General features: G+C 37.6%; 1 protein-coding gene across 1 annotated transcript; it reads left to right on the top strand.

The window, feature by feature from the left end:
• Positions 1-27120: 27120 nt before the first annotated feature.
• MCHR2 (melanin concentrating hormone receptor 2) lies at positions 27121-49364 on the top strand. The gene is given in 5 exon segments (XM_065679136.1): positions 27121-27302; positions 35318-35527; positions 44844-45038; positions 47289-47408; positions 48537-49364. Coding segments are annotated over 5 exon segments (1032 nt in total). The 3' UTR covers positions 48862-49364.
• Positions 49365-72089: the final 22725 nt, after the last annotated feature.

Here is a 72089-nt window from a genome sequence, read left to right on the forward strand (position 1 = left end):
GGTCAAAAACATATTGAGCCAAATAAATTCTTTCAATATGTGCTTACAGTCAAGTAAGTATACTTGACATACATACATACATACATACCCACCTGAAAAGTGCTGCATCTACCATGCTGCATCTCTGTTGCTGGCTAACGAACTTCACCAATGCAGGGAACAGACCTGGGGTTTGCAAACATTGTGCAGACTTGCAGAGACTGCTACGACAGCCACAGAACCAGAATTCTCAATAGCTATCCAGAAGTCCTCAGATTCTGTCTTGTTCAAGTTTCCAGAGGGAAATAAAAATTTATTCCATTGAAAAAAATTACTGCAGCCCTCTCTAAACATTTGTGCTGTGTTAAGATTATACAGCATGCACATTCATGTTAATGGCAAGAAAATGTTAATAAATAATTTGTTAATAAATGTTAACATATTGCTAGCAAGTAGACACTTTTCATAAACAATTACTTGTAAATATATAATAATTCAAATTTTGTCTTATTTTTTAAATTGTAACACTGGACAATATTGGCTAGATGAATAAACTTAAGAAGAAAACTTATTATTAATGGCGATATTTTTCTCCAGCTTTAGAGAAAATTAATGACCTCTGAGAGTTCTGTTTCTCTCCCCAGTCCCAACACATACATTGAGTATTTTAATGTTCCACCTTTTTTTGCAAGCTAAACTGATACCATTACATTAAGTGCATGAGCAGGTCAGTACAGCATCTCAGGATTATTTATAGCCTCTGGCAATTACTGACTCGTAGAGTTTTATACCAGTGCCACATTTCTGCAACATGTTTTTCAAGCCACCTTCAATTATAAGGAATTTATAATATCTTGTAAAAGACCATTACTTTTGAGTGTGATATCTATTCGTCTAGCCTACTTATTGGTTGTGTCAATTCTAAACAGATGTGTTACTGGAGAAAATAAATCCTGACCTCTTCACTCTTACAGCATTATGACCCAAATGCAAGGACAGTAAATTCTCACATGACTGCAAATCTGTTCTCCATGTAGATGTGTCCTTGAACTCAGTGACAGAAAGAGTCCAATTTCTGGAGTGACATCTTGGCCCTGTTAAAGTCAGTCACAGAATTCCCACTGACTTCAGTAGGGATTTTATTGATACATTTCCTTGTCAATGTGCTAGTTTTTATTACTTTATATGCTATAAGGTGTCATCCTTCATACAGCCCCAGACCATATTCTTTTAAGGATAAAAGACACCTTTTCTAGCACAAAAAACGTGGCCTATCAGCTCCTTTTTACTCATTTTTACTGCTAGCCCACATAGACCCATACTCATCTTAGAAAGTACAAATAAAAAGCTGGAAAAGACAGAGAATGGCAGCACGACACTGGAGCACAGCTAAGATATGGCACACCTGGTTGGCCAGTGTAGATACCTAATGCCTATCAGATCATAATCAATTTTGTACATTGTAGTGGCCTTGGCAAAGGGCACTATGCTTTCTTCTTCAGCACAATACAAGCCTAAATTCTTGTATGCTGTCTCAGATCCTATCTGCAGGAAGTGATTTGGTTTTTGGTTTATTTCAAGTTGTAAGTATGCTTGAAGAGCCCATTATGATCAATATTTAATTAAATGAAATAAACAGGTGCACATACTGCACATTTCTGATGAATTAAAGTTGTAGCTACTTGGAGAGAGAGAAAGAACTTACTCAGATGCACCTTTATACACATGTGGAAATATTTACCCACTCGTCACATAGGTGTATTCTATAGGTTTGGCATAATACACAGCAGTAAGATTGCAGCATTTCATAAAATCACAAGTATGTAGTTTAAGATATTTACAGAACATACATTTAATATGCCAGGAGCAGGAAAGCTAGGTCTCAATGTTTTGTTTGCAAGGTTTTTTGCAATTGTGACCTTTTAAAGCAAAGTATAAATTCAAGATGATCTGATGTCATAAAGTTGGCCAAGTTCGGGACTAATTTATATAAACGCACGTACTAGATATCAAGCATCTGGCTCTTGCTGTAAAATGCATAAAAAGCACCTAAACCCAGTATTTATGTTGGACACTAGAGATTCAGTTATCAGGCTTTACAGTGATTGCTGTCACTTTATTTTTAGCTGCTCTTTATTATATATCCTCCACTGAGTACATATTTTCCCCAGGTAGCTGGAATTCCAAGATCTTTGGTCATCAATCAAGTCCTGCAGAATGATAGAAAATAAAATAGGACTCTTTTTGAGTCAGCTGATGGATATATCTGATATCCTCCAGTTTTCACATAAATGAAATTTCTTTTAAACAGATAAACCAACTTAAGCAGGAGAAGTGGAAGTCAAGAACTGCAGCTGTATTCCTTCAGTAGGATCTCTCTGTGTGAGACCAGGGCAAGAGTGGAGCCTCACTCATAAAATCTTTTGAGCAAAAGGTACAATAGAATTGTCAGGAAAGCTACAACTCTGAACTAATCTCTGTAATGGTGGAGCTGGGAATTCATTTAATATTGCTCACAGTTTTAAGAGTGCACTCTGTGAATATTCTTTAGAGATTTAAGTAATTGCCAAGATGTCCATCATGATAAATTCTCTCTCTCTTTTTTTTTTTACTCTTTGTAACTGTGAAATGGAGGAATTCATTCATTTATATCCATTTACTTAATAGCCATAAATGAGAGCAAAATATAATTTGCTAAAAATCCTTGATATAAATCTTTTTGGTACTTATACCAAGTAGTATTATTCTAACTTTGTCTTCTTCTATTATTTTGTACATGCTGCACTTGAAAGGTCATCTTCAACAAGATGTGGCCCAGGATAATTTTGCTTCTTCATAGAACTGTTCCATTGTAGAGTACTACCTTTCGGATTTTTGATGAAAAATTTAAATGGCTTTAAGAAGTCATTCCTAAGAGAAACTTTAAAAATAATAAAAAAAGAAACTTTATTACAATATTTGCTTGTGTTTTAAATGTGGGCCTAATATCTAAAGGCAATACAAGTTAATTTGTCAGACTTTCACTGCCCAGGCAGTATATATAGTTATATTTTTACCTGTGTATTGTTTTTTTGTTTTGTTTTTATCTATCTTTTATCTACAGTTTTATTTTTTATCTATGATTTTTTAGAGGTTTATGTTTTGTTGTACATCCTGCTTCCAGATATCTATGTACAGATTGTGCTCACCAGAACCAATTAACTGGCTACCCTTTAAGTGTGGGTTTTCTGAAATACATAGATTTCATAGTTTCCACAGCCGAATCCTTACAGACAGCTATTTCTCAACAACTCTATATACAAAAGTGTGCTCCAACACCATCTAAAACCTTCTGTCTATTCTGACAGCATGCATTCTTTAAACACTCTTAATAGAGCAGATTAGGTAACAGCTAGTGCCTAGTGTGGATATTCCCATGCTCTCTGTTTCCTGGGAAAGAAGTTGTGAGATTAAAGAGCAACAAGAGAAACTCCAGTGAAGCACAAGGAGAGTAAGTCCAATTTAAGAGTACCCACATACTGTAGCAGACTCCCCTGCAGCAAGTCTGTGGGATACTAAGTGAAGGATGTAGCTTCAGAGCTTGGAACTGCAGGTTGTCTCTTCCAGTTGTGCAATTAGTGGTCACCTGGAGATCCTGTCATAGCAGAAAAATTAGTTTTGCAGATGACTGAGGAGCGTGTTCTCCTTAAGGAAAGAAGATTTGATCTTCAGTCCCTTCTCTAGTAAGTAAATGATTGTGTATCTTACTTAAAATAGACATTACATAAAAAGCCATGTTGTCATTCAATTAGAACAGGGATAATTGTCCTTACAACAAAGATAATTTGCCCATTTGGGTGACTGTCTTGGAAATCATTTCAAAGCATGTCCCACTGTAACCTAAGAAGACTTATTCTATATTTAATTTCATTGTAGTCCAGAATCGTGAATTATTATATTAGGACTATCCAGTGACCCCAACTGGCACTTCTATTTCAGTCAAAAAAGACCTATTCCAAGTAGAAATCTTTTCAGCCAATCACTCTGCTGAATTGTGAATGAAAAATAATTCCCCTTATAATATGGAAAGATTCATGATCAATATTTGTCTACTGGTAGAATGCCCAAGAAAGAACAGTATAAGTAGTATTGTGAAATTTGTTCCCTTACAACATTATAATTTCTTTTGGGGAAAAATCATGCAGGAAGAAAGTAGGTACTACCTTAGTGCTGCCTGACCTTAGCTACATCTGGCCATACGCTTGTGAATTTTGGACAAAGGAGGCACAATCTGGTATAAAAGAGTACATTGCCTCAAATGAACATTTATCTCAGATACATGTCTCAATCCATCTCATCTGCATTAACCTACAACCACTGCAATGATTTTTTAATGGAATTCTTCAGACAGTGAATGGATCACAGGGGATCTGAGGGGATCATTCAGCTGAAGACAGGCCAGAAGTTTTCGAGGCCATGCACCTAGATTTTCTCAGTCTAGTTCAGTTTGTCCACATTCTCTCTCAACCCATATGTTCTACTACATGCAATTACCTCCATTTTGATTCATTACAATGGGATACCTAAGGCAGGAGAGAGAACTGAGGACATCTTTGGATAACTGGTTGTCTGAAAACAGCCAAAAAAGTGTCAGAGGTTATGTACATGAATTATGTTCTCTCTTACTGACCAATACTAAGCATTTTGAAAGATAGATACATTACCTTGTGTCTAAGCAGATTTTGTAGGTGCATGGCTTCATGGTGACTCAATGGGCTCCTGGAGGACTAATATGGCAAGTCCCCAGAAGCATTTGTCAGCTTCTGACTGTAGCTTCTCCTAGTCTGGCCAATGTAGCTGTTGACATGTGTTTTCTTAAAGGATGTTCTCTTCTCACACAAGAATGACTAGATTTTTTCTCAGAAATTCAGAATATGTTTCTCCCTTCTGTGTACAGCTGCTTGCAGATTCACAGCTCCAAGAGGGCAGTTGCCATCCTTTCTGACCCACCTATGTCTCAGCCTACCAGTATGGGTTTACATATGAGCTCACCTCCGTTTTGCAGTAACAGCATGAAGCAAGGCTCTAAGAAGAGTTCTCTCTCTAGATGGACTTTCTACTAAGAAAGTTTATTTCTGTCCCTTTACAGCATACACTTTTTTTTCCCTGTGCTCCACTAGCTATCACATATGGGCAATAATAATCATCTAAATATATGGGGGAAGGGGAGAAGCTGCCAAGATGTTGCTTAGAAAGAATATGCAGATTATAGTGGTTCACAAGCTGACATATGTTTGCAATGTAATGCTGCTGATGCTGAAAAAAAAAAAAAAGAAATGAAAACCAAAGATCACACTGGGATGTACAAACAGGAGAGTAGCTTGCAAAACATATTAGTAGTAAGGTCCATAAAGACAGTGTACCTCAAAACCACTTTTTTTATTGAGAAGCAACCTTAAGGGGAGGTGTTAGTCCACATGCTTGCTCTCAGAACAGAAGCTGTAATTATTGCACTGCTGCTTTTTCTGTTTGTCTTGGGATACAACAAGCTAAGAGTGATTGTAGTTTTAGCAGATTTGTCACTCACTCATTCTCTGAATTTGCTTAATTCTTTATTCCTCAAATGCAGCTCTTTGGCAGTTTCTGTGAATCACTAATTCTTACTCTGTTTATTAGCACTGTTGCTCTTACCTTTGGATTCTCAACCACTTCTTTCTCAGACACTTCTTTCCAAATCTTCAGCAGCTGTAGATCTATCAAATTTGTGTACCTCAAATGAAGTGTCTGAACCCACAATATTTCCTTCTCTCTCCTCCTAGTTTAGAGCAGTAGTTAGTAGATTAGCAGACAGACATGAAGTTGCTTTTGTCCTTTCTCATGAGACAGACTATACCCTTGGTCAACACATTACTACACGTTCAAGAAAGCCAAAAGCTTATTGGTAGCACCATTCCACAGCATTCATTTTGCCTGAATGTCACCTGTGAAAACTGAAAAAAGCATCTCTTGAGCTCTCTGTTTTCAACTCTATTCCTAGAGTTTGGTAGGAAAATTCAGTGACTCCTGAAAATATTAATGAAAATATATATATGAAAATATATATCTGAAAAAAATGCAACATGCGTATTCATAATGTGTGTGTCATTAAATAAGTGCTCACAATGTTTATTCAATAATACGACTATTCACAATATGTAGCCTTTGTTATGTTTTATACGCACAATTTGTCCTGGCATGTCCTACCTTTGAAAATGTGACTATGCAAAAGTAATGAAGTTGTTTAATCACATTATTACTGTGTAGTAGTAAGCATCTTGTTAAAAGAATACTTTCAGAGGCAATTTCAGATCTGGTCACAAAAAAAACACCAAAATAAATATGTAATATAAGTTGGCTTAGTCAGGCTACTTCTTTATATTGTGATATTCTTATTGAAGTGGAGCCTTACTGGTGTTGCCAGAAGAACATCATAAAATTTGACTGTATATATCACAGAGGATATCAGAAATAATTAATGAACCTCAGGGCCACAAGTTCTGGCTTGGTTGTGCTTCTTTTTTTTTTCATAACTTAATTACAAAGATCAATAATGGGTGAAAATGAGAAATTCAAGTATCATTTTTATTCAGTATTAACAAATCAGTGTTAGCTTACATTAAAAGTGGTCCCTGTAAGCAAAATTCACTGCAAAGATACCAAGGATGAGAAACAGGTTGAATAGTCACCTGTTGGGTTAACAGAATTACAAGAATTTATCCACTTTAGCATTTAACTATGCAGTTTCCCAGCCTTTGCTTATGATGAATTTTGCTTACATTAGCAAGGTGCATACCTCTAACCCATTAGATCTGACAGTCACAGATGGTTTCACAGAAGTTCTTCTGGTATGGTGGCTACAAAAGTTGGTTTGGATTTGAATCAAGCTGCTTATTGCTGAGTATGATGTAACACACTGATGGTGGTGAATCAATTAGGTGTTTCCACAATAGCCTGCACAGCAAAAATAGCATTTACTGCCAAGTAGTAAAATGATTAAGTAGAAAATCTGGAATCTATTTATTTCAGGTGACTAGAGAGAACATTACCTTTTATAATCATCTGGAGTTCCCCATAAGCAATTTATAACAATGCAGTCTGGAGGCTCATCAGCTGATGGGTATAATAATGAATTATGTGCTGTCTGCAGTAAATCTGGGTGTATTGTCATACTGCACTCCAGCGACCAGATTGTCACAGACTGTTTGCATACCTTTCCTCTTCCTCAGGCTCAAGCATGCTTTATCTCGAGGATGTAGCTGAGGCAACAACAGTATGTGTTTCTCCCTGAGCTAGGCGGCTGCTCTCTTTTTGTGTGGAAAATAATTGAAAATCCAGGGAAGCTAGAGAGATTTCCATATGTCTTGGAATACACTTTTGGTGAGGGTTTTTTCCTACCTTGTACACTCAGTAGTGTTTTTCTGTATAATTTAATGGTTTTGCTACAGAATAACCTTCATTTTTTTGTTCATCAATTTTCATTACTTCTGAAGAGCATTAATTTAGTCCAGATTCTATCAACACACTAATCCCTGTACTGCTAAAATATAATAGAAGGTGACAAACTCTTCATTAATCTCGGGACTGGAGCTCTGTAATCAGTTTTGGACTATTTGCTTAAATTTACTGGTAGGACTGAGAGTATTTTCTTATTATAGAAACTATAATCAACTAAGAGAATCACAGCACTGTGATTTAATATGGTCTTCCAGAATTCTCTTCATTATGCCATTGGAATACTTGGTATACAGATTCTGCTGGTTAGGTACAAAATTCAGGCCCCAGAAACCATTCAGATACTGTCCTACACCTTTATAATAATTACCCTTGGGACACGGCAAGTTCTAAGTCATTGTTAAAAATTGTCACTCCTCTGGTGCTGTCTTTTTTACTCCCGGAGAAAAACAAAGATTTAGTGGTGTTAATTAGAAAGTAAATTAACAAAGGATCAATCAAAATTGATTTCTTAAACATAGCTAGCATGTAAAAAGAATGTTGCTTAAGACCCTTCCAAGATTAGTAAACGGGAACGCATAAAAAGAATCCCTTTACATACACACGCCCACCCAAACAGGAGCTCCATGTTTTGTTTCTTTTAAAGAGCATAGAACACTTTCTCAATGAAGATGATATAGGGAGATTGGATTTTTTTGTTTTGTTTTAATTTGGTCAAATTTATGGAAGAGAGAAAAAGACATTCCATACCATTTGCTGCATGGGGTTTGGAACTGGATGAACTTCAGGTCCTTTCCAACCCTAACTATTCTATGATTCCATGTATGCTCTCCCCAGACACATCACATTCCTCTGTCTTTAACCCACTAGGTGCTTGCAGCTATGTTCTATGCACTCTGTTCTTTTAGCACACTGGCCACTTGAGAGAAAGACTTGGCACAAAGTCTTATTGCAGCAGCCAGACTTCCTAGTGAGTACTAATCTGCATCTAACATTACTTAAATTCAAATAAAATTCAACTAAACAAGCTTAGGTTCCAAGTTCTCTTCCTCCTAGTCATTAGTGGCCCAATTCCAAATATGTTGATGGAAAAACCCTCAAGAGCTTTAGTAGTCTTTGAACTGAGCTGTCAAATAACCACATTATAAATCCTATTCTTTTTTACAGTCTTTTTCTCTTTGAACAGTAGAAAATCAGGCTATTCAAAATGCTTACCACACACAGCATATATTCTGTGACACGAATGATCTGCATTTCAGATACATAACCCCGGGGTACAAGGAAGGGATAGAGCTCATTAGCCTTTATATATTCATTGGAGAGATGAAGGAGGCTCTGATTATACTTTCCATCTATCAGAGGAGATGCAATCTAAGGTGGGCTCCCTTAGCCAATGCATTTAGGACAGTCAAGAAACTGTGAAAGATGATCCATATCACTTAATGTAGATATCCACCTCTTTGCATTGGCAGTAAACGAATTCTACAGGAAAGGCTATAGTGGTTGTAGCTACATGAGATTCAGGCTACCTAACAGTACTAATCCATTCTAAAATAGTATCTGAGTTTACTCATATCATGGTTAACTCTTCTAGTAACAGAAGATGGTGATGCACCTTATAACATTCTCAATAGCTTTGCACATATAAGACTTACTTCAGAAGTGTAGACCTCAGCCGAAGAATCTCTACCTGCGAATAGTGAGGTAAAAGCAATGTCTCCTACATCCTAGTATCCATGGCATTCTGCTTGTGCTCTGTTTTAGACCCTTAACTGCTTTGGTCACCATTTCTTGAAGCTGGTCACTGCATTTGGATTAAAAGAGTTACAGATCCCAGCTTGGACTCTCTTTCACTTGACTTTCACAGCCTTTATTGGGAAGTTCATTCATCTAAAGGCTCATAAGATAAAATATGAAAAAACTACTAGGAGTAGGGCTAAACCATAAGTTCCTCCTAACTTGTCTAAGAACCCTAAGAAAAGGCAAGAATCAGGTGTCCTCTTTCCCACATTCCTGCTCCATGGTTCTTGTATTCCTGGTGACACAGTGACTCAACCTGAACAGCAGCACTAGCCCATCAGGCTCTCCACATATCTGCACTTTGAAGACTAGTGCAATTTCCTGGCAATGTGGGCATATACCTGCTAAGCTTGAGATATTCCCAGAAAGCAGGCTTCCTCTTCCTGGGCAAATGTTTTAGTTCATGCCATTGTACAAACGGTAAAACACCCCATCATTATGAACTGAAATGCTTATGCAGTAAAGCATAATGGGAAAACATGCAAAAAGAATCCCTTTGTCTGCATCTGGCCTATTAAAAGAAGATTTGGTCCTGTGCTGACTGGAGAGGCTGCACACCATCAAAAGAGTCTGCAAAATCATGGCAGAGAAACTATTCCCCCTAAACCTGCTCTTCTCTTTCTCTGTCTTACAGAAGACTGAACAAAAGGATCCAAATTTCCCTTCACATCACCTGCATAAAAATTTCTTTCATTAATATGCTGCATTTTTCTCATTTTTGTCAATGACATCTGTTCTTACATTAAAATTTTTCTTGGCCTTTGTGAAGCCCCAATATTTAAAGTTACAGCTTAAATCAAAATAAAGTGGGACAAAACACATTGTCATACATTTTCTAAATTAATTGTATAGTAGATGTGGTGGTGTTAAAGAAATCAGATCTTTTTATTTGCAATTTTTTTAAGATAATTAAGAAAACATCACACTGATTTTGGTAATTATCTTGTTACTTTGCCTGTCTAGCTTTATTTGCCCTAAAATGGTAAGTGTATTTTCTGAAGTTAGTTCAATGCCCTGGCTGCAATTAACTGATTGTAGTTTCTTCTACCACAATTATAATAAGCTTTGCAACTGAAATTAGAATGCACCAATTAAAACCTTCATCAAGTTATAAAGTAACGAATCTATAATAGATTCTCTTTCTTAATTTTTGTAACTATGCTTGGTGCTTCATAAATCACTGAAATTATTGGGCTTCCTAATTATGAGAAGGTCGCCAGGTTTGGTTTAATTAACTAGTATCAAAGAATGTATTAATATGTTGCTGTCCAGGCTGCAGTAGTCTGCATATAAACACATTTCAATATTCACTAAGAAAACTTAGTGGGTCTGAAAAATGCTTTCTAGGACTAATGTCTATTGCATAGCAAACAACTCATTTCACCATTTTTCTTAAGCTTGCTGGCATTCCCTGGCAGAAAACATATTGTTTTATACAGAACTTGGCTATGATATTTCATTCAAACAAAACACACCAGTGGCCACTACGTACAGTTTGAACAAAGCAAGACAGCAAAAAAATTGGAGCTTTGCTAATCTAAAATGAAGGGAGAAATAAGGCGCGCTCTGCTGTCTCTAGATCATAAAAGACATCAGGGTCATACTTTAGCTCATTCAGTGACAACTAGAGAGATTTTCTTGTTTATTCATAACACTAAACAAACTCGTACGTCTTAAGAGAGGATGACTACTGGAGTTTTCAAATATCATCTGGCTCTAAACCATTGCTGAAGTCAGAATACTAGATTAAATTACCAAATACTTCCACTCTTTAGTACTGTTTTATTCTCAAGGTTCTTTTCTTTGCATTGCTGAAACATACATGTAAGGGTCAGGTTCAATGAATGCAATTCAGAATACTACTAGAATGTAGACTACTGAAGCTAAAACCAGAGTCCTGAAAATCATCTCTCATGAATGTTTATGAAATTTGGTGCCACTTGAACTTCTAAAACCTTCTGCTTTGTGACTCTGAATATACACAGAAACTGCACAGTTTAGACATGTCTAAGACCTCATAGCTGAGCTCATTCATGGGTCAAGCTCTAAAAAGCTAACTAATCCTCTGTGTTTCTGGAGACACCTTCTCTTGGAATTCATAGAATCATAGAATAGTTAGGGTTGGAAAAGGCCTTAAGATCATCGAGTTCCAACCCCCCTGCCATGAATTATCCACTGAAGATAGATGTTTAATGCACTGACAGGCTCAAAATCCCCAGAAAATGTGTCAAAACAATCCTTTTACTACTTTTAAATCAGAACCAGAAATAAAACCACACCCTGTGGAAATCATCCACACAATGCAGAAGATGTTTCACGTTTCAGTGAGGACTAGGGTTTATTGCTACAATGTCTATGAGAGCATTCAGACCTTTTGCTGGTGACTGTCTTGGCATATAAGGGACAGGAGAGGAAAAAAGGGAGGAAAGTTTGACCATGAACTGTATTGTGGGGTAAGAATGCAAACTCCCCTGAGCTTGAAGGAGAGCACAAGAGCAAGTTTAACTGTGTAAATTGCCTATGTTTGCAGGGATAATTGCATGACAAACTGTCCTCTTCAATAGCAAACAAAAAAAAAAAAATCTGGAACACATACGAGATCCTCCTAAGGGCAGGATTTCTTTGGGTTGATGGAAGAATTATGTTAGTATCACTGTGTTTCCTCTGGATCAAACTACGCGGGTCATTGAACAATTCCTCTAGTATGAAGCAATTCTCATTGCATTGCTGGTGTCTTACCCATTCACAGCAGTTACCAAAGGAACTTCTGTGTATCTCCGGAGGAAATTAGCTTGTACCAAATGACTGTTTATAACCTAGCAGTCCTTGGTTCTTACATTCATTCCTGACAATCAGAAGCCAGTCAATCATTTGACAACATGCATAAAAGGACCTTATGTTGTCCAAATGAGAAACTGTTTGACATAATTGTTTCTGGAAGTCTTTGTGTATAGACTGTCCTATTGTGATGCAAGTGGACTTTCACTTTAGTATAACTCTCTCTGGAAATTAAATTTTTTTTGTGCTTGAGCAGAACACCACCACCTCACTCAATTGCCGGCACTAAAGCATTTAGTTTCAGAATAAAACACTAGTTTATTTTTAACTGTTTTGCAAGCAGAATGTGTAGAATTTATGAAATCATGGGTTTTTTTAAAGGCGAAATACAGTCTCCCTTGGATTGTAAGATTGTTGCAAAAAGTGCATTTTACATTATATAGTTTTATTCCTATTCTCAGTAGCGACCCCTTTCCACTCCCTTCTGTGCCAGGAAGGAGACAAGCACACATTGGGTATGCAAGACACAGCAAGAGTGTCAGAACTTTGGAAAACATAGCCAACAAGGTTCAGTGGAATAACTAGATTTGTTCAACCAATGAAAGAAAGTATTCTTGATAGAGGTCTTCAGATATGTGAAAGGTTTCCGAATAGATTTGTTTTCCCCAAGAGACAGGCATTAGCATGTACAAAGAAAACAGTTGCAGAAGGCAGAGGAAGCTACTGAAGCGATTTGTTTGCTTTTCATTAAGTTTTTTAATCTATGTGTAAATGTTCTACTTACCTTTAAGACTTAACAGGCATATATCCTTCAATATTTGTCATATTATCTAAAATAGCTGCGTAGTTGAATGACCATATTTATTCTCCACATTTCTCCTGGTTTTATTCTTTTTCCATTTTAATACAGTACTATTTAAAAGAATAGATCTTGTTGTGCTGAAGAACTAAAATTAATCATTAGTACTCACAATGTTTTACCTAAGTAACCATTGCAATCTAAGCTACCAACATAACTGAAAAGAACGTGAGATATTGTACTTGTTACTTTATATTTTAGCATCAGAGTATTTAAAAATGTTATACTTTATCTGAAGTGTTATAAAGAAGTGGGGATGATAAAATTTAGACTTTCTAGGAAGAGTCTGAAAACCTGTGAGAACTATTTATTCTGAATATTTCAGTCAGAGCTTAATTTCTTCAAAATAGTTCTGATTTCCAAATATTTGTATTTTAAGTAGTCAAAAGAAAAAACCCTGTTCCTGAACTGAAATAAATTGCCTTCTCCTAGAAGTGATATGAATTGTCATTACCAGATTTATACATAATCTGAATTTCTTATCAAGGAAGTTAATATCCATCAGCAAAGTTAAATGACTGCAGAGCTATCCAAGCATGTACTACTTGTTAGAAAATATTTCACTGTTCTTAAAATAAATTTTTACCATGGGCTTGAAGAAATCCTCTGAACTCAAAAGAAATACCTTCCAGTTTCCTGCAGACAAAAATCCAAAATCCTATTAGCTCTTAAGACTTAGAGATCTCAAATCAAGATGAAGTTTGAAACACAATTATGATTATGATTGCATTTTATCTTTGATGCAGTTGGCAGCTACTACAGGTACTGAATTTTTCTAATGAAGAAGTACTTTTCCTGTTCTCATTATTCAGGAGATGCTTTCAACATTTTACCTTAGGATTGAAGATCCTATTGTTAAGTGCTCAAAAATAACTACTGGTGCTTAACATTTTTTATTATGTCTTCTAACTAATGAGGTCATATAAGTTTTCTCATACTGTCATTTACTATAGGTAAATATAATTCTCTTACATTAGAGACTAACTTAAAGTAGGAATGGTAGCTTCATGTTTAGAAGAACAACAGCGGTATAGAAGGAAAAAACTGTTAGGAGAAACAATCACCCTACATTTTTAGTGCAGGAAAAAGTATGTCACAAAATGCCTACCTAATTCAAATTGTTTATGCACGATTTTACATATACATCTTTCACTATTCCTGCTGCAGTATATGGCAGTAAAGTGCACTTTGTTGTGAACTCTTGCCTTCCAAGTTGCACGTACATTATCACCTCTTTTTGAGGTGATATCCTTGTTCTATTGTCATTCCTGGACAACTCTGATTCCTACTTTATTCTTTTTCTTAAGAGCTAGCTCTCACAAACCCAAGCTGCAGAGTGGTATTAGGTTTCAGTCACTCAGGTACTTCTCTTGCAGAAGTGGAAACGTGTAGACCCCTTATAAAGACAGGAAATTTTGCATGCCTCAAATCTCTCAACATTAAAGAAACAATTAATACAAATAAATGTGGAGAAGAAAAAAAAAGATTCATAAAACTAAGTGCAGGACTATTAGAAGGATACATGGGTACAATAGGAACGGGGTTTAATATATATATAAAGATATCAGGCACACATACGAGAAGGATGACTGAGACGTACACTGGGTTTTATTGTTCCATCCACAAAAATGCAGCTGAAAGGATTGAATTGGCATAGGTTTCTAGCCTCTCTACTAGTTCAAATTGAAAGCCTTTCTGTTTTGAATGTATAGCCTATACTAGTTCTGCTAAGCAGAACACAGTTCCTTTATAACGTGACAGACAACTAAGGGGTTTGAAGGAAAAAAATATTTTGTTTTCTTTATTAAAAAGCAACTGCTTCCATAAAACTTCTTATTTGACCTGTCTCACATGCACAGACCAGTTGCCATACTGGTTTCCATTGGCAAGGGCTGACTGACCTGAGTGTCTGAAACCTGCGCCATGGATCTCCTGATGTTACAAAAGATTAAGAGGGTGATGGCAATTTGGCCATAAAAAATATTCTTATTGCCACCGGCACTGTTCATTGAACCTTCTCACCACTAGGACCACACTGTCATGGCTGCAGATGGGGTTTCATTAGGCTAGTGAAGAGGTAAAATGTGCTTGTACATTGTCATTTTGGGTATCCTCACCTGAAGATGTTAGCTTGCTGCCACAGCCTATAGCCAGCTGACCAGACAGACATCGTGCCCAAAAGCTGAGATTATTTTCATAGAGTGTATGAGCAGGGGGACAGATGGTGGGTTCTGACTCTAAGGTGTTCTCTTAAAGGCTACAGACCTGTTTTCCATGAGACATTTTTATTTTCCAGGTATGCTCTTGTTTGCCTTACACAAAGTTGTAGCATGCTGCCCAGTTAAATAAAAACCAAAATTAAAAGGAAGAACAAAGAACTAAATAAAACATTTCTGAGAAGAAAATTCCATGAAACTGCCAAATACAGCCATAGTGGAAAAAAAAAAAAAAACTTATGACTCTAAAATAAAAGAAAGAAAAGTGGCAAAAGGGAAGAGAGACTTCTCAGGCACAGCACCAGAGTGCTTGGCTCTGAAGTTACGTTATATATGACTGTTGATGTGCAGGAAAGTATGTAAATAAATGTTCAGGATATATCTTTGACTCTGTGTCAGCAAAGAAAATAGCCTCATCAAGTTTCAAATCATGACTTTCCATGCATATTCTTGCAAGTTCTTTAACTATGAGATCATAAATGATCTGGGGCATAAATAAGGAAAGTCAGCTTGAAGGAGAAAAAAAAAAAACTGAGACAAGATAATGAATGCCTGAATGACCTTTCATATTTCTCTTAAAATATTAAGGATGTTATAAAAATATCTTCTTTAATGTCTCTGAAACTTTTTCTCTGAGACAACATCATGAGAAGCAGATTCTCCTTTTTTCTTTTTTTTTTTTTTTTTTGAGTAATGTGCAATTGCTTTGAGCCAATGGTAATATGAAAAATACAGACTCAAGCAATAAGCAATTGTTTGCTGTGTGAACATTACCTCAGGAAAAGTACAAATAAGCCAAGACCTTTTGAAGTACCAATTCATTAATAAAAAATGGTAAGGGCACAGAGGAATTTATTAACATTTGGTACTGTCTTTTCAATAAATATTTCTCATATCACATGATGCCAGCAAACACTCCAGAAGTAATAAAAGCTTCCTCCAGTCAGACATTTTTGCAGAGAGGGTGAGCAAGCAGAGTCAACCTGAGATTTATTATGCAACACGGGATTATACTGCTTTTTTCCTATTATGGAAAAGGCATTTGACCTGTAAGGGTATTGAAAGGAATCACGCAAGCATGCAGAGTCAAAAAAGTGCAATCTGTGCTCTGTGGGTGGCAACTATCATCTTTATACCAGTATCCTTTTATTCCAGACTCAGTATTCAAACTCTTTGCTACCCCTCACTCTCTGTCAAGAGAAAGTAATGGCTGGACCTTGCACACTGCCTTGGCTTAGTAGAAGTAGTTGTGAAATTTATTTACTTTGTCTGGGAAAGTGATGGTTATAATGCATGTGTGTGTTCCATCATTCAAAAATGCTCATGTATCAGCAATTTGGCTCGGGTATTGATTCTTCTTAGGTACCCAGGCAGAGAGGACTCTCTTTCCTGCCCAGAGAGAAAGGCTTCTCTGGAAAACCAAGCAAGGTCAAATTAGCTGTTGGGTAGACCTTTAGAGGACTTCACTTCACAAAGGAATAAAAAAAGGATGTGGAAAACTACGTTTAGCAGCACCACCTGGTGGTATTTACTTCTTGTAGTTATTTGATGTAGCCCTGTGAAGCATCCTGTCGGAGCTGCTTAAGGAAGAAGGGAATTATACCAGAGCAGTGGGCAGAAATGACGAGGAGCTGTAGTACTGCTCTTAGCGGTCACTTTTTGTAGGGAAGTAGGAAAACAGACTGGAGGCATTTGAAGCTTTGTACTGAATACCCTATGAAACAACAAAGCTGCGTCATGTGTAGAAATGTGCCTGCAAAGAAATAGTGTCAAACCTGTCATTCCTTACAAAAAAGCAGATGTGTCAGCCCTCTTCCTGGTCAAGAAGAGCATGATGTTTTCAGAGAAGTAAAACCGGGAGTCTTTCAGCACTTTTGGAATAAAAATGGGCAAGCTAAACTGCTATGAATTATACGTGATGTTTGCTATTGACTTCTAAAATGTCCGTGAATGAGAACTGGAGGCTAGGACCCTAGATTATCCACAGAAACTTGCTTTTCTTTCAAAGAAAGCTTATTTCAAGAGAAACTACTTTGAGGGGAGAAAATTACTTAAAACAATAAACCCAAATTTATATGAGGCTGTTAGTTCAATATACTGAAAGGCAGCCTTAGAGAAAAGAACTTCAATATACTGAAAGGTAACCTTAGAGAAAAGAGACAGTTTTAGCTAACTTCAGCCACTGGGAAACTCTTGCGGTTTATATTTTTTCTCTCTTTTTTTTTAATTAACTTTGTAGTTAACCACTTCTCAGGCCAATATATTCAGAAAAATCCATTATTCACAGAAATTTGCAACCTCCCCCACAGAGTATCACATAAGATTTACATGTGCCACATGAAGAAAGCTCTGTGCCAAAACCCAGAAACTGCAGAAGCCGTGCCTGCTAAAGAAAAGGGTTTATCACCTGAGGGAATGAGGTTCCCAGCACCCAGGGGAGGGAGGGAAGCAGCACCATCCATCAGGAACGATATCTCTAATGTTATCCATTGCTCTCCCTCCACCCTATTTCTGGAATTATTTGTCTTTATTGCCTTTCTTAGAAAGCAAAGATGATGATCATGAAATTACTGCCATGATCGTAGAGATGCTGGATAACTCTCTTGGATTTCATAGAATTGGAATAAATTAATCTGCACTGCCCAAGGGAGTTTGCGGTGAACGTGGTCTAACTATGTGGGGGGCACTCTGAGGTAGGAGATCTGTCTCTGTGGTATACCTTTTTTCATTAAATAATTCAAATTCACTGTACCAGGACAATAGAAGAGAAACAATGAGTACAGAGTACAGAGTGTCGGTCTCTGCTCCATTTAAATCTTAAGTCAAAACACTTCTCTTATATCTCTGTTCCAGGTAAGTGTACCCCAAATCATCTGAGAGCCAATCTTTTTCATAGAATAGAATCATAGAATAGTTAGGGTTGGAAAGGACCTCAAGATCATCTAGTTCCAACCCCCCTGCCATGGGCAGGGACATCTCTCACTAAACCATCTCACCCAAGGCTTCATCCAATGTGGCCTTGAACACTGCCAGGGATGGAGCACTCACAACCTCCCTGGGCAACCCATTCCAGTGCCTCACCACCCTTACAGTAAAGAACTTCTTCCTTATATCCAATCTAAACTTCCCCTATTTAAGTTTTAACCCATTACCCTTTGTCCTGTCACTACAGTCCCTGATGAAGTGCCCCTCCCTCTCATTACTTATCCCAGACCAGATACAATGGTTTGTGTGCAGCTCAGATCAATTAAGGATTTGATAACTTGCAGCATGTCACCAAATTATGAGTCAAAACTATTATGAATCAAAACCAACTGTCCGTTGTCTCTATTAAAGATTAAAAATAGAAAGAAATTAAGTAATGTATGGGCACATAATGGTTAAAAAAATAAAAGCTTTCACAGCCAAAAGCAATTTGCCAGATTTTGAGCTTTATCACAGTATCAGTAAACAGTGTTTACTACCTTTACAGACTGGCAGATCTTAACTTTACCTTGAAGCCACTTTCTAGAGGTTTAAGTTTTCATTTTGAAAGGCAAAACTGTCTTAGACTTGCTCTAGATATACCATGCCTGGAGAAAAGAGTAAAACAGTAACAGTTTTCAGTAAGAGGTGGAAACTGCCTGGTAGCCTGGCCTCAATTCACCTCACAGTAAGTATTTTCATCTTTGCCACCTTACTTGCTTTAAGGCATTCAGCATCACAAATTATCAAAAGTTCCAGGATTTCTTATTCTGCCACTGTTTGCAAAGTCAAAACATATGAATCCATATCCACAGCTTCATCCAATTGGCTAAGTACTATATTTCCTAACTACTGCATCATCTTTCTCATGGATTAGAAAGTTAGTGAAGAAACTGACCAGTTGTCTGCCACCTTGTAAAATATTGTAAAATACACAATTTGCAATCAATTTGTATTTGAGCAAGAATGTATGCTTCAGGAAAATACCTGAAATGCTTTAAGAATTGTTTCAATATTGCAAAACCAACCTTTTAACCTGGTGAGCTGTTCCAATGGCTGCTACCACCAAGCTCTTAGCTATAAATTGTTGTTTTATCTCCACTGTGGTTTTTCTCTAATTCAGTTTTCAGATTTTCAATTTAATTGTATAACCATCTGCTGGACAAAGAGCTTTTCCTTCAAATTATTTTTTTCCTTTTTTGTATATGTTGATATTCCTAAACTGATTAAATGAAAAGCTTCTAATCTTTGCTGAAGAGATTCAGTCATGTGTATCCCCACCTTGTCTCCCTCTACGTGCCTGTGATTTCTGCTATGCTGTACAAACATAAACAGGGCAGAGTACTCCTTGTACCAAGTAAAGATAGTGTCTCTCCTGTTATCCCTCTTATTGCTATTAATGTTTATATGTCTAAGGACTATATTAGCCATTTATCTGCTCTCACCCAAGAGCCTATATGCATTTGATTTTTCCCAATGACCCATGTTCCTCCTTCTCCCTCCCTATAATCCTTTCCTAAAATACTACACCATAAGACAGACACCTCCAGTCCCTAAGTGTGAAGTATATTGGCTGCCTGACTGTATTTTCCAGGTTACTTTGACTTTTCTTCACAGAGTCGTCTGACCAACAGCAGGACTTTTTTCCTTCAGAGCATATGGAGGAGAAAGTACCCTGATCCTTTGCAGTTACCACTTTGTCTGCCCATCTGCCATTGCCTCCCTCCTGCCAAAGGTTACTTTTCTCACAGACATGCAAGTGCTGCATGTTTAATTACCTGTCAGGTGGTCCTGTTGGACTGACCGTGATTCATTCAAGTTCTTTTAATAGCAAACTTTTCTAATCCTGACCTTTTGACAAGAAGCAGGTAAGTGAGGAATGAAACCTGCTGTTATGGTGGTATATCTGAGCAGGCAGAAATCTATGGTAGGAGTATCAGGGGCCCCAAAAAGCGACTGGGCTGGCTCAGCCACAGGCAGAGCAAAGCAGGTAGCAGCAGTCTGAGAAACCTTCAGGTTCAGAACACAGGGCTGGAAAGGGGCATATCGCTGAGAAGTGTACCACTGAGGCTTTCCCTTTACTTTGGATGTAAGACTTCTTTCCCAATCTGACTTTTTTTCCTAGCAGCCTTTCTCATGTGTTCACTGTACTGAACAGTTCATGTTTCTTACGTTTTTATGTGAGCTGCAGTTCTCTGAGAGGATAGAGAGGGAGTATCTGGTTTATAAAGATAATTAAGAAATTTTGGGGAAGAGTTTTTCCTACAGGAGCAGAAACAGTAATGTCAATCCCAGATCTGGTCAGCTGAGATGTGTCTTTGAAATGAGAGGAATCAGGAATGTTCCAGCAAGAATAGATTTCCATCAAAGTTGAAACATTTTTTTGCCAAAATTTAGTGTGAAAAGCAGTTCTGAAACTAATCTTCTGTCAGCACTACAGAACTGATTTTCTTGGCTTCAAAAGTCAGGTATTTATTGCATATATGCTACCAAAGAAAATGGAGTAAGCCTACAGTTAAAACAAAGCAGGCATTCGCATACTTATATGAGAGGTGGAATTAATACATACATACATATATATATATATGTCACTACATTTGCCTATCAGAACCAGAACCAGATGTTATAATTTTAAAAGCCCGAATCCGAGCTGTCTGGTCATCTCTGCTTTAATACAGTTCAGTAAGTGCCAGGGCTCACCGACAGTTGTGACGTTGCACAGACAGGCCATTTCCCTATGTTCTCTCCCTTGTTTCATAAGAAGGACTCCTTGAAATGTCAGGGATATTTAAAACTTTGAAGACACAAGTGCTGTGGAACTTGGAGTGGGCAGTGAAATAGGTATCGTATTTTCCGATGGTCTTTCAAGTTCTTCCCAGTGGGGTTGTGCTTGTTTGCTTGTTTTCTCCAGCATAGCTGTCGTGCCGGGTTTTTGTGTATTTAACCTTTGCGCGAGCGTTTCGAGATGGGCACAGCAGCCTGCTGGCTGTTGGTGTAACACGCTGTCCCCCCTTTCCGCCGGGGATTGCTTGACAAAGGGCCAGGTCCTGCGTCAGCAGTGGAGGGGAGCAGAGCACGGCTGCAGGTGAGCGCTTACACAGGGAGTGCAGCGAGAGGCGGGAGGGAGGGCGTCGGGGATCGCGGTACCGCAGCCACGCTGGAGCAGAGCGGGGGTCCCAGCTGCTGCTCCCGCACCCCGCGAGTGAGAGACGAGGTGGCTCCGCAGGCGGGCCGGGCAGGGAGAGGGAAGGCTCTCCCCTAAGGAACGCCGTGAGAGGGATGGCGGAGCGAGGATGCTGCAGTTTTCTGGACTTTCGTGCTCTGTGTGCTAACAGCCATGCGGGATTTCTGTGGTTTGCTTGCAGAATTTGGTTTGGGGTTTTGGGGGGGGGGGGGTTGTTTCGCTTTTTTTTTCTTTTCCCTTTTTTTTTAATGGACAATAAAAAGTATTTCTACTCTCTTAGGTGGTTGTCTTCAGTGGAAAAGTATGCATGTGCCTTCAGTAAACATGGAAGAGGGTTACTTGTCTGGGAGAACAGTGTGAGTCAGTGTCTCACCAACCCCGTCTTGGAGAGAAAGATGCTGTGGCATTATTGAAGGTGAAGTGCTTAGGATGGAAGAAAATAGGAAGGCTAAGAGTATGACAGCTATATTTTAAGTCATCAATTCAACTTTTTAAAAGAATCACTATTTTCCAATCTTTCCTACTCCTTGGAATAAGACAATGACTTTTTCTGCCAGTCATTTGTTGCCTCACATTTATTGAATAAGACACCATTATCTTCAATTTGCAGCAGAAATTGACTTAAAATAAAACACAGACTTTTTTTTTTTTTTTTTTTTTTAAGGCTATTGTGCAGCATAGCCATCAGGCATTAAAATAATGTTTAAAATAAGGTGGGGCTTATTGTGTTTAAATACTCTCTCTTTGGACATATTTTCTTGCACTTTGGTATCAGACTCATACGAAGTCAAGTCATGCCACGTGAAGAAAAATGTCCTTTCTTAATAGTTGAACTCAGATTCAATAAGCATCTACTTGGTAATACCACCCAAGGAGTATTTAGGGATTTACAGTAAAATTCTATGGAAGCAATTCTTTTATTGAATTTGTATTGGTCTTACACAGCAATATCCAAGCAGAGCTTTTGCTACAATTTCACCAAAATCCTGTGAAACGAACTCAACAAAAATGTCATATATTAAGAAACATTTCCAGTATTTTGTAGGTTTCTGTCATTGCCCTCTCCTCCTTCCCTGAAAAATAAAGGTTCTATCAAAGGGATAGGTGCTTGTCTACACCACAGAGGTTTGTTAAATTTAGGGTTATTTTGGATAGGAAGCCTCACTAATTTTAATAGTTGTTTGGAAAGTTACAGATGTTCTCATAGGCGAGTATTTGTGAAAAGTGTAACCCCAGATTATCTGCAGTTATCTCTGGTACAACGGAGTAGCAGTGGACTGTAATGGAAGCCAACAAAAAGCAAAAGGAGTCTGCTCTGAGTGAAGGAGGAGCATCTAGAATGTTTCTTACCATTCTTAGTGGTAGGAAGTGCATCACACACAAAGATCAAGGAAGATTATACTTTAAAAGAAAATATGATATCGCTTAGCTATGAGGTAGTCTTGAAATTTTGTCCCTCAGGTTGGTTATGTGGAGGCAAAGGTACAGTGTATAGTGGTACAGGGGAATATAGAAGCATAAGTAGCACTTCTGGTTCTGTGATAACATCCCAGTGGGTTAAAATAGCAGAACAGGCCCTAAGCAATCCAGAAATTAATGTTCCTTTGTTGTCATTTAACTTGGTGTCCAGTTCATTGTTCATTCTGAAATTTAGTACTATGTCTGAGTAATGAGAAGGATCCTGTATCCAGTCTCATAAGAAGTTATGTAGACTGTTTAAATGTGTGTGCTGCTCAAGGCCTCAGCCTCAGTGGATGTAAATGGATGACCTGAACAGTAACATTTACCTGGCATTTCCAGCGCTGGCCTGGTCACCATGGTGCAGATGGGCTTGTTGCGTGATGGTGGAAGAGCCTGTCTTAGTGATGCTGTACAGAACTGAGTCAGGTGTTCTGTGGTCCAGATTTCTTCTTCAGTTCTTTGGCCAAGTAGATAGACCTCTACTTAATTACTTTCTTCTTCCTCTGCTCTTCTTTTGAACACAGCTACACTCACCCTATTGTTAGTACACCCCCAGCCCTGAATAATCTCATACATTTTAGTTTAGTTTAGTTTATATTTTATTTCATTTTATACCTTTTTATTTCATTTTATTATTTTCTTTCATTTTATTTTATTTCTTCTTAGAAATAAGAAACAAAATTTTATCGCTTACAAGAAGGGCATGGTTGATCCACAGATAAACTGGTTATTCTCTCACACTTGTGTCAGCAAGTTAAATTGACCTATTCCACAGCTGCTATTCACTTTGATGACTTAAGCAATTACCCCTTGCCATGTAACATATGCTTACACTGCTCACAGCAACAGACTGCAAATTTTACAACGGAAACGTGGTAAGGGCACTTGTTAACATAGAAGCACCTCAGCATCACCAGAGTCCTAGTATATCCATTCAAACTGACTTAAGACACAGTTTTGTTTTGGTGGATGTTGATCAGGTTAGACAGTGCTCTGAGCATACTTATTTTAAGCAATTTATAGGCAAAGTTTCTGAGGTGCTTTAACAGTGAAATCTTCACAAATGCCAGAGGGAGCATAAGGGAAGCAATTAAGGTGTTTTAATATTTCAGAAGTAGATAATCATAGAATCCTAGATTCAACTTGGTTGAAAAGGATCTTTAAGATAATGAAAAAGGTCAATCAAATGTAGAAGTGAATAGCATATTTCAACACAAATCACAGTGATTTCCTTAGACAACAACCTTAGACAAATAACCAGGTAACAGTTTTTCAGCTTTATTGCCACATCAACGAGAAATAAAATATAATTCTTGGCCTTTGTAAAATCAGAGTTTCGTGTAAAATCAGAGTTTAGTGATCTCCTCTTGAAATGGCTATAGTAAATGTCATCACTGTTCTCGATCCCTTGGATTTCTGGATGCCCCATATGCTTATGTAGCTGCTTTAAACAACTTTGCATAAATTTCAAATTTCTACTCTTGAGTTATGGTCTTCAAACTTGCCAGCTCAGGTTCCCTTGTAAGTTTTGCTTTCATTCATACTGCATAAAATGACTCTTCCAAGACAACAGAAAAGGATTCAAATGTATCAGTCATTTGCAGAATTCGTGCCTTTATTGATTGTGATTCAAAGCACACTTCAACACTGGAGAAGTAATTTTAGAAAAGGAGTAATTTCACAGATGATTATTCACCAAGCTTTGCTCATGTGCTTCAAAGCCAGAATAACCATGTTCCATTTTCCAGCTTCCAAAGCATGCTGAATGTCACTTTCTACCTGCTTATACACAGTATCCTGCACTTCCTGAAATATGGCAACTTCACAGAAGTTACTAAATGAGTGACAGTAATTCCTAGCTGAGAAAAATTAATTACTAGAGACCACTCTAAAAGCAATAATCATAGTTTCCAATAAATATCAAAATATTAGTTCTTATGAGTCCTTTATAACTGAACAAAGAAAATACAAGAGCTCAGTCAGAAGAGGTACCTAGCTTTAAAGGCCCTTATGACTGTCCAGCATTGTAATTGAGACTATAGTGCGTTCCTAAGATGTAGATTAAATACCAGTGTAGAGTATATTTTCTGTCACTGGACCTTTTGTTACTTTACTAAGGTGTAAGTAAGACTTTATAAGTGTCTGCATTTTGCAGATGGATTAGCTGAGCAACTAAAGATATAGTAAACATGCCTGAGGTTGGGCACTGAATCAGTGGCAGAAGAAAGAATTAAATCCACATCTTCTAGTGTTTCTAGAATATAAGCAACAGAGAACAGGACAAGACAAAGGATCAAAAAGCAATGAGATAAACAATGCCTTTCCCAAACTAAACAAGATAAGCTTCTGACAAAAAACATCCCAAGTTAATGTTAAAATGGGTACCAAACTGCAGAACTTTGCAATGGCAAGATGAGAGAATGCCATTCCTACTGAATCTGAGCATGGCAAAGCCACCAGAGAAAGTGATAATTGTTGTAAATGACACCAAAATTAAGTCAAGTAGTAGCCAAATTCTACAGCTGACTTCCTCCAACTAAGATTCAGTTTATAACTGGTTGGAATTGAAAGAAAAATGATGTATTGAATGAAAAAAATACAACTTTTTTGTTGATTAGAAAGCTGCCAATAATTATTTCTTCAGAATACAACAATTAAAGATAAAAGAAACCACTCTTCTTGATTAATTTTGCCTCTAGTAAAAGTGTGTCATGTTACTAAAAAACAAATCAAAGTCACTATGTACTTGCTCCTGTAATAGTCCCTGGCAATTTTGAGGAGGAATAAATTCAGAGTAAAAATTCTATTTAAGTGCCTGAACTGCTTAGTAACAGATATTTAATAAGAAACACATCTATATACAAGAATGTAAATTAGGCAACTTGTATAAACACTTCAGTAGTGTAACTGTTTGATATATACAGGAGAAATCTTAAAAGGCACTCATTAAGAGTCACAACTACCCTGTGCAAATCTTCACTGAGTTTCATTAGCCACTTTGATCCAGGCCTCCAGAAGAAGCCCTATTTCTTGTTCTAAATCCTTGCTCTCTGGTTAAGCCACCAAGGAGCAAACTTCCTCTCTTCTCAGCATTTGGGGTGTGGGGTTTTTTTAATAAAATTCACTGTCATGGTGAATTTATGTGCAGCTGGTTTCTGTGACCTTTTATTTTCTGAAAAAAAACCCTCATCTGCCCTTTTTACAGACAAGCTAGCACTCATTTACTTCTTAGAATCTAAGCACTAAAAAAGGCACAATTTTCTTTTTAGCCCAATGTAGCTTTTTATTATTAAATGACCATTGCATCAATCATTCATTAAGAATGTGAAGTTATAACAGAACAACTTCTGGGTTTCCTACTTTTTTTATTTTTGAAAAGTATGTGATTTTGCTATAATATATGCAAAAATCATACCTGTAATGTATTTTATAAATGTCTTAGTAAGGCATGGCTTCAAGCATATTTTTGAAGAGGAATTGTTTTCATTGTTCTAGCTGGATTTATTTTGTCTTCACCAATGTAAGTAACTGTGTTTATGATCACATGTAATTCACTCAGGCTTCATACAGCACAAATGGTATTTCACCACCAAAAGATATTTTCCTATGTCATAGCTTTGTTACAAAGTAATAAGTTTGTAGAGGTTTTGGTGGTCTTTGGTTTAAGTGCATTATGCAAGTGTAAAAATTACCCCCCTCTTTGTATTTTTTGCATTTTATTTTCATTAAATTTTCCTATTTCTGGTAGCTTCCTGGCCCCCTGATTTCAGATAGTAAATTAAATATTTATTACTCACTTCCTTCCTTGTGTCTTGAACAGCATAACCCTGTTAATTTGATACTCTTGCAAAGCGGCAGCTCATCATCACCTAGTAAAGATTAAGATCTGTTAAAAGGGTGATTTTATTCTCAAATGGGTATATAAAGGGATTTTCTGCTTCATCCCTGGCTGCAATTTTGCTTTAAGAGTCTGTATTTACTGAAATGCACTGCCTGGTGCAGCACTGGATGCCATTGTGCCTGCAAGGGCAAATTCGCTGTTTGTGGTTCAACTTCTTGTCTTCTGGGACCACCTCAGACATAAGAAAAAGCAGACAGTTCACCTTCTGAGAGTAGAATAAACACTATGAGACTAAAATGGTGTATCTTTGATGATTAAAAACTTGTTTAAATTGTAACAGACTTATTACATCACAGATTTAATTTTGAAAACAATATCATCCAGTTCTTTTATGTACAACCCTGAATGTACAAAATCTTGGGGTGGAAGGTTTTACGAAATTCAGATGATCATTAAACAGTGATGAACACTTAGATACCAGACTTAACTAATGATATTCAAATTATTAGTCCACAAATAATTTATTTTCTCTTGCTATTACAGAATGAAATCCTAAAGTCATTGAAGAATGAGTGAGTTTCAGCCTTCCTGTCAGAATGGTACACCAGGCTTGTTTAACAGATCTTGGAGTGGATGGCACCATTACCAGATGATTGGTGCTTCAGAGACAGTCATCCTTCCCTCTCTGACTGGGATTATCTGTTCAACAGGTTTAGTTGGAAATATCCTCATTGTGTTCACAATAGTAACGTATGGAATCAAATACATTTTTCAATAAGATTTACTGTTAAAAAAATAAATTATGACTGCATGAAAGAAGTAATTGCCCAGCACAGACAAGGATAGCAAGTCTTTCATGCTCTGTTTAGTCATTGACATTTACTTCTCATTAAAACAAATTAAATCATGAATATAGATAGCAGTAATTTATGTCTTCTTAGCCTTTGCCTCTATGAGATAGCACTTCAGTGCATGAGTGACTTCAAACATACTCAAGAAAACCAAAATACATGCCTTCTTCCCTAGTTTCTATTACAATTGGCAGCAGTCTTCCCATTAGCATATGTAAGAGCTAGACTAACCTTTCAACTTTAGCTATGGTACCTGCCTGGCATTATAATGTTTTACAGAATTCTTTGATCAGTTGAAATATAGTCTTTTTCTCCTTTCAAAACTGCTCCTCTACCTCATTATTTTGGTAACAGAGCTGCATCTATTTTCTGCCCTTTTACAGCAACTTCCTAGAACTCACTGTTTTTTTCCAGCATTACCTTACTTCTGGAAACAGGGCCTTGGTGCTGGTCCAGGATTCTTACATGGCAGGAATTAATATCTCAACATATTTTTGATGTATTCTGACAAGGTAAAATTACTGAAGTTGCTGAGGTTTTGGGGACCATAAAACCAGACACAACATTGTTTATGCAAAAAAAAAAAAATAACTTTTAGTCTCTTAATTTTAACAAGAGGGTTTTTTTTATATATATATACCTATATAAAAAAAAATAGCTGATGCTATCTCAAACTCTAAATCCATACGCATGTATCTTGAAAAGGTGTCTTTTATCTGAGGTGTAAGTTTAACATAAAGAATTATGAGAGCATAAGGCCAATATGCATGACACTCTACAAGGATTAATAGGTGGGACTCCAGCCCTATATATTGTGCTTTTAAAAGGAAGATTTCCAAAGGACAACATAGTATTAAGTGTCTGTCAGCCCCTGAGCTTTAGTAAAATTCCCTTGAAACTACCAGAAATCTAGTCCTTGGTATACTCAAGAACATTGTAGCTCACATTCTGAATGCAGAGGGAACAAATGTGGAAACAATATGTCTGAAGTGAACATAATAGCAATATGAAGTTTTAAATGTATGAATAAATGGAAAGGAAAAAAAAAATCCTAGAGTTTCTAAAAACTAGTTATAGAATCTTTAAAATAATAGAATGGAAGGAAACTGACAAGGAGCAAAGATTTTTTTTTTTTTTTTACCCCGATGAAAAGCCTTTGTCTACCTGAAATAAAAATATGAGAGACAGTGGGAATAGGCACAAACAGTGACTTGGGGAAAAAAAAGAATATGATTTAAACTATGTTTGCTTGAGAAAATTATAAGCATTCAAATTCATGGGCATGAGCATTAGTACACAGGAAAAGAATTTAAATAGTGTACTAAAAAGTTAGTGTGGTAGCTACCAACACTAAAAAAGACAGCCACAAGCCTCAGATTCTGTAAACAAATGTACATTTAAAATGCAGCTACATTTTGAAAAATAGCCATGTCAGAATCTCATGTCCACTAGATAGGTTGGATTCTGCTCAATGGCTCTGCTTCAGAGAGGTGTCTTGATCATATTTTCTCATTTCATTAAAATTAATGTTTTTAATTTTGTTTGCATTACAGAGTTAATTCTTTTAAGAGAGAAATAAGCTAGATTATCTCTCTAAGTAGAAAGTTATTCACTTTCCAGTAGCAAATGCTTTACTCATGGTAGAAGATGATAAAGAGCAAACCTTGGAATTTCAGTTCCCCAAATTTGTTTGCAAGTCTGCCAGCTAAGGACAAACATTTTAAAGTTTGAAATAAACTGATATAATCTGCAATTTACTCAGAGAAAAATAACTAAATAGCCTAATGAATTTACATGCAATATATGCCTATGCAGTGAGATTTAATGTAAAAATTACTAACTCAATGACTTTTGGCTGGCCCTCCTTGTATGAATGAATTTCATCCCTAGGGAGCTATAGGAGTTGAGATACGCTGCTGTTTAATTAAAATGAAAATGATGAAGAAAATGTTGCAAGGGTTCAGTGTCAGCCATAAGTAACCAATAACTTTCATCCCAGCAATCCGGAAAAACTGGTCCTTAAAACTGTGGTTCTGTTAGCAAGTCTTTCAAGTAAACTTGGCTTTTCATGTAAACACTGACTTTGGTGGGCCAGCTGCTGGGAGAATGGCTGGTGTTTTATGGAGGTGGAAAACGCAATCCAGACAACCCCAATTAGCTCCATTAGCCTGACTTTATATTTTGAGGAGAAAGCATGTTACGGAAGAGAAAAGGCCATCAAATACAATTTCAATTATTTACAAGTATTTCTTCTCAGATTAACCTGATTTTTATTAAGGTAACTAATAGCAAGTGGTAAAATAGCATGTCCTAAAATAGAGATTGCAGATACGTGTGGCAACACTTACTACTTGCATTCTGAGTCCTCAGCTGGAGAGGGTGTATTTACAACTGAATATACAGTCAGCAGCAGAAAATTTCTGAAACCACTATGCACAGCTACTCTATCCAGATCAGAGATTTTATGTCATCAGTTTTTATATGCTATCTTGTTGGGAGTTATTACATCAGCAAAAGAGCAATACAGTGAATCCAAGAATTATAACATGAAAAAAAATTGCTAAAGTGTGGATGCTCCTAGGTGATGTTGATGACAAACAAGTTTCCTGAAAAGATTTTCAGAAGTAAATAGATTAACATGGAACTTTGAGGGATTGATTATGGGGCTGGCCAGATTTCGTATTTTCTTTCAAAGACCTGGGGCAAAGTGTAGGAGTTTGTCAATAATATTCCTAATAACATACACTGGGGAAATGTGGCTGATGTGAAGGAGTATGAGACTGTCATAGAGAAAGAACCAGATAGAGACTAAAGGAGGGACTAAAGCAATAGAAATGCATTAACATTTAATAGCACAAAGCCATGGAACTTTTTTCTTATTAGTGATTTTTTATAAATAGGAAGCACTGCTGTCAGTTAGAAAACAACAGAGGAAAAGCTCCTGGGATTGCTGTGGTCTGTCAAAGGCTAAAGCTGCATGAGAAGCACACACAGCTGTAATACATGTAAGGCTCTGCCCTTCCAGGGAAATGAGGGAAATGCCAATTTCATTCTCCAGGCCTGAAAAGACATACTCAGACCATTCTGAAGGGCCTGAAATGCAGCTCTCACCAGCTGTTTCCAGGAAAGATGAGATATTCAGTCTGGAATAAGAAAAGAAAAGAACAATTTCCAGAACCGGAAGTATAGAGAACTATGAAAATTCACCTAGATTTGTCTAAAAAAACAAAAAAAAAAAAGACCCAGAATTGTATGTTTGCGCTCTGTAAATCAGGATCAAATACAGCAGAAAGGGTAAAGAGCTGTTTAAACTAAAGGCCAAAACTGGTATAAGAGCAACTGGGTAGACCGCAGTGAGGAGGTATTAAAGGTTGTTAACTGGAAGGTGATTTTTACCCTCCCAAAACAGTGATGTCTTGTGGTAGCCTTCAGTAGGAGTAATGGAAATAGAATGATTATTTCTGAATTTAAATTACTCTATTATGAGGAGACCTTTTCTGCTCTTGTTGCCTGTGACAGCCAACAACTCTGTTCTGTGACAAGGGTTATCTTTTCCAATCTTGGGTTCCTAAATCTAGCAAAAGAAAACCCCGCATTAAAAAACATACTTAGTGCCCTACAACGTATCTCAGCTCTTCTGTTCTTTATTCATGGCTGAGATAGGGGGCTAAGTGTTGCTGCACTGAGAGCATACTGTCAGTTTGCTCTGACTTCTATAATTCTGTTTTAGATCTGTTTCAGAAATAAAACAAAAAAAAGCTAATGTTAGAGATGTGGGACTTCCCATGATGACAGTTGGCACAGCAACTTATACATGTCTCTAAGTGATGTTATCTGCCTTGACTCTGAGATTCAGTTAAACAGTAATATATTTTTGGACCAGGATATTTTGGACAAACTTTTGTAGCATTGCTAATCTAATGCTAAATGTTAGATAACGTTATTATCCAACAACAAATTAGATAGTGAATTACTTGGAAGCATTCATTGCTAGATACATTTAAATGAGGAAAGGCAGAGAGGCAGAGGTGTAGAACAGAAATGGCTGCCATTTTTTGTGCAATTTTTCATAACAGGTACAGAGCAAGATCCAGTCTCACAGGATCTTATAAGCCTTATCTAATTGTACAGATGTGGGCCAAATTCTTTTCAGTGTAACTTTGATTCCCTAGGCGATGAGTCATTAGGGTGCCTCCATAGAGAAACACTACTGAGTGTAATACCTATCATCTTTGTCATGATAAACTTCTCCCAGAGTTCTATTTCTCTGCATTGATTGTAGAAGCCAAGAACACTAGGAGGCATTAGAGATCTAAATTTCAAACGAGAAAATTAGCATAAAAGAATCCCACCCTCAATTAAAAGGAGAAAAGATAACATGACTCTTTCCTCATAAGTACTGAGATGTTTTTTCAGCTACTATGAGAAAATAACATGCACAGAAAAGATCCAAGAGGAAGCACAGTACATGCTTACCAGCGTGAAAGGACTACAAAAGAGGGTCAACTAGATACAGGACCTCTGCTGTTGGACGTGGTCATGTTAGGAACCAAGGATCTAGGTAAACTCCAAGTGAGAGCAGAAGGGAAGTGGACTATGGTTAATGTCAGAGATGGAAATTTTAAAAAGCTTCCTCCAAGATAATCTGGTTTGTTGCAGATGGTTAGATTTTGTAGGGGAGGAGAGGTCTAGGTGGGAGGATGACTTCAAAGCTGGTTGTACTTGCCATCACAGACATAGCCCAGAAGGAATGCCATTTTATCCTTTTCTATTTGAAGAAAAAGTATGTGCTTGTGTTTTTAAATGTGTGATGCCTATAAATAATCTTGGTTTTGACCAACATGTCCAAATTAACACTTAAGCTTCTAGTTAATGAAGACTCTCTGTCCAGGAGGGGAGGGTATAAATAAATTCTGGTGACAGCACATAATGCAGTCAGCGGGGATAAATAAAGACTGATGACAACACGCTATGCACTTGTCAAGTTCCTTGATGTTGTTACTGGAATGACAGACGGTATATAGATTATTATGTTGTCATGTCTGCTCAACGCTTCTTTTTTTAGTAGATTGGGATAATTAAAATCCCAATCCATTAAAGCATTCTGCTCTTGTAATGCAGTAACTAAACCATGGAAAGGTCTGAGGAAGTTCAGAGCAAACAAGTGTGCTCTTCTAATTCTGTGTTTGAGGGATATGTTTTGGGGCTAAGTTTTGGATTTGTGGATGTTTTCATTATTGCTGAGCAGTCCTACAGAGTCAAGGCCTCCTCATACTGCCATGGCAGTGAATAGACTGGGGGTGCACAAGGAGTTGTGAGGGGATGCAGCAGGAACAGCTGATCCCAACTGACCAAAGGGATATCCCAGATCAGCAATAAGCTCAGGGAAAGGTTGACAAGGTGGCCACTGCTCAGGGGCTGGCTGGACATCGGCTGGTTCATGGTGAGTAACTGTTTTCATTTGTACCACTTGGTTTTCTTGGGTTTTATTTCTCTCTCTCGTTACTTTCCTTTTCATTAAAAGTTAGTAGTAGTAGTAGTATTTTATTTTATGTTATTTTAATGAACTGTTCATATCTCAACCCATGAGTTTTCTCAGTTTCACACTTCAAATTCTCTTCCCCATACAGTGGGGAGAGAGGAGTGAGCAAGCAGCTGCCTGGTGCTTAGTTGTCTGCTGGGATTATGCCCCAACAAGCATAAAGTATGCAAGTTTAGAATCTGAGATTCTTGTTCTGAGTCCAGAAGTAGTTTCCAATAAAGTGTGATTTATCCTGTATATGTGAATAAAATAAAGCAGAAAAGGACCAATTTAACTTTTTTTGTAAAGCTATGTGTACAGGCAGTTTCCAGATGCTTTGAAACCTGTGTGTTTAAGCATAATGGTGCCATTTGACACCTTGCAGGAAGCACAGTCTGAGGCTTCTCTTTTCCTGGAGATTTTGCATCTTTCGATGTTAGGCACTGGAGAAAAAAGATCACACATGCGTCATTTTCTCCACAAGCTCCAGTCATTAGTGCCAGCAGGTATACTTTATGGATGTCTGGTTTTGGTTTCAGTATCATAACCAGATGACAGTGAATCATACTTTGTAATTTATTAAAAATGCTTGAAAAGAATACTTTCGTCTGGCTCATTCTCTCTAGCTTAAATCTGTTTCTTTAGAAACATAGTTATTTCATGCAGTGAAGGCAACATGAAAAATATGACATGAAGAACTCTTCTCACACAGGTCCTTTTAGGAAATGATGGACATAGAGCTGGATTTCTGAATGTGGTCCTAGGGTGGCTGGGTGGAGTTCTCCCCGCTGCAGGTTCTTAGGTGCCTTCCACTAAGAATGACAAATAAACTGGTACTTTGTAGTAGACTGGAAAAAAAATTGATTTGAGATCCTGAGAGGGAGCATAGACAAATAGCTTAAACTAGACATCTAATCTGTAAGTGATCTTAGATAGAGTGATTTCTATATGGAGACTGTGGATAAGGACCTTTTTAATAAAGCCCTGCAATTAAAAAATATTCTTCAAATATCAGTGCTTTTCAAAGACGCTTTGTGCTCCTTTCCTAAATTTGTATAGAGGAAGGCAATTTAAAGTCGGGAATTCTTTCATCTGCATGTATGACATTTGTCCAAGCCTAAATCAGGGAATGTACTAAGATAAGGATTACATTTTGGCAAAGGAAACTAGAAAAGCATATATATCACACAAAAGCTATGCAATATAGACATTATGAAACTAGCAAAGCCAAACTCCAGTACTTAGATGAAGACTCTGCATGCAGTTTTAATGCAGTTGCACTCCTTGTGTATGTATAAACTTCAGAAGACTATCTTTGAATATTTGATTGCGTGCTGATTCTTTTCCCAGTGGATCATTCCTTTTTCAGCAGTTCCATTTTTACACTGAGCATTCAAGAATCTCCTGTCTGCATCTTTGAGCAAGATTCAGCCTTGAGTCAGCTGTATTGCAAGATGATCTCTCTTCGTATTTATGCTAGGCTTATATTTCTAAAGTTCCTATGTCCCTCAGACCTGAGGGACACTTTATAGTTTTAAAAGAAGAATATGAATAATTGTGCTGTTGTTAACAAATAAATAACCATTCAACCTCACTGGAAAGCAAAACTTTGGAAAACAATATATTTTTCTTGAGCCTAAAATATTTAGTTTGAAATATCTTTGGGTCGACAAACTTCCTCAGACTCTAAAATAGTGGTTCTGACAGTGTACTTATTTGTGTGGAGTGTCCTGGTTTGAGCAGCAGCAGTCAGTTTTCTCCTTCTTAGGAGCTAGTGCAGTGCTGTGTTTTGATCTTTTGGCCTGGGAACAGTGCTGATAACGTGGATGTTTTCAGTTGCTGCTCGAATGTTTGGTCTGGCCAAGGACTTTCTGAGCCTCATGCTCTGCCAGGGAGGAGGGGAGGCCGGGAGGAAGCAGAGACAGGACACCTGACCCAAACTGACCAAAGAGGTATTCCATACCACAGCACGTCATGCCCAGGATGTAACTGGGAGTTACCCGGAAGGGTTGGGACTGCAGGGTTGGACGAGGTATCGGTCGGTGCTCGGCTGGGGGGAGTGGGGCGAGTTATCCATCAGCTGGTGCTGAGGTGTTGTATTCTTTCCTCTTGTTATTTCCCTTATCATTATTATTATTGGTGGTAGCAGTAGTGATTTGTGTTATACCTTAGTTACTAAACTGTTCTTATCTCAACCTGTGGGAGTTGCATTCTTTTCGATTCTCCTCTCCGTCCCTCCAGGAGCAGAGGGAGGGCAGGAAGGGGGGAAAGTGAGTGGACGAGGTTTGTGGTTGGGTTTAAACCACGACAGGAGTTCAGTTTTGAAGTCTGCTTTATCAACAGCATAGTAGATATTTCAAGTAATCATCTTCATGTCTTCCAATTTATTTCAGAACCCAGAACAAAACTATACCAGATATCTACATCTGCAATCTAGTTATAGCAGATTTGGTTCGTATCATTGGTATGCCCTTTCTCACTCACCAGTGGGCACGTGGAGGTGAGTGGGGTTTTGGCAGCCCTCTTTGCACCATCTTTACCTCCCTGGACACATGTAACTAGTTTACATGCAGTGCCATTATGACTGCAAGGAGTTTGGACAGGTATGTGGTTTCATATTTTCATTGTGTAACCCAGGACACTAATATCTGATTGTGTTTATGCAAAGCTGTAGTAACTAAAAAAACAGAAATAAGATCAGTTGTGGTTAATGATATTTTGAAAACTGCAAGAATCTTTTTCTGATGGTTGTGGAGGTAGCAGAAGTCTTTTAAGTCTTGCTATAGCATCAAGCTATGCACAAGTCCTTAGGAGATCCCAATCACCACACAGTGCTACTACTCTGAGGCTTATCTTTAGAGACAAAACTTCTAATAAACGCTTAATGTCACTAAGCCAAGATTTGCTTTAAACATTCACATTTAAGATTAAAAAATGGCTTCCAAACAGACTGCAGAAACCTACTGTATCTGTTATTTGTTAAAATCACTATTAAAATTCATTAGGAGTATGACAAGAATTTTAGCTTTTATCATAACTACAGATTTTAAAAAAAGCTTCTGTATCTTCTTGGTCTTAAAGAAAAAAGTTGAATTCAGGAAAGAAAAGTCTGCTTTGATTGAAAGAGGTCTTCTTTTATAAGTCAGAAAGAGCATGAAGGAAAAAAGACAAACTATCCTGCATAGCACAAGGCACTGGTCAGTCATTAAGAAGAATCTAGGATAAACAGAATCGATGGAAAGGACACTTGCTTATTGAACTTGTACCATACAAGACAGCATGCTTCCATGGAAGTGGAATGTTGTCACTAAAAAGAGGGAGAGAAAAATTATCAGAAAGCAGAAAGTAGAAATTGCAAGTTATAAACAATTTTGAAACAGTTGAATTATGGCTATCATAAAGAGCCATAATATTAGAAGTCTTATTTCATTGACATGGAATTTAAAAAAGAGTCAAGAAATTATCAGTTCCTTTGTAATTCAATTTTTAAAGCTGTCTTCTAATATTTGCATATGAATAATGTGACAAATGAAAGCCTTTTCCTATATTCCTGAAGAATTTACACTTAGCAGTACCTTTACTGTTGCTGCTTAGAGAAAAACTTTCATACAAAAGTCAGTAAGGATTAAGGCAGAATGTCAAAACCTGGTATAAAAAATATTTTATGTCCCAGTTATAGTCATGTCTTAACATGGACATTTGTTTTGTTGTTTGTTTTTTGGTTTTTTTTAAAGGTAAAGCCTGTGCTTTCTTTTCTATTTTGAGGCAAGTTTTTCCATCTCAAATACATTTGCCTAGGTAAAGCTCTTCAAATTGCTTCTCTCCTAATACCAATACCTAATATCAGCTAATACCAATTATGACACTGTAGCCAAGAGAGACAAAGATTTTTCAGGTGACAAGCTCCCAGACTGTTTATTGTTTGATAATTTCAGTAAAGCACCTCTGAAGCCACCTAGGAGTTTTTCGTTAAGTGAAAAGATTTAACCAGATATTTTGCAAAAAATCAGCAGAATTTATCAGGCTTTCTTTGACTGTAAAATCATCCCACATTTGCAATAAAAGCAAGAAACATAATTATACCTTAGTAAAAGTTCTGGCTACTGCAACATTGGACAATTCCATGTTCTCTTTCACATATCTCAAAACAAAGAAGCACTTCTACAGGAAGACAGGAGCTGGTCAGACCTGGGAAGCCACTTCCAAAAGGAGCCTAAGCTGAATAAAATAACTGCCACATGCAAATTAATATCTGTCATATTGCTGGATGCTGGTTTTATTCCTACAAATCTTCTGCTTCATTATGGCAGTGAACTATGTCACGCAACGGAATAGAGACTTTATTATTTCAGCTTTTTTATTTTGTGAATCAGATTTCTTTATAAGATCTTAAGAAGTGGCAAAACCCAGCTGTTCTCTCCATGGAGCTTTAGGGGTAAATTTATGAGGAGTACTATGTATAAGAGTTTGCTTTATATTACTCATTTTCATATGAAAATAAAAAAAAAAAAAATGAGAGCTGTAAGAACTATGCAAGTTGAGTATATATATTAACATTTCTGAGAAAGTTTCCTAAACTGACATCAAACACATATTTTTAATACAGATTCATGTTTAGGCAGACATTACATAAATTATATTTCGATGAAAACTTTGTAGCACATCTTTTGCTTGTTGGCTAAAAGAAACTTTCATAAGAAGTAGCTCCTAGCACCTGTTCCTTAGGCGAGTATGAACATGGGCACACACAGAAAACAATCCTAATCCCCCAGGTACAAGAAGAGTAAATCTGTCTGTTCAACAAAAATATTAGGGTGCAAATCTGGCCTAAGTGAAATCAGAACTGTGTACAGTGCAGACAGCATCTCCTCAAGCCCAAATATTGATATACTTTTATGTTGTGTTGCTGTGTCTGGTAAGACAGGAAAGATGACAAGATGGGACCCAGTATAATGTCCCACATAAATGTTTTTACTTGGAACGTTCCAGTAAGCCATTTGACTTTAGTTGAAGATTAACACTGTAATTAGCGATGATAGTGACTTCTTTAAAATGTCAAAGGAACACTTTGGTCTATGACATTTTTAAAAGATTGCCACGAATTACATGTTCTGAATAACTGATGCAGAATAAGAAGTTACACCAACCCTTATTCCTTCATGGCATACAAGATGGCAGCTGGTAAAGCCTGTGCTGGACTTTCTTCCTGTGACAGGATACTGTGAGGCACACCTCATTCCTTTTAAAATGAATTCACTGGAGCATGTCACAGGAAAATGCCACTGTTTGTGTCCTTTCTTACAGAATGCACCTGCTGCTGACTACTTCTCCTACAAACTTTGGTTAAAAGAAAAAGCACAATCTTTTTGACAGGGGTTGGTTGCCTGTGATCCAAGGCGTACTTTTGGTATGGCACAGCTATATAAACTTGTCTCAGCCCCCCCAGAAAGTTGCTAAACGTTAAGCTGTGCAAAAATACCCAGAGTAGATCCATGTATGCTGAGAAAGTTAAGATACATCAAACCCAGAGACAAGATTTTTGAGGTGGAGGCAGCAGTTCAGAGGTTCAAGAAGAGAAATGCTGGCACAAAGTAGTATAAAATAGATACAAAAATCAGGGAGTCTGAAGATGCCACTTCACTCCCATCGACAGCGGTACAGCAAAGACTCAAGTGTGCCATACAGAGAAGAGTACTAAGACTTAGCCTAGGATCTTGTTAGTCCTAGCTGTCTGTTGCCTACTGTAATAGCCAATAAATAACTATTTTTTGTGAATATCCTGTTTCCAAAGTGCTTCTGTGCATGGGAAAAGGACCCTGAGCAAGCTCCTGAAATCTGAGAGTTACATCGGGTACCAGTCAATTTAGAGGCTTGCAGAAACATTTATTCAGCCTATCCCTTTAAGGCCTCAGCCACATAAATGGAGAAATGAAGCTGGGAAGATAAATCTGGAGTAAGTAGCTCTGTGACGGCTGAGAAGAAACAGGCAGGTGTTCCAAGCGTTTGCAGCAGCAGAGACTGACAGGCATGAGAAAATGTGTTTCTAGTTTGCCCATTGTTGTAATGTTGCTCTAAGAAATCAAAATTTACCAGGGCAGTATAAGTGGTAAGGTGGGGCCATATCTCTATGGAAGTCATGGGCTTTCAGTTATTTAAAACCAGAACCACGGGATTTGCCATGCACTAACCCATTTACTCATTCTTCACACTCATTTTTCTATCTCTCTTTGCTTCACTTCACTTCACATGCAGTTACAAGCACCTTAGCCAGAGGAAAACATAAAAGCCTTGTAAAATCTCATTAAATACTTTCAAAGTGTCACCTTGGCCTTCACAATCATACCATGTACTATGCTGGTAGTTGGTCTCACAGATGTTGCTTCAGGCAGCATCATAACACCAAGTCTGGCAGAAAGGCAGAAAGAAATGTGGTAATAGGCGTGGGTAACAGGCACTCTATGCCTTGAACTTTTTGAGAGCTCTGCAGGCTACACCACTGTCTCCTTCTCCAGCTCTCTGTGTCAGAGATGCAGCTCAGACACTCCCATTGTTTGTTTCAGGTAAGTATTCTTCAGACTTTTCCCAATAAAAGATTCTTTCATTACTGAGAATTACTGTCAGATGAGGGCACATATCTGCCTTCAAGTTCCACTCTCTGAAGCTTAAATTACCCCTTACTTGAAGACCAGCACATTTTCCCAAATGCACCACTCACAGAGTTTCACAATTTTATCATTGGACAATAGGCAAGATTAAAAATTACACCCAAACTGAAACAACCAATAGAAACCCACTGCTGCAAAAGAATGGAGACAAAAGATGCTTGATAAGTATTTAGGGTGAGATTAATTTCTTACTGTCTGGGGAAGGGTAAATGAGAATACTAGCTGGCTGGAATACGTTCAAGTTCTATCAAGAAAATAACATTATTTATGCTGAATTGAATTTGTGGTGGTGTCTTCATTCCATCCACCCTAATTATTTCTTTTGCATCTTTAAAATCATTAAATTACTTTTTTTTTCCTTTGCTGAGCTGAATATTAAAAATCAGAATTAGAAACCCAGGTAATTTGTCCTGTATGTTAACATGTCATTATATGAAAATATCCAGAAAAATAATTGTGTGAAAACACAAAGTGTGAAAGAAAGTGTGGAAACTCATCTAACAATACTTAGGGAAATATGCTTCTGTGCAGGCCAGATTTTAAGGCATCATTAGTAAACCGTGCTTTTCTTTTGGGAGAATCCTGTGAGAATTCAGCTGTGTATCCAGGAAAACACTGTCTACAAAACAAAAAGAGCCAAGACATAGGCAGTGACAGGCACTTCTGGAGCTGGAAGGTGTGGATTTAGTGCCTAGAGGGTTCCATTGCACGCACTGTTCCCTCCCTTAATGATCTTCAATGACCATTAATGCAGTTAGTTTTATTACAAACTACATTAGACCCATAACCACTAGACTGCAGCTGCTATCAGAATGAGTTACATTCACTGTTGATAAGTTTTGAGCTGCGTTGCGCTTTGGTCCTTTGGGCAAAGGCAGTATCATCCGTTAAGTCACATGTCACATGGTGCCTTAAGAACTTCAGCCTTTTACATGCTAACAGCTCTCTCCCTGAGGCTCTGTAGCTGGCTTTCTGTTGGCAGCTCTGTGCACAATCACCCAAGCCGCCGTGGCAGCCTTTCCCAGAACCTCTGGGGCAGCCCTTTCCCCTTGTTCCCACGCTGTGGATCTTGCACTGTTATCCTCCCAGCCCTGCACCTGCAAACCCAACAGCATTGTTACAGTGGTTTCTCATGGGAAGTAACTGCCACCAGCGTGAGAATTACCCCTTCTTCCCCTCCCTTTTCCTACCCTGTGGTCAAAGTTTCTGGTTGGTATTAGTGGACCCAAAAACATGTGTGCCCCAAACTTAACAGCAAGTCATTGTGCAGCCTCAGCAAAGCAACACCAACAGCCTCAAAGGCAACAGCAGCTGGTAAGAAGTGAGTCTTGATGAAAACTACATTGATACTGTGGAAAAAACATTAGGAGAACCATGGAGAAGAGACCCAGAGAAGGATGCTTGTATGAAGCTCCCCCATTACTTCTTATCTTTCTCCTTTCATTTTGATTTTTCCCTTAAAGTAACTATATTCCATCAGCTACAGACTCTTCTAATAAATCTCTGTGCATGTGAACCTGTCTCAAAAACCTTTGTGTAATATATAGTTCTAAACTCTTTATGAAAGAGCAAATAACCAATGTTTTTATGGTTAGGTACCTTGTGAGCTTAAGCAAATTGAAACAAAAAGAGGATCTCACTGAAACCTTCCTAAGGAGGAACATATGAAAGCGTTAAGGACCTTTTGTATCATCCAACTTTAAGCACCAGCTAAAGTTCAGTCTCTCATTAACAGCAGGCAGTAGGCATGTCTAAAAGGTGATTCACATGGAATATGAAGGACACAGCGCAGGATGGAATATCATGTCCTGTCACCTTCCTTGCAGCCAGTGGGAAGAGAGGGGCCTGGTGAGGCACACTTCTTACTCCATGTCAGCTAATAATGTCACTTTTCTGCACTTCCCTGACATATCCTATTTCCATCATATACCCTTCAATTTTCTTACAAATACCTTGTTTAATTACAGTTGTTCTTCACAATTTGCAATGTCCACTGCAACTGTCTTCAACATTCTTACTTTGGAAACATATTTGCTGCCACTTTAAAAAAGAGCTGCAGTATTGCATCCTTACTTTGCTTGGAGATGTTGCTGTTTGCACCATCTAAAAAATGAAAGCAAGCTCAAAGTATACATAGTACACTGTGCTTACACAGAGACTCAGAGGCCAAATTTTGTGGAAAGCAGTAGTAATCACAAGTTTTATGAACCTGAGAAGCCTGTAAATTACTCTCTATTACATAGATCCTGTAAGCAGTATCGGTGTCAGAAGCTATTTCCATGAGGCAGCCAGTGAAACAGGAGAGGTAGCTGTACCAAGAATGGAACAAAGTAGCTCTACCATTGCAAATGTAGGGGATTTCTTTCTGTGACTATCATAAGGACTGAGAAAAACAGCATGAAATTAGAGAAAGCTTTTTAAGATATCATATGCCAGAAAAGCCTTTTGCTGATTCTAGCAATAATGGCCATTACTTTAACCTTATTTAGGGAAAAGAACTTGATTGTTGCAAAGCTTGAATAATTAAAGAAATCTATTTCCTACTCATATTCAAGTAAGACTGAAAATAATCTAATAAAACATGAAATATGAATCTTTCTTGATCTTATGCAACAGTTCCTGATCTTCATTGGCACAAGGGCAGCAATACCAATCAAGTGAGGTGCTGCGGGCACCTTGTTCTCACAGGCTAGTGGACCTATCTACACCTGGTTTTCTTTCATTAAGTACTTTTAAGAAGGAATCACATTTTTATGAAGATTCTTATTGTGTTTTTTCTGCATAAATAATCCACTGTTAGAGTTGTTTCTAGATCTCATATAGGTTAAGAGTGATAAAGAATTAGTCACTGTTGCTGCCTGTTTAATGGCACTTATTCAGGACACACCAAAAATGGTTGTTTCTGGGGAAAAGAGTCTTCTGCAAGAATGATGTACTTTCCAGATCAGCTTTCTTATATAAGCTGAGCACAAGCACCATGGAATTCCACATGTAGACAATAACCCTTTAGAATAACGGTGCTTTCTAGGCAGTACCTGAAACCACCTTAACATTCATGTTAACACTAGCATGGACTGTTTTGTTTTGTTGAGCTGTCTTTTTTTTTTTTCCTGCTCCACAAGAACTAAAATTCAGTCAAAATTTCACCAGTATTTAAATATTTCTGTTTTATCCTTTCCAGTTGTATAGGTTTTAAGTACCCTGACACAAAGTCTGGAAGATAGAATTTGGTAGACAAGCTGCTAATGGTCAGTCCAAGAAAATTATTTCTAAGTATTGTTTAAATTTGCTCATAGCAGCTAGCAAGTCATTCATTTTCAGTTAATTTCAGAAAATTACAGTTGCAGAAGATTTCTGTGGCTATGATTCAGAGTTTGCATCTTTTTAAAAGAATCTGAGTCTATCTAACTCACATGGGAGAGCTGTGTTTCACTGCTACTATTTAAATCTCTTCCAACCTTTTACATGAAAAAAGGCTTGTGTGATACAGTTGAAGAGGGCAGAATGAAATCTTTAATCCATTTTGTAAAGGCTGGTGATAACATAGATATTAAAAAAAAGAAAAAAAATAAAAGGCTGAAAGCTTCCTCCCTCCTTTTTGGGGTAAACTGTTGACATTCAGAGCTTTAATTATCTTCACTGCTTGTCATTAATTGAAGAATTAGAGACTGATAAATGGATGAACTGAGTTTTCTCCGTAAGTTACACCTCCCCCATTTCTCTTCAATATTATGGCTCCCCACCCACACACCAGCTCCTGCTGCCGGAGGTTTAGTTCTTCCGCCTGTCCTTTTCCTTGTCATAGAGAATGAGTTAGTGGACATGGGGCCAAGGCAGAACCATAAGACTTGTCACCTTCAGTCTGGGTGGCAGTGAGTACAGATGCCACTGTCAGGGCTAGGACCTCAGCAGCAGACCTCTCATATCATGGGCGGAAACAAAACTGATCATATTCTTAAGATGACAGCAGTGCGAAGAGAGCCACCCCTCTGCCAAGGTCTCCACCAGGAGACCCTGCTGAGGAGAACTGTATCTGTGGCAACTGGCCTGTTGAGCACCAAAGTGAGGTCAGTTGATGCTTATTTCTGTTTGTCCATGTGGCTGTATCACCTCAAAGCAATTTCAATGCAGTGCTGCAGCTCCTTTCAAGCTACCTTGTAGAGCACAGCAAGTCTGACAGCCTCAAAGCAAGACTAAGACCCAACGCAATGGAAACTTTCAGCCTCTCACCTACTGTCTGCACCCAGTACCTTCCAGCCAGAACTACAGCTGGTCCCGGTACACCAGGTTCTGCATGTGCAAAGAATGGAAAGAGAAAGGAAGAAATTTCTTTTTAGGTTTCTTTACCTTTGCTGAATTTGTTCAAAGGTGATCTGATAACATTCTTGCCAAAAAAAAAGTTGTTAAACTATGTGTTAATGGTCATGCTAGTTAGGTAGTCTGATCTTATCTGGGAATGAAAAAGTGTAGCAAATACCAGGGACTTTGTGCCTACCCTACTCACTCCTGAAAAAAAACAGAGGGAAAAAGCACCCCCCCCCCCTTTAATATCCCTTTCTCTTTTTTTTTTTTGTGAAGTATGAATCGTTGCATTTAAGAATCTGGTTTCAGCTCAGAGATTGCCCACTTCAATCCATTTTGATCTGATAGCTTAACATTCACCCTAACATTTTACAAATGGGAAGGTCACGAAACAGAAGTCAAATTTGTTTTGTATCATAAGCTGCTGCTAACTGAAGGTTACTTCTAGGGTTATAAAGTCTTTTAGTTGTATCTTTGGTTACATGGAGACCACACATTTAAATCACAACTATAAAATATTGAAGCATTCCTAGAGCTCAGATATATCAGAATGTTCAATTTTTTTAAAATAACAGTCTTGCCTGTATTAAATTATCTCCACTTTTTCCAGAAATAACTTCTCTGTTTTGTTTCTGCTTGTTTCTTGTATGTCTGAATTTTTAAGATTTATCTCCTACATGCTAATCTACTATAATTTGTTAAAAACTCTTATCATATTAATTAAATAATGTTGTGACAGAAAGCATAATCAATTATAACAACACCTGTTGAATGTTAAGGGAATTGCTTGAATAAAAACCATCTGACACACTGTACTAGACAACCTTTTAAAAAATGCAGTTTCCTTCCTTTTCAATGGTTATTCTTAGAATTTTTCTTTTGTGGTCAACAATTTTAACCTCAATATTTTATATTTTTTTGTGTTCTATTTCTCTGTTACCTTGTTTTACAGGTACCTCGCTCTTGTCCAGCCATTTCATCTAACCCATCTGAGAACAAGATCAAAGACAATTCAAGTCAATTTATGTTTATGGGTGATGTCACTTATTCTGATGTCCCCTGTGTGGGTGCACTCAAAAGTAATCAATTTCAAACATAGTTTGGAAAGTTGTGCTTATGATTTAACCTCACCTGATGATGTTCTCTGGTAAGCTTTCAAAGCCAGCTGGTGTTGAAGATAGCACCCGTTTTGTCTTTGACATCCCTGACAGGCAGACGGATGGAATAGAATTAAAGGTGGAAGCTGAGCCTTATATCATTCTGATCATTATACCAGTTTGTATTGGTAATATAAGGGCAGCCCCAGCATGACCTAGTTCAGCAGATAGCTCCCACAACAAATGTAACAGATAAGGATATCTGCTTCTCTTGCTGCATTTAGGTTACCGTTGTTTGCAAGTGAAAACTCGTTGCCCTTTCTGACCTGGCAGACTGTCATGTTTGGGAGATATAGATCACAGAAGAGATTAAACACTCTTCAGTTTGCATATATGGCTTTCCAGCATCTCATGGCCAAACAGATATCTGCCTACTTAGAATCATAGAATCATGGAATGGTTTGGGTTGGAAGGGACCTTAATATTATTCAGTTCCAATCCCCCTGCTACAAGCAGGGACACCTTCCACTAGGCAAGGTTGCTCAAAGCCCTATCCAACCTGGCCTTGAACACTTCCACAGCTAATCTGGCAACAAATCCCATAAAGGACCTGCCACCAAACAATCATTTTCCAAAGCAAGAACATCCAGTCCACTACACTAAAGCAGAAGAGCAGTTTGGAGAAGTGGTTGCTTGCTAGAATTTTTTTGTTCCTGTTGTCCATTCCCATTTCAGAAAGCAATTACAAAAACTCCTATCTTTTGTTGCATTATTCACTTGGTCTGCCATGAAGAGAAAATTTGTTTTTTATTAGTATGGAATGAAACAAATACTTGAATTCAAGTGAGCTTGTTGGTGATGACTAGCAAGGGACATGAAAGAAAATTTTAGAAAACTTATGTAACAGAGAGTAACTTTTGGCTGATACTGGGTGGTTTTAAATTAGCATGTTCATTTGGATAAGGATGGCATTTTTGGAGTGAGTATCCCAATTGTCTCCAATTACCACACTTGAGGTCACATATTCAGCAATCTCAGCTCGCGTGATCTGTATTCTTTTCAGGTGAAATCAGACTGGAAAAAGTGCTCCAGAAAATCAATGAATGGACTCAAATCACTGTTGTGTCCTCAATCCACAGGGTGCAATTAGAGAAAGTTCGAAGTTTAATCCCCTAACATGAGTATAGTGCATCATGCCCTAAGCACCAAGTACCTCACTCTACAGATTTTCCCTAGCCATTTGTACCACTTGTTAATGCAGACAAAGCCAATAAGAGTGCATCTGAGCCTTTTTTGTTCCAGCTTCCCTTCTTGTTGCCCCCCTCCAGTTGAATCACAACCAGATTTTTAATGGAATTAATTCTAACTCCAGAGCACAAAAAGAAAAAAAGAAAAAATGTATAGCAGTTCAGAAGTTAACTATTTTAATGTCAGCAAAGATCAATGAAATTCACTGCTGAAGATTTGAGGTATGAGTAAAAATAACCCCTGAAATATGACTAATAATTTTCAAGAACTTGCGAAGCACATGAGGCTCCTAACAGCCTGAACAAAATCAAGGAACATAGGAGAAAAACAGATTTGAAAGAATTTTTGGGAATTCAGTCTAGCCCATCCTCTCTCAGATGGCATGACCAGGTAGACAGTTTAAAAAACAATGAGTGTCAATAACCAGAAAGTTTAACAAATTATCAAGGTATCAATCTGTAAAGCAATAAAAAAATCGATGTCTATTTGTCAGGAACAAATTATAACAATCTAATTTCCTTCTTTGATGGAAGCTTACCTGATAAAGACTAAAAAGTAAAATATCTTGAATTGTAACAAAATAACAACTCATCAGCTTGGAAAGATGGTGTCAATTAGATTACACTAGCGGTGAAAGAATGGTAGAAAAAACTGTGCTTAGAAGATGATCTACTGGTGTACTATCTGACAAGCAAAATACCAGGGGACTAAACAGACTATGTCCTGCATAAACGTTTGCAAGAATTTTCACTAATTACCCAGGTGCTGGAAAAAGTGCACACATCAAGAATTTGGAAAGCTGAGAAGTATCTTTTGTAGTTTTCTTTTTGTAGTCAACCATATTCCAAGAAGTGCTAAACACGGACTTAATACTTACAAGTACTTGCAGTTCTAGGTACTTGCTGCTATCTAAAACAAGCTCCATGTATCTCTAATCAAGAATTGCAAATCAGAGACCATTTTATGAAAAATGGCATTTATATTTCTTCTACATTTATGTGATTGTACTTGTGTAATAATCTTGTTTGTTCCTCTTATATTTTGTTTTACAGGTATACGGTTTATCTTACTATAACAACTTTCTTTTTTCCTTTACCACTGATATTTATGTGATATATTTTAATTTTATATTAAAGATGGGAGATGTATCAGCAAAACAAGCAAGCAGGAAGGTAAAGTATTATTCATGCTTCTTCCTATATCACATGCTGTGCTCAGACTGGTGTAGGTTTTATATGTAACAGGACAAAAAGAACAATCCTAAAGCAACAGTTAGACACTGTATCACATAACATTCAGTGCTTCAGACACTGTGATATGTTCCCAGGAAACAAACTTGGGATGGGATTCAGGGGAAGAAGAAAGGTAACTTAGATAAAAGGAAACACTGTGGAAAAAGTTGTGGCTGAAGTTCTCAGTTTATCTGAGGACGACAAAAGGGCACAACTCAACCCTGTACTTCTGGCTGCTTGAGGTTATCTGGGTCTCATGGCTCCAAGGTCTCAGTTCAGGGATTGGGAAATTCAGGGTCTCATACCAGCTGCTATGCCCCAGGGAGCTGCAGGTTGAGTGATTCCAGGCTGCACTGCCCATCCTGTGGAAAGGGGACTCCAGGCCGCACAAGGATCCCTAGCCACTGCTGGCAGCTTGGGGAAATCCAGGCAATAAAAGAAAATTGGCACATGAACAGATGAAATACAGTTCCTCAGTTTCTGTGACAGCAGTTCTTCTGCTTGGATCGATTTTCTGTCAAAAAGAAAATTGATTTCCATTTTAGTGTAGTTTTTAATTTCTTGGTCAGGAGTATCATTTTCTTCTTTGCTCTAAGTCTTCTTTAAGCTCATAATCATAGAATCATAGTTAGGGTTGGAAAGGACCTTAAGATCATCTAGTTCCAATCCCCTTGTCATGTTTTAAGTGGATATTTCCAGATGTTAGATGTAGTTATAGATGAAAAAAAGATGTAGTTATAGATGAAAAAGAATGCAAAGCTATAAAGCTCTCATGCTGAAAAGGAGTAAACATTCTTAATAAAAATAATTGCCAGTATTTCATCAAATATATGTAAACTACTCTCAAGTGGCTCCTGTATGTGGCATAGAATTAAATTCAGCCTAATCAGAAGAAAGAATAATGTACAAGCAACAAAAATATATTAAGCTGTTGAGAGCTGGCCTTTACTTGCACTGTAGGTAAATTTGGTCTCAAATAACAGCCATTCTTTAGTAAACTCAATCCATGCCATCATTTTCCCATCTTCACCTTCCATGCTAGGAATCCTTCTTTTATTTGTTTTGCAGTTACACCACCAGTATCCCCAGGCAAATAATCCCAAGGCTCACTAAGATGGTGCTTGCTCTAGTCAGCGTGTTTGTGGTAAGCACTGCCCAATTCCATGTAATCCAGCTCATGAATCTTTAGGCTTCTCAGCCAACCCTGACCTTCTACATGGGCTACTACATCTCCATCTGCCTCAGCTACACCAGCAGCAGCATTAACCCCTTTCTCTACATCCTGCTTAGTGGGAACTTCCAGAAGCGTCTCCTGCGACGCACAAACGTGGAAGTCAGGATGACAGACAAGGATGTCAATAACACTGAAAACACCCTCGAGTCAAGTTTTTGATAGAAGGGTTTTCTCTTGGGAAAAGTGCATTATATATGTCTAGATTTTTCAGATGCAGTAGGTAGGTCTGATTTCACTACTTTCATGAAAGTGTAACTCAGAAATGGCTATGTTGCTGGAATTGTTGAGCTGATGTAAGAGGATCTGTACCACTCTTTGAAATGTTAGAACTCCTAGAGGAGGGATTCTCTACAAAATGTACTTTGTTACCATGCCATTCCCTTTTTTTAATGATGATTTGCACATAGATGAACCAAATGTATCGAGACAAAAGTGGATTTTTAGAAAAGCTGTAGTCCTTTAGTAGTAACAAAATAGAATGATTGTGGCAGGCTTTTAGGATCTGACACTGTGGGTGAAGTCATGGAAACTGCAAGTTAATGGCCAAAGGAGTCTTAGTTACTGATGACTCAGAAGAAGGTACCTATTGATTTTTATCCTGTCTACAGCTGTCTCATCTGGCACTCACTTCAGCAGCTATTAAAGTCAGGGGGGAGACATAAAGGCCCTTTCAGAGGAAAACTACTTTTGAATTAACCTTTGTACATATTCTTGCAAACAAGTGAATTCACAGTGTGCATCATTGGAAATTATTAAACTTGAGTTTTGAAAGGACCTGTATGTTTCTTTGCGTCTCTTTTCTCAAAATCTCTGCTTCCAAGACAAGCCTGAGAAAGGTGCTCAGTCCTGAAAGAGCCTGCTGTTAGCCTCACTATGAGTGCTGAGGGTAACTTCATGCTTGCCCCGGATGCACTCCCACTCATTTCAAGTGGGGTAGAAGAATGCCTGCTTGTTGTCAACAATTAATGTACAGATTTCTAGTAGTGGATGTAATCAGCAATACAGTAGGACCTTGCCAGCTAAGACAAAAATCGGTGGGAAAAAAAAAAGCTGAAAAATCTGATGTTTTTGCAAGATGTTCACAGTTTTAATGTTGACCACATTGTGGGCTTATCTGCCCCATGTTCTCTTCTCAGACCACTTTTAGGAATTCAGTTATCTTTACTGGGTGAAGATGACATTTTGCTAAAACCAGAGGTTTTGTGGGTACGCTATTCTTGTTATTCAGAGACCTAATGAATCTGAAACACCTACAATACACCTCTTCACACTTGCAGTTAGATTCTGTCTTGTCACCCCAAACAAAATGGGCCTTTTGATTAATTTCTTTGCAGAACTGTGAAGGTCACACTTTGTGATCCCATGCCATGATCTGCCAGCCCACTACAGGATCCATGACACGGGAAAGAAGAAAAGGCTGGGATGCACATTCCCAAACTGTGGATTGAGGTACTGCCTTATGTTCTCCTGACATCATTTGATACCTGCCAGTCCCGTGGGATCTCACACATCCAGAAAAAGGAGTTTAAGGGTTTTGAAATCACTACTCATAGTGTAAAGCCAAAGTTTTACGTAGAAAATGCATCTGAAAGTTTTGTGATGGTGTTATTGTAACCATCGTAGTCTAAATGAATAACCAAGATAAATTGTACAAGCAGAGGAAATACTGTCATTAAACCCTACAGGCAAAATATCGCTAGAATCAAACTGGAACATTAAGTCCATTCCCTGCTGCTGATATGTATTTTCTGTGCAGTTTTGCCACTGTATAACCATATGTAACTATAAGCTACACAAAAACTGTAATTTCAAAATTTTTCTTTAAAGATACTTGCAATCTGGTGAGTAATATCCATCTACAGATAAAGAGTACACTCATACCTTCAGACAAGTTTCATTTTGCATGTAACACTTATTTAAAATGCAGTATTTTTTATATAGGTCTATTAATATTGTGTTGCAACCACCATCCAGTTCAGCATTTCAAGCTTTTTTTGTGTTTGAACTTCTGGTAATAAGTTGAGAGGGAAAATATTCTGCAGTTAAATCAGAGCATTCCAGCTGAAAGTTTCCAGGCCATTAGGAAGCCAGCTTTGACTGTACTCCAGGGTGAACCTGAAGCTGCTTCTAGACAATTAAATGCCAAAGTTTTGAGATTTAATAACGTATCACCTGTTATGTACATTGTGATGACTACTGTAATCCCATCAGCCACTCTAAAACACTGCCTGTATGAGCAAACTGGATGCCTAAGTGAAACTGGATAGCTTAGGAGTTGGTAATGGTATGGTATATGCAGCATTTTCTATCCAGTAAAAGCACTTAACAGACTTATTACATTTTAAGCATGGAGAGTCTCATAGAAATCAATGTAGGCATGTGACTGTGATTTGCCATAGTGGGGTCCAAACCTTCTGTCTAAGTGCCACTACCATTTGGAGATAAACTTACTCAACTTACAGGTGTGCAGAGGTAGAAGAGAGAGAGACAGGATGCCTGTGCACAGTTCCTAGCAAGTGAGTGTCTGCAAATAGTCACAAACATAATTAGCACTGTAGAGACTATCTTGCTAAGGAATACAATAGGAAGACTATTCTTGATTTCAGAAATATTTCCTGGAGCTGGATTCAAAGGGCTGAATTTATACCCATGTACGTACTTGGGCCAGGATCCCCTATTATGGACATACTGCTGTAGAAAAGTAGTGTCATCTATCCCTTGGATTCTCTGTCAGCTCTGTCCTGCCTTGAAAGAAAATCAGCATCACCTGTATGTTTCTTCAGAGGGAAAGAGAACTATCCAAATCAACAGCAATCTCTGTAATGCAGTGATTTTCTGTTTGTTTCTGCATATAATATATTTGCATATTTGAATATTTGCAGGAATATTTTCCACAGTTAAGTATATTATTTAAAGCTAAAAGCATGTTTGCTGTTCAGTAATTCAGTTAAGCTATTTATTATGTAGTGCTCCAATAACAATGACCATCACCACTACTATCTAACCAGCTCTAATGCACATACATTATTATTATTTTAAACATTAGACTTGAGAGTTGCTTGACAGACAAAGTTGGGGATCACACTTCTTAAGAAAAGTTCTGCTAATGCTCACTCCAAAGAGGTGTTATGAAAACCTGTCTTAGAGTCTTCAGAGTCCTTGAAAGAAGCAGAAAAAAAAGGAAAGTCTATTGCTTGACTTTTAATAAAAATGACAAAATACCAAAGGACATCGTATTTGTGCTTGCAGGAGTCCACAGCATACTTTACCACAGGTCCAATGCCTGAACACCAGCATTCAAATTGCTTAGGCTGCAACCGTATTATGTCTAAAATCAAACTCTTTAATCTTTCACTTTCAGTTTTGCAAGATTGTAGAACAGAGAATCAATTTCTCTGGCATCACTGACAAAACTGGAAAAAAAGGGAACTGACATGCTGCACGATCTTTCTCGTATTGTTTGTTCATTCCGTAAAGGCTGTGAGTTTCATAAAGTAACTATTTTGTGTGTGTTTTGTTCCTTTTTATTTTAACTATGAGTGGTTTTTTTGTCTTCCCCCCCGGGAGGAGCTGGCTAGTCCTCATTTTATTCGCATGCTGTTTACAGCTGTACACACTGCTGTGGCACAAGTTCTTTGCGCACATACTGTGAAAGAGTACAGACTGTGTCAAAGAATGAACTGTCTCAGTAAGTAGGTGGATAGATAGGTAAATAGACGGATAGATAGATAGATGATAGATAGATAGATAGATAGATAGATAGATAGATAGATAGATGATAGATAGATGATAGAGTAGGTAAGTAATACACTCTAAAAGCCTTCTAACATGTACCATACCACACCATCAAAGGAGGATACCTTCTCTGTTGCTTTAGGGCAGTCAGTGAAATAAAGGGGAAAATTTGTTGCCATTGTACTTTACCATTTCAAAAGACATACACCAGAGAAGGTACCCCGATACTGAAGGATGCTCTAGTTTTGTCCTTACGCAGATAGGCTTCATACTGATGAACCTTTATCATTTTACTCACAACAACCCAGACCTCTTCCTGATGCTAAATAAAAAAAGTAATAACTTTTTTCTCTGGTTGGTTGGATGTGAGATAATAAAACATACTTCTTAATTGGATATCCTACCCTACAAACTCAAAAGAAGCCCCTTTGGAAGTAACACCATAGTTGTATGAACACTTTGGGCCAATAGCTTCAGTCTCAACTTAAGCTTCAAACTTCATTAATGTCTTTTTCATACAATACTCTCTTAACAGAAGGGCTATAAAGGCTAACGTGCTTGTGTTTTGTTTAGGACATTTGTACTGAAAAATAAAAAATAACAAAAGCCTTAGTAAAAATATTTGTATAAGGACTTTAAGATGAAAGTAATGGTTTCTTCCTTTTATCATAAGTATTTCTGACATTTTGGTTCAATGAGGATTTCATTTTAAAGAATATTTTCCACATGGGATTTGTCTAACAATGTCTCTGCACTTCCTTGTTTCCTTGAGCATTGCAAAAACTTTGCTGGGGGATATTCTCAGTGGTTAATAAATCATGTTACAGCCTGTGTATTGATGTCTTTACCCTTCCGTGGACAGTCATTTCATAAAAATAGATCTTCCTATATTGCAAATATTATCAGTTCTATATATACTGTACTTGTGGCTCTGATTCAGCAAGATGCTTATGCTGCTGCTTCTCCCTATTAGAGATCATCTGGATTTAGGAGTATGTTTGAATATTTTGACAGACCAATCTTTTGGTGTCCTGTAGAGAAATTAGAATACCAGAGCTATTTTCCTAGCTTTTTGTAAATCACTCCTTGAAGACAAAGAAACTTTATCTTGCCATTATGGTATGATGTACTGCTTTGTCTCCTGTGTGGTTTGAGATGTGGAGGGGCTTTGGTCAGCTTTGCAGCCCCATGCTAAGAAGGAAAAAAGAGGACATACAAACCTGCACCCATCACTTCAGGAAATTAGTTAGATAAAGCTGAAATTTGAACAAGGGTGCACTTCACCAGATTTCAAGACATTTGTCTGACTTAAGATGTGGGATCAAAATAGTAGTCTTGGATGTGAGCCTGGACTTCCTCATTCCTTCACATACAAACACCTCAGAGAAAGATAATTTTGAAATAGGGCCCATTGTCAAGAAGTTAAAAGCACTGTCATTGAGGGGTAGGGAGAGCAGCAGAAGTGAGGACCAGTATTATTAAGTGTCCCAGGCAGACAAGCCTTTCTCCAGCCACTGAGGGGTGGTGAAGGGTTTCTGGGCTGGAAATACAGTTCTGTGCAGAAGCACTGGCATTTGGCAGGACTGGAGAGAGGAGCTGGGGGCTGGCACCCTTTCGTGGGCTCTGGGAAGAGAGCAGAGAGAAATGCTTCTCATTCAGTTAGCTGTCTCCTTTATATATTCAAACCCACAAATTCATCTCCCTCTCCCTGTCAGTGATTCAGAAATCACGGCAAAGGACAGGAGACAAAGATAAGACAAAGAAATAAGGAAAATGAAGTTCTTCAGTATCTGAAGAATCAGAGCACAGTCTTCTTGAAAGCATTTTCACTAAGGAAGAGGGAAAATACAGAGAGAACATGATTAATGACAAATGTATTCATTTAAACTTGAGGAGGTTTTTTTTTCCTTTTTCTTTTTTTTTTTTTTTTTTGCCATTAGTGGTGCTTTTAACTGCTGCCATTCATTAAACCAGCAGTAAAAAAGAACAAAAGTTACTTGAATAGTCTCATAATCTGCTCTATTTAAATAAATTGGGATAACATCTTAAAAAAAAAAAAAAAAAGAAAAAGGAAAGAAAGGAAGAAATGTTAAATTAAATCCTTGCTTTTAGCTGGAGAGAGAACTCGCAGTTGCATTCCTCGGACATAAGCCATTTCCTCCAAGGTTTTTATGTATATTCTAAAAATTCAGTAAGCATTAGTGGCAAAAAGAAAATTGGGGTGGGAGGGAGGGTCTGGCTTTTTTCAGCACTGCTTTCTGCACCTTCTGATTTGTGTGGATAAAAAAAAAACCCACCAATAACTACTGAAACAGTGATATACTTGCTTTGGAAGTAAAGCTATACAAGCAGAAAGAGCAATGCATTTACTTTTTCCCAGTGATATCTTGTTCAGGATTATGTTGTACAAGAAACCTGCATTTGAACTTTAAAGCCCAATATAATTAATATAATTACATCAATTAAATAATTGCATCAATTAAATATTTAATTTTTTCCATCTGATTTTAGAGAGGAAAAAAAACAATTGCTGCCTTGTAATCAGAGATTTTAAAAAACATACACACTGCTTGCAGTTCCTAGCACGTCCTTGTGAAAATCATATTTGCTAGAGTTTGCCTATGTTGTGGCTTCTAATACAAGTAGAGATAACTGGACTAACATGAGTGCAGCTCTAGTCCAGCTGTAGCAGCATGGACTGTGCTCATTGGACATATTTACTGTGCCTTTTGGCCGTCTGCACTACTTCAACAGCCAGCTCTCTGATAAGAGCATATTGGGCAAAATTCATAATACATTTCTATTCTAGCAGGAACCCCTCTTTTTCACTGCATTTTTACAACACAGCATAACTGTGAATTTACTCAAAATATGAGCTTTTTTAAATAAATCACTGTGGCAGTACACTTAATTCACGTGTAGTAAGATAACCAGACACTTATCAGAGCTGCATCTAGATAAATAGAAAAGCAACACAATATATTTTTCAGAAGTTTTTTGCAGATCTAGAGTTTGTGAGCTTAGCCTCTTGTTTATGCATCTTAAAGGGAGACTGTTGCAAGCTCCTGAGCATTAATCTGCACTGGAGAATCCTTCATATGGGCAAAAATCATGGTGCACCCCTCACTCCAAGTTATCAGCCATTTTCTCCCAAAATCAACATGAATGAAAAGACTTCAAAACCTGAAGTATTTTCAGTGAGTTGGTTCAAAACTCACTTGAAGAACTGCTCTGTTTTACTGGAAATTGTTCATAAAATTTTTATGATTATTTTATGTTGAAAAATACCATCTGTTTCTTGCAAAAGAAACAAGCTGGGATAAAATTTCCTGTGAGTACAAGCTGCAAGCAACAATAATGAATGCTCTGGTGATGAGAACTCAGTAAGTCTGTGAAAAACCTTGGTGCAATCCCAGTCTTCAAGCAGGTAGAAGATGCATTGTGATGGACTCAAGTGATTGAGCAAAGGAGTCTACCTCTTCTAGTTTATGTTTAAACACTATTATGATATTTAATTTCCTCCAAGGAGACCTAAGGTTCCCCTTGGGGGCATGGGAAAGGCATCCTTAGCTTGTCATCACCATTACACAGTAAACTTGAACCAGACTGTCAACCCTCCTAAAAGGGGGACCAAATCAACAGTGATGAGTGTAAGTATGCAGCTTATTCTCAACCACAGCTCAGCAATATGAGTAGCCTGATATACCTGGCCATAAGTCAATTCATACTATATTGCATGAATTATTCTATTTACATTAAAAGGCCTGTTCAAACTATTACTCAAAGTCAGTAACACTATTACTAGTATGGAAAAGCAGCACTGCATTTCGAATTAAACTAACTTTTGTTATTTCATGCCTCACCAGCATGTAATTTAACATATTATAATAGAAGATTTGCGGTGAAATGGGCAATAACAGTTTGTCATTCTTCTGCCAACCTTTAAGAGCTAAGGAGGGAAAAATATATGTCTGGCGCAATTCTCACGATTTATTGTATTTATAACATCTGTATCAGAATGAGATGAATCATACACATTACTGTGCTTCCACTGATTATAAAAAGGTCTAAGAAAAGGCCCATTCAGATTAGACACGTATCACAAATGCCATATTTGATTAATCACACCAGGTATGTTTATTCAAGAGTAGAACATGTATAGACTACTCAGGTACTAAATAATATGGCATTTACTGCAGTATTAGCTTTCAGATGCTATCTTGATGACAATTAAATCAGAATAGAATAGGAGTAGTGAAAGGTTTCTACTGAATATTCAGTTATGTTCATACCAGTTATGATCATACCGATGGCCGTGGCAATCCAACTTTTTTTGAAGCAGATATAGGTAACAAAACAATAACTGACTTCTTATCTGTTTGAAACATTTGATCCTTGAAGTCTGGGATTGGAGTTAAGTATGGGAAAGCAGAATTTATTGCATATCACTTTGTGAAATACATTTCTGCCTACACATAAAAAAGATCAAGTAAATAACTTTGATAAGTCTACTGAATACAGCATTAGGTTTAACGATGATTGCGAGATTGGAGGGTGGGGAGGAGGTAAGGGGGCTTTGTCATTGGAGGAGGTCCTTTTAAGGTCCAGATAACAGTTAGGGTCTCTTCTCATGACTGCAGTGGTGGCAATGACAGCAGTTTCTCTAACTCTGTGTTCTTGGCAGCCACATAAAGAGAAGGCTTACCCTCCTTCCCTCCATCTTCCAGCCAGGCTCGCCTACTGCAAGTGAGAAGCGCCTCCAGGAGCCAAGATCAGCTCTGCAACTTCTTGTGTATTCTGCTACCCCACCACTGTTCCCCCTCACCTGTGTGCTGTAAACAGAAAAGCTCAGGACTTGGTCTTCCAAAGTACTAAATGTTCCGTGACAATTCAAGCAAACAATTTAAGCGTATGCTTACTGTTACACATATGACTTCTGTGGAGCTGCTCAATGTGCTTCAGGTTCTCTTCAGCAGGTGGTGCTGGTCAGGCACAGCACCTAGACTTCCATGAAGGGACCTGAGCAAATGAAGTGCAGCATTATAGATTTATGAGGTCAAACAGATTATCCAAAGAACCCCTTAAAAATGTAGTTTGTGCTAATGTATGGAATCAGTTGAAAAGTGTAAGCTGGTGAAGCGTAAAGAAATCCTAATGCTAATTTAGACCTTATGAAAAGCAGACTGTGTTCTGTGACAGGTGGAACAAGCGTTGTCAGAATAAGAGCTAACCTGCATCGTGGAGAATCAGAGGACTTATCCCAGTGTTCCTAAAAAATATAGGAGAGTAAATATTGAAGACTGGAAATTATATGAGTGACTGTTTGAAATGAGCATTTAGATTTGAGCATATTGTTGTGACAAACCTGCAAGATATTTGAAAGGAAAGGAATATTTATTGGCAGTGGGATATGAAGTATATAGAAAAACTCATTCAGACTTCCCTGTGTGTCTTAAGTTTCAAAGTTCCCTGTGTATCTTAAGTTTTAAGCTGTCTTGCAGCTGCAAAGAATGCTGCACATGTGATCATACACCACTACATTTCATCCCACCTAATGACCAGGTCTGAGGCATCCTTCTGCTATCAGAATGCCCTGCCAAAGCCCACCAGCTGAAAGTTTAGGTCATTATGCACTTTTGCTTTCTAACCATCTCATCCTGACATACCCACTTTCTGCCATATCCATTCTTTGAGAGATCAGCTTCCTATCGTGCTTTGTGAGTGTCCTGAAATTTATAGCCAAATCTGCAGAAATCAGTTTTATGTCAGTATTTCAGCTTGACATTTGAGGATAAATGTCCAGGACATCTTTTCTCCATAAAGCTGCAAGTCTGGAACAGAGATAATTTGTGCAATTTGAACCCAGGAAAATTGTTCTTAATTGTTATTAATTACTAAATAGAGACTCTTCCCCTACATTCACAAGTAAGGCACATGCTGGAAGATTTTTTCACCATTCCCGTCCTAACATCTGTGCAAGATGTACAATTGGAATATCAGATATTTTGTTGTCCTTTTTCATAACCCCATGTGCTTCAACTAGGTGATCAAGGCTGAAAGTGTAATACAGCAAAAAAAACCACCCAAACTACCCTCTAAATTCATAAACAAAAAGACAAAGAATTATGGGTAGCTGATCATCCAGCATCAGTGTACTGCTCTCTGTTGTACTAGATCAGACAATTTCTCCAAATTTCTGGCTAGAGAGAGTATGGGGAGAAAACAAGAAGGTACCTATTCAGCTTTGATCCCAATAGGGTGAGTTTGCTACACGAATTTAATCCTCAGTGTCTTATTTCTTCTTCTAACTCTTTCACTAAATGTTTTTAAATATCTGGGGTCTGTGTTCACACTGGCCAATAAACCACTGCATGTTTAGGCATTAGTGATCCACATCAGAGTTAGCCTGAACCAGGCACAAGCCCCTGCTGTGCTGCACCTGCAGTGTGGCTTTCAAGCCCATCTTGCTCTACACAAAATCTTTGAGATAAACTCAGCCACTTATTGTAACAAAAAACGCTGTAGGCAGCTCTCACTGGGTATCAGCGATTATGGCACCCGCACTGCCTTGTCTTTATCTAAAAGTGCAGCTAAAAGTTCTCATGAGAACATCCTTTAGGAGTAGAGCTGTTTCCTTGTAAAGAAATTGCATATTGTCTCGAATGACCAAAAGGGAGAGCTTCTCTCCAGACAGGATCTGCTCTGCTCCACGCAGTGTGCTGTGTAAATACATGGATTGTAGGAGAGAAGCAGCACTGGCTTGTCTATCTCATTAACACTGGATTCCTTCCTGAAAGGTTTTTTCAAACATATCTTTACATTACATGCAAGTTACTATGTTCAGCACAGGAGTGACTAGATGAGGCTGAATGACATGTGAGATTATAGAGATTGGAGCAGATGACATAAAATACCATTTGGCCTTACATCAACGAATGCAGCAAATCACCAGGAAGAAGCCGAAATGAACTGTGAAAACTTTTGCTCTTTCTTGAATATGAAATCTTGCTTTCTGGGTAAACGGAGATTACAGTTGTTGCTAATGCTAAAACAATAAGTATTTGATATTTATAGTAATTAAAGAGCCATAAATAATTTATTGAATGGGAGAAATCTGAAGTATGATGCACCTTCAGGGGAAAGCAAAAGTAGTCACAAGTTTCACAGCAACTGTTCCTACATACACCTACTTTTGGATAAGATAAATCATGTTCTGGACAGGGCTCTTTTTTTCTCCACTTCCTCTAAAATACGTTCACAGTAACTAGTGAATTAAAGTGTGTGTGTGGTCAGATAACACTCACTGCTTTTCTCCAGTGATAAATCCATTCCATTATGCTGAGCAGTAGAATGTAGCCTACAGCCATGCTTATGCAACAGAAGTTATGAAGGACTATCACCCTGTAAAAATCATCCTGCTCCCAGACTCCATCCCTCCTACAAAACCCCCCAAATAAACACAGTAAATTACTAAAACTGGGGGGGGATGGGGGGTAATCTCTTCACCTTGCCTCAAAGTTTCTAGCAGCTGAAACAATCAAATTTACTGCAACTCAGAATGAAGGAAGGATTTCAATCTAAATTTCCTGTATCTTGCATGACTAATCTAAATACAATTTTGCCTTCATAATTCCTTTATTTTTTAATCTCATAGCTATGTTTAGAATATTTTTTAAAAAATAAAACTCTTCTTAAAGTGAAAAAAAATCTATAACCTTGTGAATAACTCTATATAGAAACCTGGTCTCGAACTTTTGTTATTGTTTAAAATGTTTCTCTTAGAAGTGCGTGACTTTTCCAAAAAAGGTTTCATTGTGGAATCATTTAATAGTCTGTAGTCTTAAGAATACATTCTAGCTGCTCTGCGTTATAATGGAAATTTAGTTTAACAAAAAGAAAATCAATTTAATTAAAAAAAAAAAAAGACTGAGAATAATATCCTAAATTAAGTCCCAAATATCAAAACTGAAAACCCAGTTATGGAGGGGGTTTATGTTTTAAGAGATTACATTTGAAAATTACTAAAATAAAAAGTGTCATACTGATCTTCTTGTGGTAAAAGGACAAAAAAACGACAGAACATTGTACTTTTCTTCAAATAGTTCATCTTGTTTAAGAGCTAGTTCTAAAGCAATTAGTAGAGAGAAGGGCAGGAATCTTCTTTTTCAAGATCCGGTTTAGTTCTCTTATTTGGATTAGTGCATTTATATATGAAAAATAGTGCTAAATGTCTAAAATTCTGAAAGACTAAAAGCGACATGAAGAGGCAGATGGCTGCATAGCAGAACAAACATTTTTTAGCATAGAAGCCAGTTTAAGTCAACCCCATAAAGGCAACAAATGTTCTGCCAAATACTTTAACAAAAAGACAATTTTATCTGAACTGACTCTGCCCTTCTTGAAAAAATATGAGGAAATCTGCAAAATTTTTTTTCCGGGTGTGTTTTTCTGACTTTGCATGGAAGGATACATAGTTTAGGGAAAATTAGTACAATTGTGTTTTAATATACATCGTGTTTGTTCAGGTATTTATGATGACATTATAATTTCAAATGCAGAATTATTTTCCACTCACTCCAGAACTGTGCAAAGAATAGAACTATAGAAAATTTAAAAACAAGTGTTCTAGCAGTGACTGACTGACCTGTAGGACTTTAGCTAGCTTCTGAACATGGAGAATTGCCACTTTTTTAAAATACACAGGTTTTAATGTAATGATTAATACATGCCACCCAGGCACAATTAAAAGGCCAAACTCTAGTATCTAAGAAATAACTAAAATTTCATTCCTTTCTTTTTCTTATAAGTTAAAAAATTAAAAAATAATGGGTTAACAGTATTAAAAAGCAAACCAGCAAATGTTCAAAAATGTGTAGTTCCACGCTTTGAAATGTCCAAGACCACACTCCACTTTTATATACAGAAAGACTCATGATCCAGTTTTCAAAACTACTACACTTCATTAGATGCCTCTGTTCTCCGAACTCAACATGCTTCAGTTTTAAACTTTCGCTGTCCACAGATAATTCATTTAATGGCCTGAAATTAGGCAAAGTTGCCTGAATTTATTGAAAACATTAGCCAAAATAAATTCCCAAAAGAAATATAATCTTAGGAAAAGCGGTGCATCTGCTCAGGAAGGGGCTATCTGAAAGCTGCGATTTCTGTCCGACAGGAACAGAGCATCTAAAAGTTTCTCTGAGATAAGACTTATCCTGTCACTAAGTTCCTGCAAGATCTTTTTTAGTTTTGTTGAATCAGCACCTTCCAAGAGTAAAACATTACGTCTGAAGATTCTTACCCATATGAAATCAGAAGTTGAACTCATAATCCATGCAATAAATACCAGACCCTGTGAAATAGTCTTTTCTTGAATGACTGATATATATTAATATAAATATCATAGATAACAAGGGACAATCACATGCAGGACAAATGGTGGAAGTTAGTAAGATGATATCTGTTTTCTGGTAAGTCAATCAAATAATTAAAGAAAAAAAAATCAAGCTCAAAATGTAAAAAGAAATCAAAACTGTTCCTATCCAGAACTGTGACCTGACTGAGGAAAGCATAATCCATACAGCAATAAATACCCAGGGGCTTCATTCCTCCCACAGACGCCACCAGCACTGCTTTCCTGAAAGCTGTGGGAAGTGCATGTGCCCAGCCTCTGTAGGAAAATGAAGGACTGAAGCTTTATTTACCCTGATCTTCAGACACTTTCTTTGGCAGCTAAAGCTGCTCGAACACTTAAGTGTTGCCCAATGAGTCAGGCTGACTAAAGAAGATACTCCAAGGTGGTGTCTACTACTCTTCTACTAGAGGGTTTTCCCTCAGCCCTCTCAAAATCAGCAAAACCAGACCTGTGTTCACTCCTCTATTGCCACACTTACTGGTGTTCATTAAACTCACATCATTGTCAGGCTGATACCCACAGAGCGTTAGACATTTGTAGACATTTGAGGACGTTTGCTTCTACTGCTCTGCAAAGGGACATAAGCCGGAGGGTCATAATTTCTTAAATCACTCTGCCACAGATTGTGATAGTTTGTCTGGAAGCCTCCTTATTCACTGTCTATAAACAGTGCATACAAAGGTATGATAATATCCTTTCAGTTTTAAAATGCAATTAAACTGTGATCTAGAGTAAATAAATATCAAATCAAGGTTAACACTGAGGGGAAAAAAGGTGCTCTTGAAGGAATTTCAGGATCTGCTACAACTTCTCCAATGTGCTTAAAAATTGATGGCACATTTTTGGACAAATCTGTATTGCAATAAAGCATAAATCTAGTAACAATGCATCCTGCTTTCTCTAAAACAGACATCTCTATACAAAAAATTCTTCTGAACACTTGCACTGAAGACATCTTGAGCTTCAGAGATCAAACGACTGACCTGGGTTGGTGCAGAAAATTTGAAGGATTTATTATACAAGATGCATAGCAGCCTTAACTAAGAAGATTTAAAACCTCTTTTATTCTGGAAGCCAAAACAATTAAATCTTACATTATTAAAATCTCTGTGACTGAAAATTACAGGTGTGGAACATACCTTGTATTTTGTTATACATCTGAGAAAAAGCTTGCCAATTTTATGGTAGTGATTCTTTCCTACATTTCTGCATGCTGCTGAGTAAAATCAAAGAAGGAAGGATTTTCTCTGGCAGCAGGAAACAAGTACAAGATTTTAAAGCTATCTGTGTCCCCTAGACAGCTGCTCTTTTAGGTCTTCCCTTGGTTTAGGCTTAAACGTGCAAATTAGTTCTATTGCTATTTTTATAATACAGAAGTGATTGAAATATTTTTTATGACATCTTTCAATATAAAATTGTTTTCTTCTAAACACTCTTTGGAATTTTTTTTAATTATTAGACAAAAAAATATCACTTTCTGCGGGAAGAAGAGAAGGATTTTTAAATCAGAACATTCCAATTTTCAGTTTTCAAAATAATAGACAGACATATCCAGCTGGTTTTATATACAGAAAACCAAAAAAAGGCCAGGGAAGAACTGGAAAAGGTTGACCGAAAAGCTAGCAGTTTTCCACTTGAAACAAAAAAAAAGCCAGTTTTGACCATATATATCAATAGCATCCGCAGTGGCATCTGAAATGCAGACATCTGCTGCAAACATCCCTCTTTAATTATGTCTTCAGTTATTTTTAACTAAACAAACTTATCTCAGACATTCAGATTCATGCTAAAGGCTTTACGTCTTAGATATTTGCTCACATCCATACTTTCAGGGCACTGGAACACCTCCCCATTTTTAATGCACTTATAATGCTGCTGTGATATAGGGAAATATTCTGTGTCATTCAGTAACTGGTTTATAGTTGAGAATTTAAAGGAAAAAGCAGATGCTAAAAGAAAAATGTAAAGGCACATGGTATAAACAAAAGGAAGCAAAACTGAATATAATCTGGTTTTACACTACTCCAAAGTTAGCTTTGATAAGATAATCCCTCTTGTTTTCAAACCGTTGTTAGTAGCTGAGGTGTACTTCATATATCTGCATTTATATAGCTCAAAAAATACAGAGTCTGATACACATAGTTCCTTTCCTGCTATCTTTACAAAAGTATCTGAAGAGGACAAAAGTAAATTTCATGTCATTTGTGTCATCCCCTTAAAATTTTGAGTTACCTATTGGTCCCTTTTGTTATACTTGCCACTATTATTATTATTTTTTTTTTATTATTATTACTATTTTATGATGATGACATACATTTTAATCCACCTATCACTCTTCCTCTAAATTAATGGAAGACATGCAATTACATTTCCTAGAAGTAAGAGTTTAAACTTTTTTATATGAAATGTCTTCCTCCTGTATTATGTCCTCAGCATCCTTCAAGCCTGTATAGAACTTGTGATTTGATGCTGCCTTTGTCTAAGTTGTGTCAGAGACCAGTGGCTCTTCCGTCTAGGAACAATGGATAGAGGACTAGATCGAATTAAACACTTACTAATCTTAACATTAAAAACAAACAGGACGAATTGTATTAGAAAGGTAACAGCAAATTCAGACAAACTTTTGTTTAATACAAAGTTAAAAAAGAATCTGCAGTAAATGAAATCTCTGCTCTTACATACTCTCAGTTTTTCCCTCCATAGTAAGTGTCCCTTATCTACTCTAGTGAACTGCAGAACTTGTTTCACCTGTCAAGGCTCTTTCAACTCATATCCCAGCACTTTCACCCCTGGGGGACCCTGCCAACCATGTATGTTTCCTAAGCTCTACACCTTCCCTTATCCATTTTCTGTATTTCATACCTTACAACTTTTAATTATTTTCACATTGGTTTTCTGCTTATTATCTGAGGGTGGTTCTGTGTGTATATATATATATATATATGTATATTTGTTGCTGTAAATCACTGTGTGATGACTTAGAGCAAATGTGTTCTTGAAAGGCTGGAAGTGAGACTCTAGTGATTCAAAAGTTACAAGAAACTACCTTAACACGAAATATTTGTCCAACTCATTTAAGGTTATCTAGCAAGCAATATGAGTGCTGTTTGTACTTAATACTGAATGCACATTGATATGCATAAATGAAGAAAGCTAGCTGCTGCATTTCATGTGAAATCTACATAGCTTTTAATACAGATGTAAATGTAAAAATGTTACATTAGAAGTTTTCTGTTGAAAATTAGAGAATGTTCCCTACTGTGTTCTGTAACTTGAGGATATGAGAAGTTTAAATGAATTTGTATGCCACAAGTATGTAACCAGACCAGTAGTTTTTCATCAGGAAACTCAAATAAATTAAACTCACTTCAAAAGTTCATTTGATTTTCATAATTTTCAAAGAATCCAATGAGTTGCAAAAGAACTTGAACTTTTAAAGACTTATTAAAAATAGATAAGTTTAGTATAAAAACACAAAGTACAAGAATCCAAAGACCAGTTTGAATAATGATGAATGGTAGCTTGTGTGAATTTCAGAAGACACAGCTGGTAATTATTTCAGACTTTATGGAAGCAATTTTTCATGTACAGGCAAGCTTTTGGCAAGGTTCACTTCTCAATAAAGTGAGTTTGACTGCAGATGTAATAGGAAAATCACAAGTTAGATTAACATGTTGCAAAGCATGAACAAGATGGAGCAAAAATAGATATGGATGTCAATAATGATCTCCCAGTAAGTTATTAATGGTGGAGCATGGTGACAAGTAAGAATTTAACATCAGCAAGTAGTTATTCCTGAGTTGAAAATGGGGTTATAGATACTGAGTCCTTCTGTTTAGCAAAGCACTTAAAGACTTATTAAAAAATCAGTTAAATGCTCACTCTGAATTTTAATGGGCTCTGAGTCATATTCCTCACTAGCTGTTCCATTAAAAAACAAGAGTAATCCCACTGTTTTGAGCTGGACAACTCCTATTATGCCCTTAACGCTGTTGCTTAGAGTCTCAGTCTCACCATGTGCCTATCGGTTGCTGAAACCTTACAAAACATCTTGCTCCATGAAAGACTGATAATTAAACTTCAGAATAAATCTCTCTTTTTAGCTATATTATTACCACTTTATTATTACCATTTATTATTTTACTATTATTATAAAAATGCTATCTGAAACTTCAGTTAAAATCAGACAGTTATTTTATCTGATGTATTTACGTTTAAATCTGATGCATTTAAATAGAGATAAATGATTTGTACCATTTAAGCACTGAGGAAGAATACAAATTATTTTTGTATTCCATACACTTCTAAGTGGGCGGTAGCTGGCAACCTTAATCCATTCTATGTGCATTTCTCTCCAACTGCCTGAACTACGGATGCTCTTTTGAAGCAACTCCTGAACTGCTGGAGTTTACAGCTTGGCATGATAAGTCAAACAGATCAGAGACCATTTAGTATCAGACGTCCATGCAGAGGCAGTAGAGTTTAGCTGAAGGTGGTAATTTTGCCCACCAGCTCAATGTGAATCATCCTGTCAACAACTTCACATAATCGCTTTTTTACCAATATGTGAACAGCAGTAAAGGTATCTATTTTCTGCTGCAGACAGTTACATGGGGAATGGGAACAATCATACCTACCATAGCACTAGTACTAACTTTTGTAAGCATGCATATATGCTCTGCCATTACTAAGGACAATAATTTATTATTTTGTCATAAGTCTTGGGGACTAGAAAGTTTAAAGGAAAACAAGCTGTGCTGCGATACTCCATGTGTTGAGAGAAAGAGACAGTCAGCTTGACTTGAATTAGGTGAACAGCTCTTCTGGAGAGTTAGGTTCTTTCAAAACCACAATGAAACAAAACATCAAAATACCTAAAGCCTTTATGAGAACCTTTCTTCATACAGCTCTGATTACATTTCAGTGGTGGTAGAGAAACACCAAGAATTCTCAGGCAAGACTGGAAGAGTCTGCTGTCTCATTGCAGATAATAAAGACAGAAAGAGTACACTGATCTTCTTAAGACAAGGGACAATGAGTTTAAACTTAAACAGGGGAAGTTCAGGTAAGATATAAGGAAAAAGCTCTTTACTGTGGGGGTGGTGAGGCACTGGAACAGGTTGCCCAAAGAAGTGGTGAATGCTCCATCCCTGGCGGTGTTCGAGGCCAGGTTGGACAGAGCCTTGGGTGACATGGTCTACTGTGAGGTGTCTCTGCCCACGACAGTGGGGTTGGAACTCGATGACCTTAAAGTTCTTTCCAATCCTGCCATTCTATGATTATATGATTATATGATTCTATATATACCACCACATGGGTGTGTGTCTGTGCATCACTCAAGCAGAATTCGGAAGGAGACATTTAGGCTCCCAAGGCTTCCAAGCCAGATTTCTCTTGACACTTCTATCCTTGTTTAATTTACTCATTTTTTCCTTAATATATTTATTATATTGTAATTTAAACACCAAAATAGAAAGAGTTTTTTTGCCAGTAAGATATCATTATGCATTTTGTAGACCTTTCCAGGAATGGACAAAAGATAACACAGCACATGAGACAAAAATGTTGTTCTTACATCAAACAGAATCCAGGATTCAGGTTAGTCGCTATGTTGCTGAGAATTTCATGAGTTTTTAAATGTTTGTTACAGAAGAAACAAAAGTGTGTTGTTTTGCTCAGCTAGGAGAGACTTGATGAAGAGCTGAGAAAAGCTAAATTGCAATCTATTGAAAAGTTTAAGATATGTATCAGTGTTGGCCTTAGTTCTGTTATTGCCCAGGTGGTCACAATTATTTTGGCATTTGTCACAGAGCAGTTCCTTTGCTGGTCTTACCAGCAGTGAGTCTGATGATCAACTGGAGAATGAGTAAACATCCAGCCACCAGAGAGATCCCTCCAGATTGTGATTTATGCATATCAATTAGTGATTTACAGCTAAATTCAACTTTCAGACATGTAATTCACAAGGCAGAACCAAGTAAACCTGCCTCCAATGTCAATACTAATTTGCCAAAATATGCCAAACACTGGTATGTTGATATTTCTATGAGATGCAAAGATTTGTGGTGAATGCTCAGCCTGTGTAGAGACTATCTTGTCAGAATACTGCTGCAGCGTGTTGTGGGACAACTCACTGTAATGCCTTACAGGTAGTACAAGAGAATGCTCAACAGGACAAAATGTCAAAGAGAGATGTGGCAGGTATCAAATGCTTCCTTACTCTTATAAGTACATAAACCTTTTAGAAGCAACAGCCTATTGCAGAAGGATGCAACCATATAATCTCAAGGAAAGGGGATGACAGCCAATGATGCCACAACTGCCATATGAGGGACTGGAGATTTACAGAGCTACATAAAGAGTCTGTCCTACCCCATGGTCCCACAATACAAAACTGAGGTCGAAAACCAAAATTAAAGCTGTTTGAGCTGTTTGGTCTTGCTTTCTGTGGGTCTCTTAACAATTGCATCAAATTGACCAGTCAACCAACAAGCTGCAGGCTCTTGATGCCATTATCAAAGTTGCTTCCTCAAGGGTTTTGAGAACAAAAAATGTACCTCAAATGATATCTGGCATTGGGATTGTTGGTGGTAGGTCTACTTATTCCTGAGGCCACCATATTTATTGTGCATGCTGAGAAAAAAATGCATTGTGACTGCTCAGGGGACCCAGTGGTTTCCAAAAACAATAGATCAGTGCAGAATTATGACACAACAGTTCTGTACATATACAGCACATGCTGTGTTTCCTGGTCATAATGGATTAATTAGACACACAGAGCAAAATATTAGTACTTATGCATCACAGGCAGTCTTCATGCATATGGCAAATCTGGCACTTGAAAATGTACTATGCCTTTGCAATATGCTTTCTACATACAGTAATACAATGGGAGAGGGACAATGGAGAACAAGAAAGCTAAAAAATACAACTGATTAAGTGCCGCTGTATAATAGATTAACCTAGCTTGTTGCTAGCTCCCAAAACTTATATCCAAGAAGTGACAATCTCTGTCTGAATTGATTGTGTTCATAGTCTTCATGTGGTCTGCTGTTCGAAGACTGCCTTTAGTGGACAAGCACAAGCTGTTTGATACAGTGTGTAAAGTATGGGGCAGATTTATGACCTTACAATTCCTGCATTTGGGTAAGCAGAGACCCTCTTCTCTTACAGTCACATTGGTAGGGATAGGAAGAAGCAACCTTCTCTATTTTAGGGAACTCCCCTTTCTTGCCATAGTTTCTGAAACTAAATCTAAACAACATGGGACAATTCCGAAAATTCACATACTTACAGTGAAAATGGGAAGACAGCTTGGAAAAGAATTGAAGGCAAGAAAGGCCTCTCTCCAAACCACTAAATGCAAACAAACACTGTCCTTCTCCTAACACAATACCTTTGAACCAAGGGACTTTCTCTCTGTGCATTTCTGAAGCATTCTCATATGAAATGAACCTGGACATCTGGGATGCTTTAGCCAACGTGCTCAAGTAGGGACTACTTCCCTCTTCAGTAGAAGGTCCCAGAGTCAAGGGGAAAAGGAACGGCATATGTGTTTACATTCTCAGAGGCTCAAATATCTTACTGATTTGACATGCATATGCATTGCACATTACCACTGGATTTGTTTTACAGATATAGGTTTTTCAGACCCCTGGGATTGAAAGATTGCTAAACTTTCTGGAGGATTAAATACTTGCTTAATTTCAGAGACTGTTTTGGTAAGGTCTTTGTCAAATAAAGTATTAACTTAAATGTAAATCATACTGGGTTTGAGTTTGAAGATATAGGGTGCCATATAATTGACTGATACAGATAGCTTGTTGTTTTTTAACACATCAGTAAACTTTTTTATAGAACTGGAAGTGAGGAACTGGAAATGTTGAAATGGAAACTTTTGGGGAAGGCAAACACTGAGCATTATAGATTTAGTAATTTCATTGGGAAGTAAGGACAGAATGATACTATCAGACTATTCAACTGCTGGTGACAAAGACTTTTTATAGGGTTAGAAAAACAGCAAAATTCAACATAAGCAAAAAAGTCCAAACCTGAAACTCTGAAAACCCACAAGTAACCCAAATATCAGTGGTGAACTTCTACTGTCTGTTTATGTCTACCTATTCGGAAGCTATAAAAGGTCAAACAGAAAGGAAACATTTGTACCCACAGTTGCTTGAGCTGACTTTCTTCAAGAAACACAAACAGTTCCTGGCAGTGAATGCTTATGCTGAATTACTCGAGTTCTTCAGGTTCATAGGCTCTTCTCTCTTTAAGGGATGCTACCAAGACATCCTAGTTGATAGTCCTGCACAGGGTTCAGTAGCTGCCACTAAAGCTGTAAATGATGAGAAGGTTGCCTAAGGACAAACCAAATATAGAGCCTGGATGGACAGATGTTCTATATTATCTGATCCCCCAAAGCCCTTTCTCAGTTCTCCCATTAGTTACAAGGGATGTTCACATTTTTTCACTACCTGCAAAAACTCCTTAAATTAGATATTCGTTCTTTAAGAATGTTAGCCATAACCTTCCTTTCATATCCAGATAACTCTGCCTTCAGATCTTCAAAAATTTGCAAAAATATTCTCTATTACATTTTACTTTTACATATTCCCCATAGCCCCCCAGCACAATGAAGCCATGATTTACAATATTTCTTGTTTTTCTGTATAATTCCTACAGGCTGACTCTCTATAAGTTTTAGATACATTATATCAGCTGACTGTGTGTTATAAGAATATGACCTATTTTTAACTTATATCTCAATAGACCAAAGCATCAGGTGATGGAAAAACATCCCTTGAAACATTAGAAATATCTTACAAAATTTTGTTCTGCGTTCACTGTGGCTGGAAGCACAGTTGTTGCAGTCATATTTTGACACACAATATTCTTTTCCCTCCACCACTCTAGAATAGCCCCCATTAGAAAACCAGACCTTTTCCTCATGCAGTCTCAGTGCTTAGTACCTTACTTGCAATCACCTCTGCTTAGCGGGGCATGCTCATCATCAGCATCCTCTGTGTTACAGCCAGGATAAGTGATCTCTTCAGCAGAGTCCCCAAACCATCTGCCAGGGAAGCTGGCTTTAGATAGCTTGGCATGACAGCAACTATTTCTGCTCCTTTTGCCAAACTTATGACTTGATCATCAAAAACCATTATGTATTTCCCATCCCCCACTTCTGCACATCAGAAAGATCTTCAGATTGGGAAAGAGGTAAGGATTTAAATTCTGCGTGATAAAGAGCTTCCAGGAAGTAATGGCACTGGGACAGAAGAGCTGGAAATTGCAGTCATACCAGAGTATAAGATATCAGACTGTGCTTATCCTGAGAAACACCAAAACAAATAGCAGTAATAGAGTGTTCTGGTCAAAGGTGTGAGTCCAAAAATTACATGCATGTACACAGAAGAAAGAAAATTATTTGAACATTTCAGAAGGTCTCCACATCGCTTCTCTTGACAGATTGTTCAAATAGCGATCAACTTTATGTTGATCAACTATAATGCCCTCCACAGTTCTGAAAGAGGACAGCACTAGAAAGTTCTTTATCATCTTCTCATTGTATGAGTACATCACCCTCTTCTCTCTAAAAAGAGAACAAGAGTAGTGATTGAGCACTTTTTTTTTTTTGAGCCCCACCATTAACTGGAATTTCCTTTATTCTTTTAGGATTTTCTTCATTCTTCAAATCTTTCTCTTTGGTCTTTCTGGTCATACCCGTATTACATCTCTAAAAGCAGAGCTGACAGTGATCAGCATCATGATGCTTTATGAAGGGCCTAAATATCCAGTTTACGCAAGATAAGTCTCAGTCAGAAAGAGCTAGTAGGAACATAAAAAGCTTCCCATTTTTATATTTTATCCCATTTTACTTTGGCTTTCAAGTGAGATATTGAAGCATTACTATGTAAGAAGAGCACGCTCATTTGGATGCACACAGATTTGTGGCTGCTTGTTTTTATTTCACCTCTTTTCCCTCCAGTTTCTGTGTGAACCTGTATTTGTGTTCTAAATATGTCGCCATTGTAGGAAATGCCTTTTTCAGCCGTTAGAGATATAAAAGATGAAGGCAGGAGCAGCAATCATTTGCCATTCTAAAAGTATTTTCACAATTGTTTCAGCTTCCCAGTCTTGTCAAGGAAATGAGACCCAGAAACAGTTCTTCCCACAGCCTGTGGGGACACAAGGCATCTAAGAGGGTACCATCTGCTTTAAAAGTTCACCATCC

The sequence above is a fragment of the Lathamus discolor genome, chromosome 5, assembly GCF_037157495.1.
Source record: "Lathamus discolor isolate bLatDis1 chromosome 5, bLatDis1.hap1, whole genome shotgun sequence".
Taxonomy (NCBI): domain Eukaryota; kingdom Metazoa; phylum Chordata; class Aves; order Psittaciformes; family Psittacidae; genus Lathamus; species Lathamus discolor.